At 41.6% G+C, this 72,089-nt stretch overlaps 1 long non-coding RNA gene and 1 pseudogene across 2 annotated transcripts in view; one reads left to right on the top strand and one right to left on the bottom strand.

Annotated features, from left to right (window-relative positions):
• Positions 1-37,534: 37,534 nt before the first annotated feature.
• Positions 37,535-41,662, top strand: LOC309795482 (mitochondrial import inner membrane translocase subunit Tim29-like; annotated as a pseudogene). Its single transcript has 4 exons — positions 37,535-37,575; positions 38,081-38,214; positions 38,336-39,189; positions 41,447-41,662. The product of its transcript is annotated as a mitochondrial import inner membrane translocase subunit Tim29-like (transcript).
• A 27,247-nt stretch (positions 41,663-68,909) lies between these two features.
• LOC309794317 overlaps positions 68,910-72,089 on the bottom strand; it is a 9,441-nt gene continuing 6,261 nt past the window's right edge. Inside the window, exon 4 of the long non-coding RNA XR_014292028.1 lies at positions 68,910-69,472. This is a non-coding gene — a long non-coding RNA (uncharacterized lncRNA). The remainder of the gene's footprint in view (positions 69,473-72,089) is intronic.

The following is a 72,089-nucleotide window of genomic DNA, read 5'->3' as shown; positions in this document are numbered from 1 at the left end:
TGAGGAAGGACACAAGGGAAGCAGCCGCATAGCACAGGGAGATCAGCTCGGTGCTTTGTGACCACCTAGAGGGGTGGGATAGGGAGGGTGGGAGGGAGACACAAGAGGGAGGGGATTTGGGGATATACGTATATGTATAGCTGATTCACTTTGTTATACAGCAGGAACTAACACACCATTGTAAAGCAATTATACTCCAATAAAGATGTAAAAAAAAAAGAAAAGAAAAGAAATAAAGGAGAGGAACAGAAACTAAATGAGAGGGCAGGAAGGACAAAGCAAAGAGGTGAGTAGAAAAGATGGAGCTGCTTCTGGGAGAAAATGCTCTAAGTGTCTCTAACTGTGACCTTGACTGTTACCCATTTAACTTAGTTTATTTGAGGCTATTCCTTTGAATGAAACCAAATATCAGCTACAATTTTGCCTCAGAATTTGCCGGTATCTTCAAGAAAAGAATCCTGACGGACCCAGTTTTTTTTTTTGCTTCTGACAATTTTTTAATGTGTACGTGTATTTCCCTTGATTCATTTACTTTCTTCCAATTTTTTAGAAAGGGCAGAATTGGGGAGAAAAAAGGGATACAATAAAAACAAAAAACTCTTATGACTTTCCTAAGCTTAGAGGTAACCAGTTGCTGAAGCTGAACTAAATTTGGTACCTGAGGCATTCGTGCAACAGATTATTATCAAACACTGTGTCTAGCTGGGGACCCAGTGGTCACACAGCCCGTCCTCAGGTTGCTTATGCTCTAGAGGAGGAAGGAAATGCAAAACAGAGTGGTGAGTGCAGTGGTAGACCCATCTGGGGACACACCTGCTTGGCCTTCCTTCTGATCTCAGCCAGGGCTGGGTGGACAGTGCCTGGCAGATTGCTACCAAGCTGAGTGACACACAGCTTCGTTTTCTGAGTGACCCCAACTCGGCAGAAGCCCTGGAGAGCTTGGTCATCCCGTGCAGCTGCACAGCTGGGAAGGGCAGGGAAATTAGCAACTCCCAGGGCAACCCTCAGCCAGTGGCAACTGACCCAGGGGATAAATGCTTCAGTTCCCATCCTCCAGGCACTCATGCTGGAGTCGTTCCAAACACTTCCCAGGAGGACCCAGTGGAATCGAGCTCCTGTTGCCGACAGCAGCAACTTCAACAATGCCCCCTAATATTGCTTTTCTTCCCTCCCGGTTTCACTCTCCCGGCTCCCTCATCCCTGTACCCTGGGGTCACTTTCCAAATACACTACCTACACCCAAGTCTTTTGTCTCAAGGGTTGCTTTCAGGGGAACTCGAGTCAAACAGGGTGATCTAGGAGTTCACTCTAAGGGCATCAAACCTAGTCACAGGGCATGGAGGAAGACATCCTGGTGATGTGTAAATGGGACACTGGATGTTGAGTGCATACAGAGATTCAGGGAGAGGTGAGAGGTGGGAAAGTAACCCATGCAGAAAACACAGGTAGGAGCCAGAAAAAGCATGACATGTCTGTGGGACTGCAATTAGTTTAGACAGAAAGTCCACCCGCATTGCATAAATACGTTTATGGAATCAGATGGAGGGATTCTTCCCTGTCCTTGATGGCAAACCCAAGAGCTACCTCTTTGGCATCCCAAATAATCACACGAGCTATGGCAAATGATTTTTTAAAACAAAGCATATTTGTCTGTTGTAAAAGATACACGAGAAAGCCTTTTGTATGGCTGGTGGAGGCCTTTGGATTGCTGGGGCAGAGAAAGCAAGCAAAGACCACAGCAAATCAGGGAGAACCTCTCTGAGCCTTAGTTTCTTCACCTGTAAAATGAGCCCATATGTCTCAGGCAGAACTGAGTAACTGGTCCCCAAGGTGTCACAATACAGATAGTACAACCAATCCAGTCTGAAAGAAGAAATACGTTTGGCCGGACCTTTTTGGACCAATGTGATAGACGACCTCCATCCAGCCATCTCTTTGAAACCCATTCGTAAACAGATTCCAACAAGGAAGATATTCTGATTTAACACAGCAGGGCCAGGAAGGGGCATGGGAGTAAAAGGCAGAGGGGTTGGAAGTATAATTGTACATTTTGACATTAAATGAATTACATGGAAATTATATGCAAATCATTATGTAAATGTGGCATATGTTGTTTTCAAGTTAACAGCTTGGACACTTTTAATAATTACAGCATTTTTCAGGGTGAATTAAGAGCCCCAATAAACTATATTTAGGATCCACTTCAAGTGAACAGGATTTAATGGCCTTTGTTTTTCATTTTAAGTGGCTCAGGTTAAGAGAGAAACTTGAAATTCTCTCTCTTCGCCCTATAAAGGCCACTATATATTATGCAATATTCTTTTGAGGACAGTGACGATCTATGACAATTAATAAGCACATTACTGCCCAAAGCCTTTGAAAATATAGACTTTTCAAGAGAGCACTGCTTTATCTTATTTTTTCCTTTTATACCTTGTGAATGGACGTAAAAGATTAAAATGAAATATCCTTCTCTCTATTGCATTATCCTTCCATAATCTAAGAAAAAGAAACCATCACATCACATCACATCATGAGATGTCCTGCCAGGGATGCCATTGCTCCCTCAGAGAGTGCAGGTGACTGCAACACCCCTCACTTATTTCTTCACCTATAAAAGAGATACTAGATTTGCTCATCTTTCTTCCTCACTTTTGCAAAACCTCCTCAAAATGTTTATTTTCGAGAAAACTCAGCCATGGCTCATGCAGGGTAGGTACAGCTAGTGAAGAGGGGACTTTCAACTTCCTTTGCAGACCTCTATTTCTAGGAATATTTTGGACTAGATAACCTGAAGAATCTCTGATCACAAAATCTCTAGAACTACTGGGTGACAAATAATTAACATCCTTTTAAATGCAGCAAAACTGAGCTCACAAAAAGAAAAAAAAAATCAGCGAAATTCCCAAAGGCTTAAAACAAAAAAGGATTTGAAGTCTTGAGAGTTATATGTGAAATGATGTTGCAGCTGCCCCAAAGTGTGGTTCATAGCAGCCAGTCTGGGCAAAATAGGAGCTTGGGCTTTTACCACCACATAGGGATAGGAGTTAAGGCTTTATATAGACATGAAGCCAGGACACTCAGAAAACTGCACCCTCAGTGACAGGATGGACTAGGTCATCAATCCAGCAAAGAGAGATAAAGCAGTTTGACTATCTAGGTTTCCTGGGAAAATAAATATCAGTGTCTCCCATGAGAATTTACAAGGACAAGACTTTTCTTACTCTGGCTTGGGGTTCCCTGGAATCCACAAAGTTCAGTGGTTTCGGCTGGGAATATCTCCAGGGACAGCTGGCAGATATAAACAAGCACGCTTAAAGAACATAATCCCAAACCAACTCCCACAAGGTTTCTTCACATAAAGTCCCACTAACGATGAGGTCACAATGCAAAATTACAAAACACAGGAAAGAATAATCAGCCCCCTGGTTGCCCAAAAAGTTGGGCCTCAAGGCTTCTCCTCTAACATTCAGAGAGAAATAGGGCAATGGCCTCAAAAGAGATTCATCTCTGTACCACCTGGCTATACAGACCCTGGTGACTGTTTTACTTTCCCCATGAATGTGGTTTCTGGTGGAGGATCCTTTGTAATCTCCACACGAGGAGTCAGGCAAAAACAGAAAAGGAGAAACTCTCTTGTTTTTGTGGATGGAAAGATGACCATGAAGCCCAAATCTCCAAACCCTCTAATTCTGGATAACTGCCCACACTGAAGCCCAACTCTCTTTACCCAACACAGCATTCAAGAACTGAAAATGTTGCCCCTTCTAGAGTTTTCAAGCTAATCACTGGGACCAGAGGAATAGATTTATATTGATGGAATTTTAAGCAGCATGAAGGGCATTTTGGACAGGACTCCTAGGCATGGAAGTAAGTCTTAAGAAGTAGCTCACCTAATATACAAGGAAAGACAAATTTGGGGAAATTCAGGTTCCTGGGGCAACTGCGTGCTGTGAGTAACTGATCCTAATAATTTCTACTCCCTACTGAGGTGCCTTCAGTGGATTCCAATTCTATTGTAAAATAAGGCCCATCTCCTTGGACTATTTTTAAGGATTTTGATGATTTTGCTCCAATCTACTCTTCCAGTCACATATTCCAGGGCTCAAAGCAAACTGGATACTAGCTGTTTCCCAAACTCAGATTGTACTTCTCCCCTCTCTGTCTCTCTGCTCCCTTCTCCCCACTTCATATCCATATAATCAATGGTTACCGATTCCTCGAAGCCTAACTCAAATGCCTCTTCCTCCAGGAAGCCTTCCTGATTCCTACTTCCAGAAGTGACTCCACATGCCTGGAGACTCTACCACACTCTGTCCACACCCTATTTCCAGTCTTTATCATACTGCACCTTCCATGATAGTTCTACTGGTGCACCCACCTCATCCCCACTCCAGGAAAAATGGAGCCTTGGGAATATGTTCACTGAATCATTTGAAGAGCTGTATGACTCAATTCTGTCAAAGAACTACAATATCACAAAATAGTGCCCATGCATCAAAAGTATAAGCACCAATGTGTCCTCATGTCCTTCTGTGCCTTCACGTGGGCTTGGCTTCCTTCACTTCACAAATAAGTGAAGTGTTGAGGAGAGTGATGTTTCTAATATTTCAGTCATTTGAGTATCAATTTTACATAATTTCTCTATCCTCCTATGATCCATACCATTATTTGTTTCACATTTTTCTTTAAAATGGCTCACTTTTAAAAATCTAGATTGATGTATCTTGAAAAGAAACTTTTCATCACTAACACAAATGGGAAATTAATATCACTTGGAATAGAAGGAAAGTTGCCATACAAAGTAAATACAAGTATAAAAACAATACTATTAAATTCTAGTTGGACATAATTGCTTGCCCACAGCTCAGTGCTGGAGGCCACTGTCTCTTTATTAAAAGGGGAGATTAACAAATGTCAGACAGGTGTAAGAGCCTCAACATCAGCAGAGTTCCTGTGTCACAGAACCAGTGGTATTGAAGGAGCATATGAAAGGAAGACACTACCGATTCAAGGTTACCTAGTGCACTCAGAGGCCTGAAAGTTGCCATGTCTTTTTCCAGCAGTGCATGTCCAACATTTGGAAGAGGGATGTACATTGGAAGGGATGCTTACTACAGAATAAGTGACACCCAAATTAGAACCCCAAATGGTCAGAGAATATAAGTGATCCTAGGAAAGTCACGGTGTCTCTGAGCCCCAGTTTTCTCATCAGCAAAATAAAGATGATAAAATCTGGCTTTAGAGGGTCGCCCTGAGCTTGGATAGTGTATAGAAAAGGACCAGGGGACTACCTGGCACATGGTAGGGTGCCCAGACCATGGCAGCAATGTTCATCATTGCTGTTGGTATTATTATCAGGCACATGTAACATCAAAGAACACCTCCACAGGAAGATAAACAGATGGAACCAAAGCAAATATTACCATGAACCAAAGAGAGACACAAAAGTTGTGCCCAGGCCTGAGAACCAACACTATCCTACTTCCTGCTTCACAGGAAGAGATGGCCAAAACTAAGCCAAAAGTAAGGAAACTGATGGGAGACATGCTTGGTGTGGTCAGCGGGCAGCTGGGTCACCCTTTATCGTGACTGCCAAGTTCCTGTAGGTACCAGCACGATGAGACACCAAGGGCAGCTGTCATCCATGACCCTCACCTACCGGTGAGCAGCAGAGTTCCTCAGAGAATTTCTAAGTGAAGCATGGCCAGAGAATGGGAAAAGCAAACTTCCATGGGTAGGGGAGCCACCTTTAGAATCAGAGGAATCGGAGAAGAAGAGGTAGGCAAAAATGGGACAGGACTGCGATGAATATTTCCTTACCACCCTACCCAACCTCCCTCCACCCCCAACCCTGGAGTCACAGAAGTCACATGGAAAAATATATGCTTTAAGTGTTCTATATATACAAGCCACAGACGCACAGGGCTTTTCTCTCTCTCTGTCTCACCCTCTCTCTCTCCCTCTCTTTTTCTTTTCTTTCTTTCTTTTTTTTTTTTTTTTTGCGGTACGCGGGCCTCTCACTGTTGTGGCCTCTCCCGTTGCGGAGCACAGGCTCCGGACGCGCAGGCGCAGCGGCCATGGCTCACGGGCCCAGCCGCTCCACGGCATGTGGGATCCTCCCGGACCGGGGCACGAAACCGTGTGCCCTGCATCGGCAGGTGGACTCCCAACCACTGCGCCACCAGGGAAGCCCTTGGAAATTTTTTTAAAAAACAGTTTTGGGGGCTTCCCTGGTGGCACAGTGGTTGAAAGTCTGCCTGCCGATGCAGGGGACGCGAGTTCGTGTCCCGGTCCGGGAGGATCCCACATGCCACGGAGAGGCTGGGCCCGTGGGCCATGGCCACTGGGCCTGCACGTCCGGAGCCTGTGCTCCGCAACGGGAGAGGCCACAACAGTGAGAGGCCCACATACCACACACACACACAAAAAACAGTTTTGATCCAGGGTTAGTTGAATCCATGGATGACAAACCTGCAGATACAGAACCTGTGGATACAGGAGAATGGCTGGATTTATAGATGTTCTCTCATTAAGCCTTACAACCCCTTGAACTAAGGAGTGTTATTTCATTTTACAGATGAAGAATCAGGGTCAGAGAGACCTGTTCATACAGTCCAGGCCTTAGGGAGGGGCAGCCCTGGGATGCCAGTGTGGTGGTCACATGATCAGCTCATGGCCCCCAGGAGAGATGACTCTATAAGTCAGAATGGATGACCCAAACTGATCACCTTTCTGTGCCATTAGCAGCCAGCTCTGTGGAGCGGAATTTGGTCTTATTTAGAGAGGTGGTGGATTTCTTCACATAAGCTCCCATCTGTAGGACACTGGTACTTTTAATATCTATATTTATAATGGTGTTGAGGATAGGCACCAGGTCTTACATGCAGAACACCTACCATTGGCAAAACGCTATGCCAACAACTCTCCATGCCTATTGAAGAAATGAAGCAAAGAATGAAACTCCAATACTCTTACAAATATTTGTCCATGAAACAAAGATTAAGTACCCAACTGGTCAACAAGCAAAGAGGAGTAAAATTTCAACATAGCAATAAGACCCAGCCAGGCATGTCACTGGCCTCAGTGGTTTTTCTGCACATGGGGTACAGAAAAGTGAAATTCAGGTTCCCCTATAACAGCCCCAGGACTATGTGTGGCCCCTGGCAGATTCCCAAGACCAAAGCAAGAAGACAGATGGTAGAATAAGAGATTCCCAGAGCTCGGTCTGCAAATTCCCAGAACATTTTTATGAAACTATCAGAAGACGCCATATTTTTGCAAGAGAGTATCTTGACAAATGAGAACATTCCATTTAGGATTCAACTATTTATCTCCAAAGAGAGAATTTACAGAAGAGTGAATACACGCTCTTCATATTTATGTGTGTTTGAATTATGTGTGTTATGTGTATTGAATTTTGTCATAATTTAGCATCAAAGGCCCCATCTTGACAATGGTCCATATAATATCTAGAAAGGCAGCAGCCATTTTGTAACCATGAGGACATAAACTACATAGTTAGAATGGGAGAGTGGAGAAGTAGAAAGAACTGGGTCCATTATGGTCACGTAAGCAACTTTATCAACCTTGGATTGCCTATCTGTGGATTTTGGTGTATAGGAAAATAAATTCCTATGTGTTGAAGTCAGTATTAGTTGGGTTACCTGTCATTTGCAACTGAGCACATCCCCAACTGATACACATCTTTATAGTTATAAGGCTTCAGTAGGATTAGATAAATGAGAAGCATTTTGGAAAAAGGAGCAGTCTACGTGAATATTAATTACAGTTACGGTAATGCTAGTGGTATGATATGGCTAAGGGGGGATATGGGGAGAAAAAAATGGAGAAACAAGGATTCAGATAATTTCAACTTGGGTTGACTATCTGTGACCACCAAGGTTCTCAATAGCCAATGAAGAAGTGTCTGGAATTAGATTTGCAGGGACTATTCAATTTTCAAATTTACCACATTTGTAAATTAAGGAAGTCGATATTCTTATTTTACCAGCTTTCCCAATTTTCTTAAAGTCTCTTAAAATCATTTAAGATGAACAGCTTTCTAAAATGTATGCTTAGCCAATAAGGACCCACCGTATAGCACAGGGAACTCTGCTCAATACTCTGTAATAACCTAAATGGGAAAAGAATTTGAAAAATAGATACATGTATATGTATAACTGAATCACTCTTCTGTACATCTGAAACGAATACAACATTGTTAATCAACTGTACTTCAATATAAAATAAAAATTTTTTTAAAGATATTCCCAGATAAACAAACAAACAAAAAGTATGGTCAGCAAAAATCTTTCTTGTGAGTCTATTTCCCTTTTGTTGACTTATTTCTTTCTGAAAATTTTTCCAAAAAATACCATATTCTGCAAGTTAAGAATACTTATTTTATATATGAATATTTCTAAATAAAATACGACTAGAATGTTCTCTGTTTCATATTCTGTATGTATTAATGTTTATTCCTTTGGTATCAAAAATGAATAAGTGTAGCAATGGGTCAGAAAAAAGGAGAAATTCTCAAAAGGTGGGAGCAGCTGTGGCATAGTTTTTTAATCTCCCCAATTTCCAGTATAAAAATAGAGCACCTAGGTGAAAAAATCAAAGACCTATAAACAATATTGGTAATTACACTCTGCATCAAATATTCCCAAGAACCCCCCCCCCCAAACTAATGCGTGGGGATAAACCACTACAATTCTGACACCAGTTCTAATGTGTGTGTTTTTTCCACACCACCAAGCAATTCTGGGACACCAGCTGGGTGTCCTACGATTCAACTCAGTTCTGACACTGTCTACCTGGAGATACCTGTCAGATGCCACAGGTTAAGGGCTCCATCCTACAAGACTGACACCGCCCGAACTTTAGAAGCCAATCATTAGTCCAGACTGTTACCTGTGCTTTTGACCAACCTGCTATAGACTAGAGGTTCCAATGACCCCCCTTCTTGGGTTTGATTAATTTGCTAGAGTGGCTCACAGAACTCAGAGAAACATTTTGCTTGCTGGATTGCCAGTTTTTTTATAAAAGGATATAACACAGGAACAACCAGATGGAAGAGATACATAGTGCAAGGTATGCAGGGAGGGAAGCAGGGCTTCCACGCTCCCTCTAAGCATGGCACTCTCCCCAGATCTCCATGCGTTCACCAACCTGAAGCTCTCCGAACCCCATCTTTTTGGCTTTTTATGGAGGCTTTATTATACAGGCAAATTAATAGATCACTGACCCCTCTCCCCTCCCTGGAGGTCAGGGGGAGTGAGATTGAAAGTTCCAACCCTCTAATCAAGTGGCTGGTCCCCCTGGCAATGAGCCCCCATCCCTTGGTGCTTTCTAAAAGTCACTTCATTAATGGAAACTCAGGTGTGGTTGAGAGGGATAACTTATGAATATCAAGACACCTTTATCACTTAAGAAATTCCAGGATAGGAGCTTTGTGCTGAAAACAGCGATGAAGACCAAATATACATTTCTCATTTTCAATCACAATATCATAACCACCAATGGCACTTGGCCTGTGCAGGAAGAAACAGAGGGAAGCAACAGAGCATCCGATGAACCTGGAAACAGAAGAATCTCAAAATACCAACAGTGTTCACTAGCAAGCAAGGAAGACCAATATGAGAATAGTAGCTCAAACTGGAAGAGGTGTTGCCCAATCTAATTGTGGGTGAATAGGAGGGGTGCACAGTAAGCAGTGAAGAAACTGCAGAAATTTTGCTCCTTTCAACATCCAAAACTAGTATGCCAGGACTCCTTTTCAGTAGAGGACCCTCATACTGAGGAATAACTGGCAGAAACAGATTCATAAATAAGTAGGAGTCAACACACACAAAGGAAGGGGAAGGTCCAGATAAATGTGAAGGAGGGAAACAGGGTCAAGAAAAGTCATCATACTTAATACTATACAAAAACATCAGGAAAGGGAATTCTCTGAAGTTATAAAAGCTACTCTAAACTAAACTTCTTTCCAAAAGCTCAGAAAAACAATTCTGTATAAAAATGATTGACAGGGCTTCCCTGGTGGCGCAGTGGTAGAGAGTCCGCCTGCCGATGCAGGGGACATGGGTTTGTGCCCCGGTCCGGGAAGATCCCACGTGCCGCGAAGCGGCTGGGCCCGTGAGCCATGGCCGCTGAGCCTGCGCGTCCGGAGCCTGTGCTCCGCAACGGGAGAGGCCACAACAGTGAGAGGCCCGCGTACTGGGAAAAAAAAAAAAAAAAAAAAAAAAAGATTGACATACATGTACCAAAGATAAATCTCATATAAAATTATCTTAAAAAGAGTAAAAGGGGCAGAATAACATTCCTGCAGACAATAAAAGCTTGCCAGAAATATATGCTCACAAAACCGATCAAAACTATAAACTTCTATTTTAAAATGAGCTAAAAGACAATAAGAAAATATGCACAAAAGAACAGTATTGATCAGAATTTGAAAAACTTGGAGATGAGACAACAGGAATAAGAAGAGAATTTAAAATTATTTTCAGAAATGAAAATTAAACTAGAAGGGACACAAGTACGAATAAACATGACAGATTATGCCCTAAGATAAATAGATCAAAACAAAAATATTAAAAATATAAATGAAAGTAAGGAAGAACTAAAAAGGGTTTGAAATAAAGTGACAAGTATTTAAGATAGGCAAAGACTATCCAACAAAGGAATAATAAGAATACTTTCGAACAAATACTAAACATTGTAATTCAGAAAAACTTTACTGAGGAAAAAAAATGATTTGAAACTATACGTTGAAAGAATACACTACATAACTGAGACTATTGACCCAAAGCTACCAACATTAAGACATACTCTAGTAAATAATGGAACATAGAAAGAAAAAAGAAAAGACGGAATGAAGGGAGGAAGGAATGGGAAAATCCTTTAGACAATTAAGGAAAAGAACAAATGATTTATAAGGGAAAGAAAGTGAGACAGTTCAATGACAACACTTTATGTCAGAAGAAAATGGAGTGAAATATTGAAGAAATTCAAGGAAAGAAAACGTGAGGCAAGAATTTTATATTTAATAATAGTACCTTTAAAGTGCAAAGGACACAGGCAAATGTTATCAACATACAAGATCTCAAAGAGTATTGTTTCCATGCGCCCTTCCCATGGAAGTTTCTATAACGCGAGCTTCAGACAATCGACTTGAGAGGCATAAACACAAGGACTGTTTGTAAGCTTTAACATACAGTTGCTTGTGGAACTAAGACTAAATGAGGGTTCAAGGGAAAAAGAGTATAATTTGTAAGGGCTCTCATGCCCGGGCATTGTAGCTATCTATAGTACAAAAGACCACATGGAAAAAGTTTTTAACTTTTCTCAATAGTTATATTGGTGGTACAGTGTTAGTATTGTCCTGAAACTGTTGTGTAATTTGGGGTAAAGTAAATGAGTAATATGGGATGTTCTGATTTTTATCACTCCCTGTGTCCCTGAGAACCAAGGTTCTCAGGGTGGGGAAAAGGGGGTGTACAGATGTATTACAGAAGAGGCTAAGTTAACTTAAAAAATAAATAAAAAATAACTGGGGTCTTGAATTTGAAGTGGAATCATTAGTATAAACTCGTGAGCTCTGTTGATGAGTTCTAAAGATGACTGTCCCTAGCATGAAGATTATGATCTTGAAATACATTTCCAACTAACTGAAGAAACCAGGGCTTCTTGGAGAAACAGCTGATTTTACGTCTGGGGCGGGAGTTTAAAAGGTGAGCCAGGAACACCTTGTCATACCAGATACCCAGAAAACTTTCAAGGACTTGGGTCATATGAAAAGGACTCAAGAGCCAATTCTGGGGCTTCCCTGGTGGCGCAGTGGTTGAGAGTCTGCCTGCCGATGCAGGGGACGCAGGTTCGTGCCCTGGTCCAGGAAGATCCCACATGCCGCGGAGCGGCTGGGCCCGTGAGCCATGGCCGCTGAGCCTGCGCGTCCGGAGCCTGTGCTCCGCAATGGGAGAGGCCACAACAGTGAGAGGCCCGCGTACCGCAAAAAAAAAGAGCCAATTTTGAAGAGACCAACAACAGGACAATTTAAGCTTCAAAAACAGACATACAAATGCAATTGATTGAATCCCATCAAATATGTTTAAATTCTTGAGATCATAATGACATTTTACAAATAAACATTTTAGATGAGTTTTTAGTTTACAGAAAAATTGTGGAGATAGTCCAGAGAGTTTCCATATGTCCCACACCCACTTTCCCCTATTAACATCTTACATGAGTATATTTGTTACAATTAATGAACTGATATTGATACATTATTTTAAACTAAAGTCCACTAACATGAACTATCTCTCCATTTATTTGAATGGTCTCTGATTTTTTTCATTAGTATTTTATAGTTTCCCACATATGGATCCTTCACATGTTTTGTTAGATTTATACCTAAGTATTTCTTTTTCCTTTCCTTTCATTTCCTTTCCCATTTTTTCTTTTCCTTTTATTTCCCCTCCCTTCTCTTCCTCTCCACTTCCCTTTCCTTTCTTCCTTCCTTCCCTCCTTTATTTCTTTCTGGTGCTCAATTTGTTTCCTCTTTTTTGATGGCAATTCATAATGATATTTTTAAAGACACCGGTTGGTCACCTTTGGAATGTAGGCAGCCAATTCATTATCTTGGAAACTCATAAATATAGGGGGAAAACTAAGCCTTTAACCAACTTTTCATATATAAACTGTGCCACTGGGCAGTCAAATACAGATGAGAGCAAGCATCTCTTTACATTCATATTGCTATTAAGTGGGAAAAATTATAGAGTTAAAATGCTATCATTTTATAAACTCAAATGAATGAAAGGATCCAAGCATTGCATGTCTAAGGCTGCCAATATGAAATAGACACACACCCTCATGTGCTTTCCACGGAAAGAACACACCACCAACTATATTCTTTCTAAACAGATCACACATGAGTCCAAGACAGCCTCTGGGTTCCCTTGCAGGAAAGATAGCAGAAGAGGAGCATGCTAAATGGCACCCTGAATTTGCAATCAGCAAAATCCAGACTGTGGGAAACTCTCAAGTCAAATGTCCCAAGTTTTTTCCACAGAAATAGTTAAAGAATAGAAAAGGATGGACAGAAAACCTATAGATTGAGAGAAACTTTAAAAACATAAAATGTCTTTTAAAATGCGCAAGACTACAGTGCCTAGGGATGTCCACTTAATAAAACTATAAAGAAATGCAAGGAAGTGACACAAAAGTCAGGGTTGTGGGGAGGAAAGATGCTGTGATCAGAATGGAACACATAAGAGGTCTTCCAGGGTGACTGGCAAAGTCTTCTTTCTTTTTTTTTTTTTTTTTTTTTTTTTTTTTTTTTGCGGTACGCGGGCCTCTCACTGTTGTGGCCTCTCCCGTTGCGGAGCACAGGCTCCGGACGCGCAGGCTCAGCGGCCATGGCTCACGGGCCCAGCCGCTCAGCAGCATGTGGGATCTTCCCGGACCGGGGCACAAACCCGTGTCCGCTGCATCGGCAGGCAGACTCTCAGCCACTGCGCCACCAGGGAAGCCCGCGAAGTCCTATTTCTTGATCTGGGTAGCGACTGCAAGGATGTTTCTCTTATAAAAACTCTTTAAATTATACATCTTTTTGGTGTTTTTTTTTCTCTGAGTGTCTTATTTTAGTTTAAAACAGTTAACCAAAAATAAAGGAAGCAGAAAGAAAATGGAGTATTCTAGTCTTCAAGAAACCTCAAGTAGTGATAAGCAAGTCACATCCACTTACGAGTCCTGAGTAATAAGTTAAACATTTTCACTTCACATAGGAGCCAACAATGTCGGATTAGGCTCATAGAGCCCTCTACAAAGTACACATATGCTGTTGCTATTCTGAAATCCTAAATAGATCCTTTGTGACACTTCATTGTAATGATTATTCAAAGAAATTAGCAAGTGGAGGGAAAAAGAAAGAGAAAGAAATTAATGCATAGAATGAGCCCAAATTTGGCATTCTCTCCTTTTGTTTTTGCAAAGATGACTCTGAGAGATTTTTTAAAAATCCAGCGAAATTGCAAACATCTCCACTACAGATGATCAAAGCGCTTCCTATGGGATACTACTTCATAACTGAATCATGCAAACTGCCGGGAAGTTTATACCCAACCTACATTTTCTGTGATGTTAACCTATTATTCCTGGCCCCCTTGTGTACTTATATTATTCTCAAAGATATCTTTAAATAGTCCCTTACCTTCCATCTTACCAGTCAAACAAACATGTACAGGAGAAGTGGAATGCATAAATAGTCTCTGCTCATCTATTTGCAGTTCAAAAGATTGGCCCACAAAGGGGAAAAAGAGAGTCAAAATTTTCTCTTTAGAAGTGTTTAGACATTCACAGGAGCCAAGACAAAAACATTCATTGCAGAGGGAAGACGCAGCAGCTTTTTATATGTTATGGGCGATGACTATACTGCTGGTTTTTTAAGACTGGTCATAATTTTGCAAACTCTTACAGATGCATAATAACTGGCATCTTTTCAGAGATGGGAAAATCCATATTCTAAATTCTGGTATATGATAATCTCTTTTTAAAAAAATATTTATTTTTTAATTTTTTTTGGCTGTGTCGGTCTTAGTTGCGGCCCACAAGATCTTCCTTGAGGCATGCAGGATCTTTCATTGCGGCACGCGGGCTTCTCTCTAGTTGTGGTGGTGTGTGGGTTTTCTCTTCTCTAGTTGAGGCACTCGAGCTTAGTAGTTGTGGTGTGTGGGCTCAGCTGCCCCGCGGCATGTGGGAACCTAGTTCCCTAACAAGGGATCGAACCCGAGTCCCTTGCTTTGGAAGGCGGATTCTTTACCACTGGACCACCAGGGAAGTCTCCTCTGGTGTATGATAATCTCTTAAAATGGATGCATCTTTTGGGTTTGGAATTAACCTAGACCTTAGCTAATGCCTTCCATTCTATAGATGGGGAAAACTGAGGCCTTGAGAAATGAATGGACTCTCCCAAGGTCAAACAGCAAGATAGTCAGAATTGGGATTGAATTCAGAGTTCTGGACTTGACTTGTTTCTATAGTGTCTAAGCAAAGGTGAACTAAGAGATATTTATCAAGTAACCTGGGATTGGGGTAGGAGTTGGGGAGGAGTTTAGAATTTCACTAGTAAGGGCTGCCCTTGGGTCATGTGATCCCCTGGGTATCAGGGACTGAAAAGAGACAGCCCTTTGGGGCTCTCGGAAGGAGTTCGTAAGCCTAGGAAACACATGTCCAGAAAGGACTGAAGGATCTACCTTTTGGTAACTGAGTCCCCTGAAAGTCAGGGCCCACAGTACCTGTGGGATACACACACTCAGGGTAATCACGGGACAAATGAAGACAAAGGATGGAGAGGCTCTATCCCCAGGTAAAAGTATAGCCCTGGGACAGAAATAGTGTCACAGCCAATTCCATTTTCAGGACCAACCTGGGAAGAATTGTGAATCCCATAAAATCTTAGGTGGATGTTGACAGAGCTTGGGGTCAGCTGGCTGCCAGCTGGAATTATCTGGATGACCAGAAGAGAGTATTTCACCAGTCTCCTCTGGTGGCTCAAGGAGTTTTGGGTAACACGTACTACATAATTATGTTAGCTTCTGAGACCACGAACTGAAAAAATGTCACCTCTGTCAATAGTGTATAATCTTCCTTCCACTCCAGGGTGTCCAGAAAGTTAAATGTTATCAGTGGGAAAATTGCACATATTAAAATCTTTCCAACTTTAATGTTGTTCCAAAGGAAACGACATCAGTTATTTCCCTGTACTTTGGAAGCAGCCAAAATCCCTCGGTTAGAACCAAACAGCTGCAATTAGCCAACTAATTTGGACAAATGAGAGAGGGTCTGTGTGCCCAAATTACCCAAATAATTGGAACTTTGTAGTCCTGGACCCCCAAATAACATCGATCTACGTATGAATCTTTGTGGTCATCCTACTAAAGACAACAATGTATTACACCCTATAATTTGGGGAGATGGTCTTTTTTTTTCTTATTTTTTGATGTTAGATCGATTGGAAACCCATGGTGGGAGAATTGCACATGGGTAAGGGAGGAAGAGGTCCAGTTAAATAGGAAATGCTAACAAGCTGTTTGAGTGAGCACTGAGGCATGCCGGGATATTACATGTCCACAAAGAAAATATTAATTTTAAGCTCAAAGAAAAAAATAAAAATGGGAATTTAATGGATGGGGGAGAATAAGAAAAAAGTGTCAGGATATTTATATAAACTGTCACGCCTGTGTTTTCGTGAAGGCTCATGCCCTCTAAGCAGTCAATCAACACTCTCTCTGATCACAGACTTCGCTCTGATTGAGTGGGGAGATGTCAGCCAGGGAGAAAAACATGTGGAAAATCTGCTAACCATGTGTGTCATTCCTGATGTCAACATGGAAGGAGACATGGGAGAGACCTAACATTTGTGCATTTCCACTCCAGCTCCAAGGATGCTAAAGGGCACTGTTGGCTTTTCTAAGTATGTACTTCTTATCACCATCGTTGTTGTTGTTTTTATGATAATGGTAACAATGACGAAAATACACACCATCCCACGTCAGCCCAACATAAATAAAACAAGACCACCTGGTGCCTGGGGCCTAACGGATCACCAGCAACGTGTGCGTAAGTAACCGTTTGGGCGTTTAACTTTGTGTTTCTTGGCGATGGAGAGCTGAAGACAGGCTCTCTTTTGGAAACACTGGGGATTTTTTTTTCAAGTCTTATCTTAAAACCTCTTTCCTGACAGGGTATAGAATTCAAGACAGCTTCAGACTAAGAGGTCAGGGAGAGCACCCGTCGCAGTTTTGTTTAGGGAATCATGTGTTGGCACGTGTGTTGGGGTACCAGAGGGAACAGCGAGCTGCTTGAAGCAGTATCGGCACTTAATCTGGGTGACATTGGAAAAGCCACTGAAACTTCTGAGCCCTGGTTTCCTGCAGAGTGAGAAGTTTGGCCTAGAGAAGCACTTCTCATATCATAATATGCATACAAATCACCTGGAGATCACGTCAAAATGCAGATCCTGTCTTCGAGAAGTCTGGGAAGGGATCTGTGATTCTGCATTCCTAATAAGCTCCCTGATGATGCTGGCCCAGGGACCACTCTTTCAGCGGCAAGGGCTTAGATGATATTTACAGCAGACGTCTGCTGCTTCTGCCTATCCAGCATCCAAGGATTAGAGCATCTTTGTTCTCTAATCAATTACCTGATTTTCTTTTGGAGAACCACACACACTCTCTCCCTCTCAAATAGGGCACACAGATGGGACTGATGTTGACCCTAGCCCTAGCTCTTGGCATGGGCCCGTGTCTTAGGCCTAAACAATCAGGGCACTTCATCTCTGTGACTGGTTCATACATGGGCATATGACCCATGGCAGGTTAACATAACCTGGGCATATACCCATGGCAGAGCTTTTGCTGCTGCAGCTACCGTGAAAGTGATGCTGTCTTGCCTGGGGTCACTTAACTATAACTAGGATATTAGTCAGAGACTCCGAGAAGCCATTTTATCACATCGTGGTAAACCCTGATTGAAAATAGTTAACAGAGAAGAGAGCAAAGCTGAGAGACCCAATGGCATCATTTGAACTCCTAGATATAGCCATGACTGAAGACGAGATCCCCGGCTTCTTTAGTTATACAAGCTAGTCATAAATGTAATGGCTATAGGCATGATAACACTTACAAATTGCAGCTTCATTATCAGTATTTTCTCCATCACTTTCTTAATACAGACCAGAGCAATATTTCTGTAAAGAGCCAGATAGTAAATATTTTAGGCCTACGGAACATATAGTCTCTGCAGGAACTACCCAATTCTGTGGTTGTAACACAAAAGCAGCCATAGGTAATATATAAACAAATGAGCATAGCTATGTTCCAATAAGTTTATTTACTAAAATAGACATCCAGCCCACAAGCTCTAGTTTGCCAACCCTGGTCTAAGACAGTTAGCAAAGCCTTGATTTGTAGTATTTGCCAGGTTCCATGGCATAAATACCTGCACCATGGCTGGTGGCAAGCTACCAATGTAATGTCACTGCATGCAGAGCTGGGAAAGGATTAAGCACCAGGTCACCATTATATAGTCTCTACCACAGAGATATGGTAGAGATAACTTCAATAACAAAAGGTAATAGTAAAATGTGGTAAAATAATTAGGAAGTGGTAAGTTTTAAGTACAGTATTTCTCCTCTTTGTGTTGATACTATTTCTTTAGTTGTAAGTTTATAAAATTTACTTTTCAATTATAGTGTGTCTAACCCAGTTTCCAAAATTTCTGAAAATGTAGCGGTCAGCTCTTATGAGGCAGTGCAAGCTGGGTCCAGTGTGTCACTGCATCCTCTATTGCCTTTTTGAAAAGTTCAAAAGTGAAACAGAGAAACCAGGGTCCAAAGATATCACAACAGTAGATCAAAGTTTGGAAAGGGATTAACAGCATCTTCATGAACTGCAGATTAAAATTCCAATGTATTAAACAAGTCCTTTTTGAAATGGTAATGCCTTGTACCTGAGTAGAAAAGACAATTAAGATAATGTGTTAATTTTCCCCTTGAATCTGACAGTAATATTTTGATCCTGTTAATTATCCAGAGAACAGTAAATGTATATAATATGATAGCTCTGTGCAGAGCTGACATGCTTTCCCTGGTTAAGTAGGCACACTTATCCTATAATTAGCTGCTTGGAATGCAATTTCCATTCCTCCCTGAATACACCCACTAAAAAATAAACCAATGTGGCGTTTCAGTGCTGCTCCAGCCTGGTTTTCCCCCGGGAAAGTGGCCAATGATTATTTACTAAAACTTATCCTCCTTTCAAAACTATCAGAAAATAGCAATCTGGTTGCTAATGATTTCTGGCAGGTGAGGGTTAATCAATGCCTTCAGATCACCAAAAGACCATGTCATTACAGCCCCAGCATGCTTGCTTTCTCCAAGGGATAAACTTATTGATGTCACTAGCCGAGCATTTTAATGAGAGTTCATTTCAAAAGGGCGACCTTTTAAGTAGGCAAGTCAGTCCACGAGGGGGAGAAATATGGACCCCAAATTATTTTCATAAACTGGTAAATAGGGTTTTTTTAGCTAATAGTATGAGGTTCAGAACGATACTTTCTTTGGAAAGGAAATTGTGGCTGGTTTAATCGTGCATTTTACAAGATGTTTTATACATGTATTTATTCTTTTAAAACAACATACTCCAACACCTCTCCAGGAAGGCTGATAAAGGAGGTGAGTTCTTCCACTAGGATGGTAGCATGTAGGCTGTTACATAATGGTAATCTACAGCTACCCATTGTATTTAGCATGTTCTGTAAAAGCACAAACCATTTCTATCTTGTTTTATTCCTATCACATGTCTGTGTATCTGATCTCCCCCAGTATTTTCAACAAGCGTGTTAGGGTGGAAATAACACTGGGTCTGGGGTCAGAACATCCAGGTTCAGGTTCTAGCTCATTCTATTTCTAATCGCAGGACCTTGAAAAAGACACACAGTTTCTCCAGGCGTCAGGTGTCCACATCTGTGAAGAGGACCATCGGACCATCAAGGAAATACTTTCTAAAACACTGTACAGGGGTAAGGAATTGCTATTTTTGTCTTTGGATCCCTACGGAGAGGGTCTAGTCTATAACAGATGCTTTCAGATCTGCAGAATAAATACATGCATGAAGGGATGCACGCATCCCTTCGTTTAATAGTCTTCAGACTTCAGATGAGGCTGGGTAGTAGATAGTTTGAGATCATGCACTCAGGGGAGCCTGGCTGCCTGGGTTTGAATCCCAGCTCTGCTACTGACTCAATGGCTGTGTGACCTTGGGTGAAATTACTTAATCTCTCAGGGCCTCAGTTCCTCATCAGCAAAATGGGAGGGTGATAATAGCTCCTGACTGGATTGTTACAAAGGTAAAATGAGTTAATATAAGTTAGTTTCTTGGAGCAATGCCTATATAAGTATGAACTATTATTACTTTCATCATGATGTAGAAAATTTACCAAACAATATACTATGTTCCACACTCAGCACTTAATATTTCAGACCTATTTTTCCTGGGAATACGACACTAATAAGAAAATGTAGCTTCTCCTCTGAAGTTCTGCCTGGACAGTCAGGCCTTCATGGATGTATCACCAACCTCTTGGTGGTCATCTGCTCTCCTTTTTCCTCTCTCTGTGGCTTGGATCTGCTCATGGGATCCATTGCAAGGAGCACAGGCAAGCCTGGGGCTTAGCTAAGACCAAGGCATTAGGGTTGTGCTGTCTTGATGAATAAGGACAACAGTTGAAGTTCAAGTTAAGCAAGCTTTGTCGAGGTTGGGAACAATAGGATCACTGTTTCACAGACCAAACAGTTTGGTTGTTTGTTTTACTTTAATGCCCAAACGTGGGCTTGCCCCATGTTCCTGAAGAAGTCCAGCCACTCTCCTGGGGCCCTTTCTTCAATCAAAGCCAAAGCTCCACCTCTTGGGCCTGTGGTCGATGGCCCACCCTCTCCCCTGAGGAAGGCTTAGGGGCATCTTAGGCCCTCCTCCAGGGCCCTGTGCCCATAGGGAAGGAACCCAACATGGACACGCCTGTGATGGCACGCTCGCGTGTCCATTCATCCAGCATTCATTCATTCCCCCTTCATCTGCAACGTGCCTGCATTCAAACATCCCTTCACTCCAGCTTTTGGTCCTTCCGTCACTCATTCATTCACACATTCACTGAATACCTTCTGTGTACCTGGCACCACTCCAGGCCACGGGAATCCAAGAGTGAACTAGAAAAAGTGCCTGTCCATGTCAAGTACACATTGTAACAAGCTCCCAGATGATGCCGATGTGGCTGGACCACAGACTACGCTTTGGGTAACAAGGCACCAGATAGCAGGGTGCTGAATGCCACACCCTCAAAACGAAAATGCCTTTTCTCAGACGCATGCATCTCTCAGGTGGTAATCGGTGCAGTAATCGAATCGAAAATTATCGGGCACGGGGAACATTCCCGGTCGCCCGAGTTCACCCTGCCTATTCTTAAACTCTCCTCCCAGGGAGGGGTTATAGAAGGATGCTTTTTCTTGACCCATATTTCTTACTGTAAAACTAATTTGTGACAGAGGACCCAGATGACAGAGGGATGTAGCAAGTACTCCTAAAATCACACCCCTCCAGCAGTGCTTGATTCTGCCTCTCAGTGAATATTTATTTTCTCCCGACCCTGCGCCAGGCATTGTACAATCTAGGAATTTAATGGTGAAGAAGGCAATTCAAACCTCTGTTCCCACAGACCACGGGGGAGCCTGACCTAGCCTGGGGGCTCAGGAAAGCTTTCCTCATGAAAGCAACCCTTGTATTGAGACCTGAATGCTGAGAAGGGTCTAACCAGGCAAGGGGCAGCGTCTGCACAGAGGGCAGAGGATGTGCAAAGGCCCAGTGTGGGAGGAAAGGGAATGTGTTTGAGAAACTGAAAGGCAAGAATGGAGAAGACAGCAGGGAGGTAAAGAGGGGACTGGAGATGGGACTGGAGAGGGTCGAACCAGGCAGATCTACTTAGGCCCCATTAACGCCCAGGGGTTTCATCCAAAGAGCAATAAGTAGCCCTTAGAAGGTTCAGAATAGGCCAGAGGAACATAATAAGTCACTCTGGCTATTGTGATTTCAAAGTCCTGGAGGGGACCAAACTAGTTCTAGGGGGTCACTGGGGGCTCCTGCAGTGGTCTGGGCAAAGAACTATGGAGCTGGGGCTAGAGATAATGCCTGGAATCAAGAAAAGACCTGAGGAAGGGCTGCTCTTGCCCTCAGGCCCATCCTGGGCTGCACCTCCTCCGGTACCCTCTGCCCAGATCAGCTATGCTCCATCCCATCTTCTCCCTTTCAAGGCAGAGGCCGGGGTCTTTCACCCTAGCAATTCTCCCTGGAGTCTAGCCCAGCGTTTGGCTCAGCCCTAAGGAACAAGCGATCCGGATAATGAGATAAAACACAGAGCTGAAACTGTTGGAGAAACTGCAAAGCAATGAATGAAATGATTGCTGGGTTCGTATAAATCGAATGTGCAAGTGCTGAAAATCCATGGAGTAAAGATGTGATTCAGAGGTGCTGAATTATTAACTGGAAACACATAGGGACTCTTATATAAGAGGCCCTATTATCCCCAGGAAGCAAATTGGTCTCCCCTAAGCCAAATATGGCCCAGAGGCCTCTTTTGTTAGGCCTGCACGGTGCTCACTAATATAATGATTTTGTTTTTTAATTTTAGAGTTGAAATTAGATGCCCATGTTTAAGAAGAAAATAAAACATTGAGAGATTTTGATATTAAAAACCCGAATTTCCAAATCCTACTGGGGGTAGGGAGAGCCAAGCGATACCCATCTGGGGCTGCACAACAGGACCTTCCCTCAGCCTGGGCATGTGTCCTGCTTTCCAGTTGCCACAATCTCCACTGCTCCCTACTGCCTCACGACACAGAGGCTGGTGTCATTTGCTATGTGTCATCACACCTGTGCTGTTTTGTTCTTAGAGCAAACAGAACTGTGACCTACTTCTCAGCCCCTTGTCTCTATCCTTGGTTGAAAGATGAAAGCTAGACAGAGACGGTAATGTGTTTCAGCAAAAAAAATCAAAGCAAGTAGGTTTTGATGGGAAAGGGAAGAATTTTTTAAGTATCATTTCATATGCAAAGAAAGTATATCAGTCTTATTTTCTCATTTTGGAACCCTGCCTGCACTTGGGTTTGGGACTGCTGATCCAATCCAACTCTCTCATTGTATAGATGCACACATGGGGTCCAGAGAGGTGAAGCAACCTGCCAAGGATCACACAGCGTTAGAGAGCAGGTTGGGACTAGAACCAGTAGGTGGAGGGTACAAATCAGCAGATGGGAGGGTGGGGGGAAAGGAAAAGGAAAGTGACTGAGAGGTGGGAATAACTGAAGGACTACCTGGGCAGAGGGGGGTTAAGTGCCTGAGTTAGTGAGTGGAGGGGCAGGAAAAGCTGGAAAAGAGGGATGGGAGAGAGGAGGGTTCTCAAAAGTCCTGAATCCAAGGTTCTCTCTGGGGAATTAAGACAAAGGTGATGGAGAATGACCAATGTTACTTTGGCAGCAGCAGGAAATACAGTAAGTCCAGCAAGGGTGCCCCTGCAGTAACCATGGTAAAAAAACAAGGAGAACCTGTCCAAAATGGTATTTACCAGCACAGACCACCGTTAAGCGGATGGGGATGATGAGGAAACTTGATCTAGCTCAAGTCTAACAGGCATGGCCTGGGAAGCCCAGACTCTCTGCCTTTTGCCTCTTTGGGGATCAGCACTGTCTGTTCACCCTGGGACCCGGGTTGGAACGGACAGAACCACTGGGACCTCAGTTAAGTTTCTTCTTTCTTGTTCTTGGTCAGGCAGACCCCTAAAGGGACACTTAAGACATCTAAAGACCAATATTCCTCTTAAAGCAGCTAAATGGTTGGAACAGCCTCCAATGTCATGCAAAACGTGACTTTCTTCACTACCTGGTTAATTTTTAAGTCGAGACATGATCATAAATAATGGAGATAGAGGACCATCTGTCACTCATGAGTTTCTCAATTGAGTTATTATGTTTGAAATTTCAGTTTGACAGAGACTAAAACACACAAGCTAAGGGCAACAAACAAAAGGACCTATAAGTTGAAATCAGGATCTTGAAGAGGTATATGCACCCAAATGTTTACTGCAGCATTATTCACAATAGGAGACATGGAAGCAAACTAAATGTCCACGGAAGGATGAATGGACAAAGAAAATGTGGTGTATACATGCAATGGAATATTATTCAGTCGTAAAAAAGATGGAAATCTTGCCATTTGCAGCAATGTGGATGAACCTGAAGGACATTATGCTAAGTGAGCCCGGACCACCCATAACAGTTAACTAACCCTCTCAACTTGTCTTCATAATCCTAACAGCCTATCCAAATGCAAGCACGGTATTTGTATTCAAACTACTGCATGATTCTCAAATTATATCATCCTGCTTATAGTTTAAGATCTAAAGGCGTCAAATAATTTAAGGGATGCTTTCATTACAAAGTGGCATTTGTTTGCAAGTCTCAAATCCCAAAAGATCATTTTTCCCAGAGCCTCCAACTAGGGTACATAATATATTATTCATGATTACGACCATAGCTCTGGGTTATCAAGAAAGGTTAAAACCCAAGAAAAACAAACAGAAAGAAAACAAAAAGAAAAGAAAGGAATGTGTGACTATCAAAACCTATTGAGAAAAAAATTCCTAGCTCTTAAATCTAAGAGCTAAGGTCATCTCGTCTAAGGTCGAGGTATCTGGAAATTTTACTCATGTGAAACATCTAACTCCCACTGATGCCAGATTAAGGAGGTCTTCTTTACATTATTGCAGATGAATAAAGCACTGTTTCATTGTTTCTCAAAGCATTTGTAAGAGTGTGGTGACAGAGGAAATGTCTGCATTTGAAAGGAAGTCTTAAGGGGTTGTGAAATCTCAGGAAGGTTCTTAAATGACCTAACCAGATGTTTTGAAGTCTGATACACCCTTAACCCAAACTGAAATTCATAACAAAGTCAAAAGCAATGAGTCAAATTGATTCCAAAATGCCTTTTCTAACAAATTTAACTGTTTACACCAAATGACTTTACTAGGGCCTCATTCCAACTGGGAGAGAGTATACAGTCATGGAAACAATGGGATTCATCATATAGTTTGAAGAGGAAATGAAACGAAAAATTCGGGTAAGTCCTTAGTGCTGGCTAAATTAAGAATCCACATTTCTGAGGCTGTACAGAATCATGGTTAAGAGCCAGAGCCTATAGCCAGAATGCATTTTGATTAGCTGTTGTTAGGACTATGACTAGCTCTACCACTAGACTCCTAGCTCTGCCACTTGCTAGCTGAGTGACTTTGGGAAAGTTACTTGACCCCTCTGAGCCTCAGTTTTCTCAACTGTAAAATGGGAATAAAAATGGTACCCACTTCACTGGGATGTTGTATGGATTAAATGAGATAGTAACGTGCCTAGAGCATAGTAAATGATCAGTAAATTTTACCTGTTAGAATTATTTTATTTTTTTTAATATTAGCAATATTATGTAGACAATGAAATGACAGGGAAACTGGTTTTTTTAATATTTAAATGTAAGACATTTAAATATTAAAAAATATTATTTCAAGGAGGAGGAAGAGAAATAAGGTTGTCTACACCTCTCCACCCAAGAAATAAAAATCCTAAGGTAAAATGTGGTTCCTTTAGTTGGTTTGTTTATTTTGTGGATGGGGTTATTTAAATCTGAACGGGTTTGGTTTGGTACACACCATTTGAGACATGCACCAAAAATGTATAGGCAGAGTCACACAAAACAGTACTGAGTTCCATCCGCTCCAGGTCTAGCCCGGGGTTAAAAGGACCGTACAAAGTCTAAAGAACACCAGGCTGGGGTCTGGAGATCTGGCTTGCCTGGTTAGTGTGGTACTAACAAGACTGCTATCTTTTTTTTTTTTTTTTTTTTTTTTTTTTGCGGTATGCGGGCCTCTCACTGTTGTGGCCTCTCCCGTTGCGGAGCACAGGCTCCGGATGCGCAGGCCCAGCGGCCATGGCTCATGGGCCCAGCCGCTCCGCGGCATATGGGATCCTCCCAGAACGGGGCACGAACCCGTATCCCCTGCATCGGCAGGCGGACTCTCAACCACTGCGCCACCAGGGAGGCCCAAGACTGCTATCTTGAAGGGTGACCCTGAAGAATCAAGTCAATTCTGCTCTCTGGATTTCAACTTCTTAGTCCACAAAATGAGTGGGTTGAACTAAATGACCAATAAGGTTTCTTTAGGGTTTTTTTGTTTTTTTTTTTTTGCGGTACGCGGGCCTCTCATTGCCGTGGCCTCTCCCGTTGCGGAGCACAGGCTCCGGACGCACAGGCTCAGCGGCCATGGCTCGTGGGCCCAGCCGCTCTGCGGCATGTGGGATCTTCCCGGACCGGGGCACGAACCCGTGTCCCCTGCACCAGCAGGTGGACTCTCAACCACTGCGTCACCAGGGGAGCCCCCAATAAGGTTTCTTTAGGCTGTAACTGCTTACATGAAGCTGTGGTCTCTGTTCCAGGGAGAGACTTGGCTCTGGACTTGACCTCTGGCAGCACTATGATTCTGGTCCAAAGCCAGCCACACACTCCATCTACACTGGATGCCTCCTCAATTCCCGCTGTTGGTCTTCAGGGACCCAGGCAAGAGGATGTGAATGGACAGTCCAAACCCGTAGCCCCTCTGGGAGAAATCACTCAAGTACGTGCCCTGCTGCTTCCAACTCAAGTCACAGTCCCCGGCACACGCAAAGCCCTGCTTATCCCACTGGAGAGGAGGGTGGGAACCACTTTATTTAAAGCAGAGCTGAAGACATAAATATTCGAGGAGCAATAGCTCCTTATTTTGGAGGTAGAGAAACAAGTCCAAGGTAGAGAAACAACACAACAACTGCTAGCGTTTGCATTCTGAATAGACAATATATGCCAGGAGCTCTGAAATAAAGATAGTGTGATTCGTTGATTATTCCTTCTCTTTAAAACCTGCATTAATTCTGATTTCTATTTAAATAAGAATGATTAAATTCTATCAGCTGAGATGGAAATATTGTGATAAACACTGGCTCGTGGCCAAACTAATCTCCCAAGCCCACAGCTTACGGCCATTGTCTTGTATAGATATTTGAATGGCAATGGGCTTTTATCAGTATTTCTAAAGGCACTCATTTAATTATGTGGTTGTAAGGATTTTCAAAACCCAAAAGAATACCATCAATACATATTCATTTCTTGGATTAATTCAACATTAACATCAGAAAATATTGTTATTTAAAGGATGCTAGTACTTGTCTTTGCTTTTGCAAAAACTGAGGCATCCAGTTCTGGTTGCAATGGTGTCTTTTAAAAAAACGTTCCATCGAACTGAAACTAGGAAAATGCAATGCACAGTGAGGTAAGGCTGGAATTTAGAATTATAGGGATTAGAAGGAGGACTCCACAAGTCTTTAACAAAGAATACTTCATAGAGGTTGGACTGCAGCAAGGGAAAAAAAAAATCCCTGAACTAGGAAATTTGCACACATGTGCGGATCTTGTCAATCAAATGTAATATATTTGAAAGCCTCAGGAAAAAAAGATTCAAGGGCAGGGGCTGTCTAGGTGTTTCCTGCCCCAAATTTCCATACCCAGAAACTTGAGCGATCTAGATTTCATCACCATAGGGGATACTGCGTTTCTTCAAGAACTGATTAAAAGATACAAAAATACACCTGACATGTTTAGCATTAATGTTTCCTCCAAAGTAGGTCTTTATTTTTCAACATTATGATGAATCTGTTTGGGAAGCAAAGACTCACACTCTACCTTAAGCTTGGGATTTCTTCTTGTATCAGGTTGGCTGAACGGGACAACTCCATTCATTGGAACTGCGACCCACATGGTTTGTGTCTGCAAACTCAACACCTACTACCCTTTTTCTCATGTGTCTTTCAATGTGACCAAACCAGGCAACTCCTCCTGTGCTGATCATTTGAGGGGAGCCAGGTAGAGACGGGGACTAGATAGGGAGGGGAGGAGAGAGAATGGGAATGGAAAACGAGCCACTTGCCAATCTTGTTAAGACTGATCTATTTTTTGGGTTACCAACTGCCCTGGTGTGAGGGCTTTCCCAGGATGAAGAACTGTGAGTGCTAAAACCAGGACAGTCTAGGGAAAGCGGTTGGTCCCCCTATACTATTTATCTTTTGGCTTAAGCGTCCAGGTCAAGCATTCTAAAGGTTCAAACAAGCTGGGAAAGAGGAGACATTTAGATTTGGTTGAAGATTACTGAGAGGACCACCTGTCACAACACAAATACTAACTAAAATTTGTAGAGGACATGTATTTTATAGAATCGGGGAGGTAGAGGACTTTAAAAACAATTCCCCTCAGAGCATGCTCAGTAGAACACTCATTCCATGAGATGGAATTTTAGTGAAAAATGGTTTAGAGATCAAAGAATGCTACTTAAAAAGGTTCCTTTACTGCAGGACTTATCAGAGCCTTGAATAAGCTAACATTCATTGTTCATTAACATGTTTGACCACAGAATCCTCTTTCCCAAGGAGCATCTTAGGATAGCAGTATTTGGAAGATCTTACTTTAGGAAGCACCTCTCTAAGCCAAACTCCTCATTTTAAAGATGGAGAATACGGCTTCCCTGGTGGCGCAGTGGTTGAGAGTCTGCCTGCCGATGCAGGGGACATGGGTTCGTGCCCCGGTCCGGGAAGATCCCACATGCCGCGGAGCGGCTAGGCCCGTGAGCCATGGCCGCTGAGCCTGCGCGTCCGGAGCCTGTGCTCCACAGCGGGAGAGGCCACAACAGTGAGAGGCCCGCGTACCGCAAAAAAAAAAAAAAAAAAAAAGTTATTTGAAATCATTGTTTAACTGACTCAGATCAACTAGGACACTTTCCATGACCATTTCCAGGTATTTTTAAATTGTTCTTGGAAAAACATGGTATGCATCTAACCAAAATGTGCCCAGTAATTGTGCAACTGACTATTGCCATAATATGAATAGACAATGGCTAGCAGATGCTCACTCAGCATGCAGATTTTATACTACAAGGAAAACGTACCCACCCTGACACTTCAAAAGCTTTTGTACCTGCATGTGTACAATCCTCACATTATTGCATCATATTGTTGATGTTGCCAGGAAAAATCAGCTTATTGAGATGGTATCTATATAACAGCCATATGCCTTGTCAATTTAGGGCAGGGGAGGGATGGGTAAGGATGAATGATCCAAAAGGAAGAAAAATAACTTGCTTATTGACGAAATTTTTACTTTGCAACAAATAGTTGTGACATAGTTCAAAGGACAGATGATGTCTGTATCTTCATAACACTGAAGCCAACCACAGGTAAACAGAGCATGCTGGGTGGTAGGAGGTTAGAATACTATTCCTGTTTACAGGCCAGTCTCTCCCCACAAAAAGCTGATTTCAGACATTTCACCCAACCTGGCCAGTCACTCCAGAGATCTCAGCCAGAAGGGACTGAACTTCCCAGGATCCAGATGACTGAAGGGAGAAGGGAAGGCAGATTCTACTGCCTGGAGACTCAGCCCCTGGACACGAGAAGCACATTCTAAGTCCAGACTGAAGGCTGGAGAGCCTTCACCTAACTTTTAGTTCCCATGCAGAGCGGGACCTCAAAGTCCCCACATTCAAGCTGTATCTTTGCTGCCCACTAGCTAATGCATCATTTTTGGTCTCCTCCCTGTGAAGTGGGAAATAGCAGTCACTGTCTCACAGAGTTAGGAAGGTTAACTGAGAAAATTGCATATATTACTTTGCACGTATTACAGGGTAGATGTTGACAAAGCTGAGCTATAGTTTTTTGGTTTAGGTTTTTTTTTTCTTTAATTACAGTAAGAAACTTGAGATCTACCTTCTTAAAATTTTTTTTTAGATTTATTTTATTTATTTATTTATTTTTGTCCGCGTTGGGTCTTCACTGCTGCACATGGGCTTTCTCTAGTTGCGGTGAGCGGGGGCTACTCTTCGTTGCGGCGCATGGGCTTCTCACTGCGGTGGCTTCTCTTGTTGCGGAGCACAGGCTCTAGGCGCATGGGCTTCAGTAGTTGTGGCCCATGGGCTTAGTTGCTCCACGACATGTAGGATCTTCCCGGACCAGGGCTCGATCCTGTGTCCCCTGCATTGCCAGGCGGATTCTTAACCACTGCGCCACCAGGGAAGCCCCCTTCTTAATGTTTTAATACAGAATTGTTCACTGAGTTATGTTTTAACAGTCAAACTTACATCCCATTTTTCTGGTTTCATATATTCTGATCATACATTTGTTCACACATTACATGGGTTCCTACTAAGCACCAGCCTTGTGAAACACTGGGAAGTCAAGGTGAAGAAGACACTAGCCTTGCCTTCAAGGATCTCTTGTGGGTTCTTAGGGAGGTTGACACTGAAATCAACAATTATGATACAGCAGGATGACTTGCATTGGGAGGAAACGGGGTGGTGGGAGTGGGGGAGCATCTCACCAACCTCTGCAGGGGAGCAGTGGGGAGGAGTCACGGAAGAGTGAGGAAAGATGTCCCAGAGGAGGAAGCTCTCTGACTCCTCCTCTGTCTCCTCGGCTGGCTCTTCTTCCAATGCCTGAAGCTATGCACAGATCCCAACCCGATCCTTTCTCTTCTCAACCTCGTGCTCCGAAATGATAGCATCTCTTGTTCCACATCTATGCTGCTGACCATCAGGTCTGCATTTCCCACCTTGACTTTTCTCCCAAGGCTCAGATTTGATGACCTACGTGCCAGCTGGGTTCTCCAGAAAGGAGTAATGCCTATGAAAGATAAAACTGGATGCACTATTTAGCCACTGCTGTGTAACAAATTACCCCATAGTTACTGTGGGTCAAGAATATGGCGCAAGTTAACTAGGTACTTCTGACTCAAGGTCTCTCACAAGGCTGCAATCAGTGTCAGCTGAAACTCTGGTCTTATCTAAAGGCTCAAATGGAGAAAGATTTGCTTCCAAGATCACTTACATGGTTATTGACAGAATTCAGTTCCTTGAAGGCTATTGATCTGAGGCCCTCAGGTGACTATTGGCTGGAGTCTACCCTAAATTTCTTGCCTTTCCATAGGGCAGCTCACAATATGGCAGCCTGCTTCATCAGAGTGAGCAAATGGGGGAGAGAGCAAGAGAGACCTAGGGAGACCAAAGTCACAGAAATGACTTCCCATCGTTTATTGGCTAATTTCAGTTTATTAAAAGTGAGTCATTAGGTCCAGCCAGTAGCCAAGGAGAGGAGATTACACAAGGGTGTGAATGCTGGGAGACTGGGAATCATTGGGAACCATCTTAGAATGGAGACTGGTACAAAGGAGGAAGCAAGATTGGACCACAATGCAGAGCTGATACCAGTGAAAGGAAAAGTGGGGAGGAAGCAGGATTAGGAAGAAAGAGCCTCAGAACATAATGTTCATCCGATAAACTCTTAACCAATTCAACAGGAAGCTCCAGGACAATGGTTGCCGTTGGTGGAGCTCTGCATTGGGCAAAAATGGCCAAGACCTAGGGACTGCCTAGGAAGAGCATGGTCTTGGCTGAAAGCTGAGGCGGATTCTGAAGGCCAACAAACAGAGGCTGTGAGGTAACTGCCTTCTTTGTAGCTGAATGGCAAGTTCTTTCTGGAAGGGAGATGTGAGTGGCACACCTTCGAGGCCCCCATCTCCACAGCATGTAGATCAATGTTTTGTACAATCTAGGCACTCATCAAATGCTTCCACCAAATTATCAAGTGTATAAATTATTAATGATGCTTATTTAAAATATCATTATTTATTATTTATGCAAGAGGAATATTCATAATCACATTGAGACAGTAGCCAATTGATGAACCAGTTATGCGGTCAACTAACAGGGCTGTCTAATCCTTTGCTGCATCTTCAAAAGTTGAGTTCTTTCCTGCTTCCTCCAAATGACCTTGGCTTTGTGCATACAGCCTTAGAAAAGAGGCCTATGTGGACCAAGGTAGTTCTAGATCAATGGGTTTCTCTGACTCTTGGTTTTACAAGATTCCCACTGAGAACAGAAATGCCCCAAATTGCTGATGGTTGGATTGTGATCATGTATCCCACCTGTAGGAAGGACTTCACACACCATTAAATCCCAGGAGAACATATATTATTAAATCTGTCCTCCTCCATCAGGTCTTCTCCACTAAAGGTTTGCTAAATAAAGGTACCATTTAGCCAAACCAATCTTCACATGCCATATCCTGGTGAAGTGTAACTATGTTGTAATATTTCGGGAATATCTGTTTAATGTTAGTTGCTCTTCTAGACTATAAGCTCCACGAGGGTAAGCACAAGGCTTTGGATCTCCAACATTTAGTACTGGTCTGGCAAAAATGCAGGGACTCAATGAGTCAATGAATAGTGAGATGCATGTCTCTTTGATCTGTTTTGGGAATCTAGATTTTCATGCATCAAATTTGGTCTGGGAAGGAGGTGCCCTTGTATTCCCATGCTCCTTGTGAGGCCAGACAGAAGAAAGTTCATCTAACTCCAGGACTCTGGAACAATGTGCCCAGTTTGGTCAAGTTAATGGTCAGGTTACATTTTGTTGCAATTTTGCATGTTGAAAAGCTTTCTAAAATATATTAATCTATGGGCTTCCCTGGTGGCGCAGTGGTTGAGGATCTGCCTGCCAATGCAGGAGACACGGGTTCGAGCCCTGGTCTGGGAAGATCCCACATGCCGCGGAGCAACTAGGCCCGTGGGCCACAACTACTGAGCCTGCACGTCTGGGGCCTGTGCTCCGCAACAAGAGAGGCCACGACAGTGAGAGGCCCACGCACCGCGATGAAGAGTGGCCCCCGCTCGCCACAACTAGAGAAAGCCCTCGCACAGAAACAAAGACCCAACACAGCCAAAAATAAATAAATAAATTAATTAATTAAAAAAAAATTTTTTAAATAGACTATATTAACCTAGCTATCCTGTCAACCGATATTCATTAAGCACCTACTGCATACCAATCTAAGCAATTTATGGCTGTTGACTGACCATCTCTTTTTTACCTACTTATCCATTTATTCTTCTTCTCACTTTTATGTACTTTATCCATCCATATATCCATTCATTTATTTATGCACACTTTACCTTATTCCAATATGTACTGGAGGTGGTTTATAGAGATTCATATAATATACCACTATAATATAAATTATGAGTAGGTGAAAAGGAAGAAACATAAACTCATTATATATGGACTGAATCACTAATCATTCAAACTCTTACTGGCAAAAAAAGTGACGGACTGGACTCTACTGATCACAGCAGGTGCTCAGGTGTAAGATACTGGGGCAGATCTACCATAAAAAGTTCTTTGTGGAGCGCTTTCTTCATTTAACCATTGGAATAAATCTTTCTCATGCTTGTGTGTGTTTTAAAGGGCTTTGAAGATTTCAGGTAGCTCATCCATTCATTCTTTTTTGTTGTTTTTGTTGTTCTTGTGTTTACTGAGTACTTACTAAGTGCTGGGCACCATGCTAAGTATCATGGTCTAAGAAAAAGGGTGCTGAGTGCATGTGTTTTTACTGTTAGGCTCCAGGTGTGAGAGTTATAAGTCCTGAGTTCTCTCATGGCTCTGGGGTTGCTTTACTATGTGGCTTGGCTGAGTCTATCCCAGTCTCTGGACCTTGATGCCTTCATGTGAAAATGATGGACTAAGTGAATATTCTTAACTAGATCTAAAATTAAGTAATATAGGACAGGCTGGATTGAAGCAAATCAATTCAGCAATTCTTTTGTTCCCATCCCATTCCTCAGCATAGCTTGAGAAAACTGACTCCTGATCAACGACTCCTGGAAGCTGTATTTTTAGCATTTTATCCTCAGCTGGCATGCACATCACATGGAAGTGTTCCACAACCCCAAAGTGATGTTACCTAATGAACCCTTTCAAAATATTGTGACCTAAAGAATAGGTGCTTCTATCATGGAAGTGAACTCTCAGAATACACAAGGATTTAAATGTCAACATTCTACATTAAAAAAAAATAACCAGCGCTAACTGAACTTTGCAGACTGGCACTCTTCTAAACATGTGATAATGCATCATCTCATTTAATTCTGGCAAAGACCTATGAGACAAGTTTTCATTATTGCCCCCATTTTACTGATAAGGAAACTATGGAGCAAGAAGGTTAGCACTGGGCTTCCCTGGTGGCGCAGTGGCTGAGAGTCCACCTGCCAATGCAGGGGACACGGGTTCGTACCTCGGTCCGGGAAGATCCCACATGCCGCAGAGCGGCTGGGCCCGTGAGCCATGGCTGCTGAGCCTGCGCGTCCGGAGCCTGTGCTCCGCAACGGGAGAGGCCACAGCAGTGAGAGGCCCGCGTACCGCAAAAAGAAAAAAAAAAAAGAAGAAGGTTAAGCATGATAACTTACGTCGCAGACCAGAGATGTGAGCCCAGGGAGTTAGACTCCTGATCCAGGCTCTTCGCTCTCACTTGACCACACCTCCTTCCAAAGACTCATACCTGTAGCCCTTAGGTGCTCTGTTAGCTTGTGGCTTAATTTTTAAAAAATGCCTTATTACCTATAATCTGTTTCTGATGCTTCTAGCTAAGAAAATAATCTCAGTGTAAACAAATATGAGAGAACGGATTTCCAACTCCAATAACACAATTTTCATTCTCAACAATAAAGTGCATAAAGATACTTTTACTCTAAACCCCGAGCTGGCAAACATTTTCTGTGAAAGGCAAATGGTAAATCTTTTAGACCCTACAGGCCATAAGCTCCTCAAATCTGCTATTAGAGTGAGAAAGCGGCCAATATTTAAACACGTGATCATGGCCATGTTCCAATAAAACTTTATTTATGGATACTAAGTTTTAAATTTAACGTAATTTTTATGTGTCATGAAGTACTCTTTTTCTGATTTTTTTACAACCGTTGAAAAATGTGAAAACCATTCTTACCTTGGAGGATGAACAAAAAACAGGCAGGGAGCTGGATCCAGCCCATTGGCTACTGTTTGCCAATCCCTGCTCCAAACTGCTCACTGACATCTGATTCAACCTTTGGGAACAAATAAGGTTTTTCTTAAAAGAAAAATAAAACCACTATACACTCGGTTTTCTAATTTCTTTGCAATATGAATCTTTGTTTTCTTGGTCAAAGTTTGTCCTATTTTCCTAGAGATTTAAAATTCTACATCAATAAATATTTAACCATCAAGAAAGTTAAATTCCCCTTCTACTTTGGCTGTCAATAGGTGGAGGTCAGGACCGTTGTCTATACTTGTTACGAAATTCAAGCCCAAGACAAAGTAAAATATATTCCCAAATATCTACAAATGCACACATGAAATATAGGTGTATTTTAAAGAATAACCTAACAGAAAGTACTTTAAATTTCACAGCTGCTGCTAATGCAGGCAGCTAATCCTATTTACATTCATATTAGCCTTGGTATCTTTTTCCCTAAGATTTACCTATTTGTATGCTTGCATGAGCTAAACTGCCTTTTGCATGATATCAGTACTTTTGTAATTTAAATCTATAAAAGGCAATTTCTTTTAAATATACTTCCTAACAGTGGGTGAAAGAGGCACCAAAGTTATTTGAGGGCTGTACACCTCGGTGAACATGTGTGCCGAACTCCAGGCAATATGCAGAATGTGGGAATTAATCTTATACTGTAGGAACGGAATAGAAAATGAAATCAAAGCTGAGAAAGAAACAGCCTTTGAAAAGGACCACTTTGCCGTTATCGAAGGAACTGGTGTGTTTTAGAATTGGTATTTAGACAGGTGAAACTTTCTCCCTTTCTGTAAGAGTGGTGAAGATTGTTTGCTTTCTTCATTGTGATATTTTTACATCCCAAATAACTTTAGCCACCTGGTAAGCAAGTTTTACGATTTAATGTTGGTGTTGGCTGATAAACAGAACATGGTTGACAATTTGGTGGCCAGGGTCAACTTTAAGGTGTCCATTGTGACTCTCCATGGAACATGGGAAGCAGTATAAGTGGGTACGTATTGAGGGGCTAGGGGTGAGACTCCAAAGATACAGAACAAACTGTATCCAGCTGGAGCTACATTTTTTTCTTCATATAATTCCTATGAAATGTTCACCCTCACCATCTCCAGTTGACATAAATGAGATGCAAGTAGGTTAATGTATAATCTTGCCCCAAAGAAATAGTTTCTTCCAATATGTAGGGCACACACATCAACATGCTTCTTTTCTAAGCAGGGCTGGGATTCTTTTAGCAAAATTCACTGGGGGTGGGAGGGCGGGAGGTGAAATCCGAGGGGAGGGACTTCCAGATGCATGCCCTCACTTCTGGTTACATTGAGCATGTCCTCCCAGGAGAACTGGCCCTCGGGTTCACTTCCTCTGACACTGGTCAGGGCACGTCTCCCAGAGCTCACCAGGTCATGGGCTTGAAGGAACCCATACCAAATATCAGTCTCATGTAGAAAGTCTTCCCACAATGAAGCCAGGAAAAGACAGAGTTCCAAACTGTGCATCCAAGGCAGTGGGGCTGGTCAGACTTGGGGCCTGAGACCTGCACAGAATTAGCCCCAAGCTTCAGATGCACCTCAGGAAGGGAATGCGCCTCCATTTAATCCTGAACTTCGTGCCATTCGCCCTTCTCCAACTGTAATGTCTACAGAACACCATGTATCTGGATGGAAATGGGGCATTTTGTTCACTACCCAGATAATTACACAAAGCTTCAGCCACTGGTTCACGACTCCTGAAGAACCCTCATGCACACAAGTACACACACACACACACACACACTCAACCAAAATCCACCACCCTGAAAGGAGCCATTATAAATGTTTCATGTGAAACTTTCAAAACCCATCAGACTCACCAGAGTTTTCAAATTAACTCCCTTATTGCCCAAGGGATCGCTCTGTAAGAGATTTCTCCAGCCTCAAATCTCCTGAAGAAAATTCTGAATTTGAAACAGAATGCAAATAATGCGTTTTGACTCCCTAATCAACAAATGGGATCAACTTGAATTGATTAAGAACCTTTGAAATTAGCTGTCTTTAATTCTCTCCATGGCCCGCTGCTGGTACTCTGAAGATAGGAGGGGAGTGTGTGTGTGTGGGGGGGGGGCTGAAGTTGGAAAGTTTGGTCTCATTTTTTTTCAGAGCTCATATAATGGTCTTCTCTTAAAAAAAAACACTTTTTTTAAATTTTAATGGTGACACAACTCTAAGAAAGAAAGCATTCACCTGGTGCAATTATATGGCTTTTCATGAAGTACATTTCCAACTGTGGGCTGCATGAAACCTGCACAACTTTAGTGAAACAAACAAAAATCATAAAATCTGAAATGAATGTATAAATAATATGCAACTGTCTAGACAGTATAGGTCACTTGCAAAGAGAGCAGGTAGGGAAAAAATTGTCCATCAGTCAGACAAGCATAACTGATTCTGATGCTAAATAATGGTGGAGATATTCAGCATTCTCTATATGCGAAAGGCTTCGCTGCGCACTCGGCTCTTCCCAAGCCAGTGAGTGGTCTTCTGCTTATCTAGTGCTTTATGCAGTCTTTGGAAAATGCACTTGCTATTTAAACATTAAAATTAATGCCCAAAGAATAGCAGTTGAGCAAGGCAGGGGGGAGGGGTTGCCACTGACCTGTGTGATTGGCCTTTGGTAAAGCAAAAATAGCCCTTCTAGATCAACAATATGAGATTTCCATACCCACAGAATCTTAAACAGATGTAGTTATGGAAACTTTAGGCTAGAAAAGACCCAAACACACACACTCAAATTTCATGGAAGTTTTTTACTCTCCAGTAATAACGTGTAAGAATAGATTCAGGTCCTTAAATAGTGTACTTTTAAAAAATTTATAATAATCTGTGTACATAGCAAAAAAAAAAAAGCTTGAAACTCAACCAAACGCGTTAAATAATGATTGCGGGTTTTTAGCACCCTGGAATGGGATCATCGCAGCAGTCACAGAGCAGGGCGATGGCTGCTACCATCACTGCCCTCCCAAACTATGAACACAGGTGAGGCTCTTCAGCTTGTGCCTAGGGGTGGGCGTTACCAACCAGCTGGCTCTGCAGCCCGACGGGCCCACACACCCTTTGCGAGAGGAACCCAAAGTGAGGCTACCATGAATTAGGCCTAATGCCTGCAGGAGGAAAGAGCCCTGCTCACCTTGCCAGGGAGGAAGTGGGTGGGCAGACAGGTGTCGGCCCTGCTCTGAGCTGAGCAGCCATACTGGCCAAATGGGTCAAACCCTTAGGGAAGACGATGATAATAAAATAATAAGAAGAGTAACAGCCGCCATGTATGGAGCGCTTACTAAATGTCAGACACTGAGCAATCGTAAAGTCCTGAGTCTGGAGGACTGTCTCATTCAACCCTCACCCCAATCCTAGGGAGCTGCTCTGATTTATTAGCCTCATTTTACGTCGGAGAAACTTGAGGCTCAGAAAGAACAACTAACTTGCCTGAAGCCAAACAGGAATAAGTGGCTGAGTGCAAGTTTGATTCCAGGTTCCTTTAAAGCGAAGCTCACCTCTTCCCCCGCGTGGCCTTTTGCCTCTCCGGCTGCCCCCCCTCGGGGCCGACTTTGCCAGGAGATGCTGCGGGCACCGCGCCCCTGGGGCCCATAGCACAAGAACGTCTGCTTCGTGCAAGAAGCAAGATGCATACTTTCACTCTGTTGGCATAAAGGCAAATGAAATCCAGACCTGTTTCTACTTCTCTTCTACGCAAGCAGTCGTAAAATCTCATTTTCTTTTCTTTTTTTTAATTAAAAAGGGGCCACGAACGGCAATGTTGGCGCTTGCGCAGAAGAGACTGCCCCGGCCTTCCGCTTTGCATACCTGGCCAAGCTGAAGAGAAGGGCGGTGGCCGCTCCGAAGGGATTCTGGTCCCGAAGCCGCGGAAGGGAGGGCGACGCTGCGTCTGCAAAGCCCGGCAAGTGGGCGCGGTTGGCCTCCGGGGCCCTCGCTCCGCTCCGGGACTCCTCCGAGGTCTGCGGGGACGCGGCGGCCTGCTGCGCCCTGGCCTGGAGTGATCTCTCGAAGCTTCCGGGACCCTCCTGCCGCTGGCGGCCGCCTCACGCAACGCGACCCGGAAGCGTCCTTGCAGCAGCCGCTCTGGCTGCCGGGTCGCGGCCACCGGCGCCCCGTGAGCCTGGGCCTCTGCTCGCTGGTGTGAGACGCCCTTCGACGCCCAGGTCAGCCCCCACCAGGTCCGCTGCCGCTACCTGCAGCCCCGCTGGGCCAACTTCCCGGACCGGATCCCAGATGTGGGCTTCGTGGGCCGCTGGTGGCTGCCGGGGTCCCGGATGCGCGACTGCGACCTCAAGGCCCACAAGTTCCTGCACCTGCCGGCACGTCTGCGCGCCGTCAGGCCCCACCAGCTGTACCCGGCGGCCAACGAGCGGCTCTTCGACGAGGAGAAGCCCAAGCCTGTGGTGCTCACCGCCGATCACGTGGACCAGGCGCTGTGGGAGGAGCAGGTCTTGCAGCAGAAGAAGGACCAGGTCGCCCTGAGCCAGGCCGACCCGCTGGTGCCATCGGAGGTCGCGAGATGAAACCCAGTCCCAGTCCGGCCTGGGTCCGGACCAGGCTCCGAACCCCGGCAGGCGGCTGGCCTGGGATTGTGCAGTGGGTGTGTGCAAGCCTCAGACGCAGAGTGATGGAAATAAATTATGCGCAGTGTTCTCTCCCTGGGATTTCACAAAATTGGGGGCCTTTGTCTCACCTGTTCCTTGTGAGCTGAAGCTAATTCATAGAGCCTCCTTGGTCTGGGGGTTGGGGAGAGCAGAGCGACATGTCGTGTCATGTTTATCACTGCCAGAGTTAGTAAGGAGCCTCCGACAGAAATAAGCCTTTTTCACTGGGCTTAATGGTTCCCCTGACTGAGTTATCACAGTTGTTAGGTGACTCCCAAACTCTCCTAAGAAACTTCAACTTTTCATTTTAGATTTTGAACTGAAATGTTTAGTCCCTATTTCCATGAATAACATGTTTTGTTTTATTTTTAAATAATTTTAAATAATTGTAGTCTCAGAGGAAACTGGAAAAATAATAGAGACATCCTGGGTACCCTACACCCAGCTTCCCCCAGATGGTAACATCTTGTATGAGCAGTACCAGACAGGAGATTGACATTGGGATGACTCTTTGGATGTTTCAGGGAAACTTTTCTTTGCAAAAACAACCTGCTTTTACCATATGTGTATTGATAGTGATGTTAAAGTGACTTGGAGGGATAATGCATTTTCTGATCTGGAAATGAATATGGAATCATAGCTTCTGGTTACGTTATACTTCAGTGACCCTGAAAACACAGAATCCTATGGAAAGGAATATGCTGGTGTACATAGCTGGGTGATAATCATAGTTTTAAAATGTTAGATGAATGAGACTACCTCTGTCACCGACATGACCTGTGGCTGGTTAATAAACCAAGAGATGAAACAACAACAACAAAAGGGGACCATGAAGACAAAAGTGCTTAGAACCCATGAGAGTCACAAAGCCACCCAACACCCACTAGATCCTAGAGCTCTTTTGCAGCCCATCTTCACACTTTACCTAGAGGGGAACTGAGGTAGGGAGAAGTCCTAGGTCATCCAGACAGCGAATATTAAACCTGGACCCTGGATCATCCCATATCAGTTCTGAGCCATTTCTATATCAGAAATGAGTCAGAAACCAAGATGCTTCTTTTTGGTCCTTCTCCTGTTTTTCCACTGGGAGTAGGTAAGTGTGTCCGTCTAAGATGGCATTTGATCAGCTTTTGTGTTTTGCTATTCAACATCTCACAGTTAATGTCTTTTGTGCCTTTTTAAATAACGTACAAGTGAGAAATGCAATGACTCTGGGTGGTTCTTTCCTTGAGGAAAGGTTCTTTTCTTTTATATTAAATACAACCCTGTACGTGAAAGGGGCCTGAGAAGGTTAAAAAGTGCTTATAGAGCTGAAAGAGATTACTATGGAGAAAGCGTTGATCAGGCTGGATGTTTAGAACTGAAAAGTGAAAACAATCTCCTTTAAAAACTGCCAACAGGGGCTTCCCTGGTGGCTCAGTGGTTAAGAATCCGCCTGCTAATGCAGGGGGCACGGGTTTGATCCCTGGTCTGGGAAGATCCCACATGCCACGGAGCAACTAAGTCTGTGCGCCACAACTACTGAGCCTGCGTGCCTAGAGCCCGTGCTCCTCAACAAGAGAAGCCACCGCAATGAGAAGCCTGCGCACCGCAAAGAAGAGTAGCCCCCGCTCACCTCAACTAGAGAAAGCCACACACAGCAACGAAGACCCAACACAGCCAAAAATAAAAACAAATAAATACATTTAAAAAAACCCAACAACAACAAAAAAACTGCCAGTGGACATTCTGGAACATCGATCTCAGTCACCTACCTTTTGGTTTTAAATTTGTCAGACGCCCTTGCTCAGCCCTTCTCACTGGGAGCAGTGGCGGCTGGCCCTGGTCACCTGAGGCCCCCCTCTGCCATCTCTCTCTTCCAGCAGGTCTCTACCAGGTCGGTCCTGAGACCAGGGCCATTTCATCCTCCCATCCCTTCCTTCTGGGCTGCCAGTGTTATTTATTTTTAATGCCTTTGATTCATTTCCCTCTTGTTTTGACCAGGCAAACAGCACACATCTGCTGCCACCAGGAGGTGTCAATAGTTCGTACTGCTCAATTTGTATGCCCCAAATCCACTGTAGGGTGATTTTTGCCATGCCTGTATCCCAAGTTTCAATTTCAAAGTATTACGCTGCGTTCTTGGCATTAAAAATTCATAGGTTGAATTAAAGATTTATTTTTAAGGGGGGTACCTTATTATAAGGCAAATCACGTTCTTTTCATTTTAGACATATTGGCTATTACGATTTCATCTTTTTTGCTAAAAGCTCAATTACATCAATATCGCTCGAGACCCTCCAAACACTGAGCTGAAAGCCAGGCTTCTCAGCAGCCAAGTGCCTATTGCCCTGGAAGGATTAACTTTTCTAAGAATGAATCCCATCCGCCTGATGCAGAGTTATCTCCCTAATAAAAAGCTGATCGAGTTACACCTCTGCTTAAAATCTCTGCCAGCTTCCTGTTGCTTACAGAATGACGTTTAAACTCCTTCTTCTGTCTTACAAAGCCTTCCACAGATGGGGCCCAACCTGCCTTTCACTGTTCCTGCGGCACATCCTGCTCTTCTTCACACGGAAGGAGACCAGGACATGCCAAAATGTCCTGGTCTCCCTCACCCTTCAACCTTCAACCAAGACCTCGGTTCAATGTGCCTCTATAATTCAGTTTACCTGGCCATATTGTAAAATATCTATTACGTCCATCCCTCCCCCGAGACTGATTTCCCAAAGATAGAAATTGAGCATTATTCCTATCTGTAACCCCAGGTTCAGCACAGGGCCAAGCACACTCCATAAACATTAGTAGGTGAATGAATAAATGAATGAGTTGAATGAATAAATTCAACGGCCCAAGAACTCACACGCAACAGAACATGACAACAAAATCAACAACATCAACGTTTCCAGTCTTACGTTTAGTAAGTATAGAAAAAACTAGTATATACAGGGAATAAATTCCCTACCTTTACGAAGTCTTCTAAGACAGGCTGTGACTACAGTAAGTGCTCAGGAAATAATCCAAATGGTCCAAGGCTTTGGTGGAGATCAGAGCTTCTGAGTTGTGTGTGCTGGGTAGAGGGCAGGTGCTTGGGAGAGGGAGAAAAATGTCTCGAAATGGGTGACAGCCACCTGGGCTGGTGTGAGACAACGCAAGAGGCCCTTCTTAGCAAGAAAGGGCCGCAGACTTTCAGTTGTTAAGGATGAAGAAAGTGACAAGGACGGGGACCTCTGGTGAAGGGGTAGGCATGATGGAAAGGGGGATTTCTAGAAAAAGTCAACCATGGCTCTCCTGACTTAAAAGCAATGGGAGTGGCTCCTTTGAAGGATGAAGATGCTTTTACTCAGGGACTCAATTCTGAAGAAAGTTTTCAAAGTGCTGTTTTGAACTGTGAGACGAAAGGGCAAGGATAAAGTATGTGGAAAGTGGACAGCTCTTCCCCAGTGCTGCTGGTCCCTTTCTCCCCTTCACTTGCTCCCCAGAGGAGAAGGAGCCACCAGCCTGGGTGGCCTGAGCTTGGCTTGGCTGGTCCTGGCTCTGTCTCAGGGCTGTCTGCCTGGAGGGGCATCTCCTCTTGCTTCTGCATCCACAGGATGAGTTACCTTGGGCCTGGCATCTCCTTTCTGGAGGCAGGTAGGAAGGTCATTTCTACTGGTCTGAACTCATGAGATTTCTCAGATGGGAGACAGTGACCCTATCTGCCGTTGACCAAGGAAGTGTCTGCTTTACAAAGAGGCCGTCCTAATGCCTTGTCTTGGAGGAGGGAGTGAGAAGCAAGATGTGGAAACCCAATTACTGGGCCACAGATTCCAGCCACATGTTCTAATTGAGGCCAGCAATAAAGACGACATTTTGATCTTCATCTATCTGATGCTTGTAGATATTTCCTGATTAATTCTGAAATTTGAGGGGAAAGGATTTCAATTCGCCACTTCTGAAAACCCAGCGCATTGCTTATGTTGTTTTAGCTCTGAATTAAGTGATGGGCCCCTGGACCGCTCACTGCAGGAACCCAGGGAAAGAGCTCTTTCTTCAGCTGACACTTCTGATTTAAGGCGTCTGCCTCATTTGATCTCATTTGGGGTCTCCATTTACAGTTCCAGGGGAGGCCCCTGAGTTTCACAATAGCTGGAGGTGTCAGCCAGACCGAGGGGTGACAACAACCACTCCACCAGAATGAAACACACAACCTTTGTGAGCTATAAGCTGAACCGAATCCAACTGCTCATCATACTCAACCTGAAATACCTCGGAGACATTGTAGGTTTGGTTCCAGGCCACAGCAATAAATCAAATATCGCAATAAAGTGAGTCACACGAATGTTTTGGTTTCCCAGTGCCTGTAAAAGTTGTGTTTACACTATACTGCAGTCTATTAAGTGCTCAATAGTGTTCTGTACAAAAACAATGTAGATACCTTAATTAAAAAACACTATCGAGGGCTTCCCTGGTGGCGCGGTGGTTGAGAGTCTGCCTGCCGATGCAGGGGACGTGGGTTCGTGCCCCGGTCCAGGAAGATCCCACATGCCATGGAGTGGCTGGGCCTGTGAGCCATGGCCACTGAGGCTGCGTGTCCGGAGCCTGTGCTCCGCAATGGGAGAGGCCACAACAGTGAGAGGCCCGCGTACTGCAAAAAAAAAAAAAAAAAACTAAAAACACTATCAATAAAAAAAAAACCGCTCACCATCATCTGAGCCTTTAGAGAGTTGTAATCTTTTTGCAATAGTAACATCCAACATCACTGATCACTGATCACCATAACAAATATGGTAATAATGAAAAAGTGAAATATTGTGAGAATTACCAAATGTGACACAGAGACCCAAAGTGAGCAAATGCTATTGGAAAAATGGCACCAATAGACTTGCTTGATAGGGGTTGCCACAAACCATCAATTTGTAAAAAATACAGTATCTGCAAAGGTCAATAAAGCGAAGTGCAATAAAACAAGTTATGTCTGCAGAGAGATACTGAAGGATCATTCAAACAGAACTGAACTAGATACTTTCTTAAAAAAATAAAAGACCTCACCTACTGCATCAAAAGAAAATCAAAGCTTCAAAATGTTTTCTGAATCGAACTGTTTCATTCTGTTCAAGTATCAAATACCTATCAGGTAATATTTTTTTCCCAGCATAGAAAAATATTCAGCAAATTCAACCATGTTCATTGCTTCCCTCTCATCCTTTAAATTTCTTTAAATTAAGTTACCTTCCCTTTTGGTTTACCACCTTTCAATTCTGTTTCAACTTTAATAGTATATATGCATGAATGATCAATAAAAGTAGACAAAAGATTTTATCTGTGTTGGTATAATATTTCATGTTTTCTCAAAGAAGAAATGTTGAAATTCATGGCTGAAGCACATGTGATGATGGAATTTCCTCTTCTTAAGACACTTTAAAGAATTTTTGAAGGATGATCTTTTAATAGATTGCAAGTAGATAAAACCTGTCCCATTGCTCTCCAGGGAGTTGGCCTCTGGGGCTTCTAGTCCTGACTTGTACACTGCTCAGTAGAGTACTATTTATATAAGAGGGTTGGAGAGTTGTATGCCTGTTCGGTTATTTGTTCATTAGCTGATTCATTCATTCACTCATTCAACAAATATTCAGTGAGCCCCTCTGTGATAGGTCCACAGTGGGTCGAGGAAATTAATAGTGAATAAATCATAGCCATCCTTTGAATTCACAGATTAGTAGAGAAAACAGAAACCTCAGTGGATAAATCATCATAGAATAAGGGCTACAGAGAGGTAACAAGGAACTCTGAGAACTCTTTATGTTTCTGATTAATGGTAGTGTTCATTTCTTTTATCCATAGTTGAAACATCTATTTCCAGAGATTTCTAGTTCAAGGAAGTAAGCTTCTCAACTCTATTCAACTGCATTCTGTCATGCAGGAGGTACTTCTTAACCTCCCAAGGACTTCTGAACAGTGTCAGCTACATAACTGTCGGTAGGCTGGGCTATGGTTAGAAATGACATGAATAATAGGCATATCCAACTGACTCTGCACTTACTTTGGGCCAGGCACTTTTCAAAGCACTTGAATTCACTGCACCCTTAAAACCACCCTGTGAGGTAGATCCTATTGTAATCCCTGTTCAAAAATGATGAATCTGAGACACAGAGAAGGTGAATAATGCCTCCGAGCACACATAAAGGGTTGAGCCTATACTTTTATTTACTCAGTGAAATATAAACTTGAGAGGGTCTCTTGAATTAATTCCCTGCCATTGGTTCCTTCTCTTTCATAAAAATAATGTGCAAAATTTAAAAGCAAACAAAAAAAATCAAAACAATCATGGTTCTCAAGTTTCAGGGTTCTAAGTTAATAGAAATGTTCTGTTTTCTCAAAAATTGAACTTTTTATCTTCTATGAATACTCTCATTTAGGTCTAAAATATGCAGCCTATATTTTTTTAAAAAGCAGCAACTTGAAATCTAATAGATAAAAATTTATATTTATAAAAACCATATAAATTATATAAAGTAATAATCTAATCTTTCTTGCAATGAGACAAACTAAATTTGAAACAAAATCAGTAAAGTTCAGGCCCCTAAATTCATTTAAGAAATATGCACATAAAATAACTGCAAAATCATAGGTTATTCAAGAAAAACCAAAATAACAAGGCCTTCCCTTGCTTGTCAAAGATACAAGAAGAAAGATTTATTGAATGCTAGTGAAATAAAGATTTGAGTATTCATTCTGCCTGAGGGACTGTATCTTAGTTTTCATGCCTAAAATCCTCACAACCGAGACAATCCTTTGATTAAACATTGTCTGCAGGAAGCCCCTGTACTCTATGGGTTACCTAAGAGGAGAGGAAGCTCCTTATAACATATTAGCATCTTGTGATAAATTATAACAGCTTAGTTTGTCAAAGTAGCCAACTACAACCTTGGAAAGCATTCAGCAGAGATATAAAAGAATAGGACTAAGAAAAAGTGAAATTTAATTAATGATGAATCATTATGGCTTTTCATGGATTTTTGAACATACTACTTCTTATTGATTTGTGAGAACTCTTTATATATGTTAGTGAAAATCTGCTGCTTTTTCCCCTTAGCGTTCCTTCTCCCTTATTCTGATAACAGAATCACTCTGTATTATGAAAAATTCATCCCAAGTAGTTTGTGTAGCACTGACCTACCCCTTTCCCTGCCACAAGGGTAGCACATGATCCATGCCTGGGCAGAATCATCAGTGGGTAACACACTAGAATCTCAAAACAAAAGAGAAACAGGAGCAAAAGAGAAAGAAACCTTCCTTCAGCCACAGGGGTTATGCAGTGATAGACCTGTGCCCCAAACTGGGTCAAAATCCTTCCAAAAGCTTCTGTGCTGGAGTGATCAGAGAAGCAGCACTCTTTCCTGGAGGACTGTTAGGCTGGTAGGATAGGAGGGACTGGGCTACAGGCAACCAACATGGCTTCCTCATGATGGAAGCTTCAGGCCTCTCCATCCCTGGGCTTTCCAGTTACAGAAGCTAGCAAATCCCTGTGCACATTTCAGCAAGTTTGAGCAGGACTCTTCAGTTGAAAGCAACCATAAAAAAGCACATATTGAAGGTATTAACGTTTGGTCTGTCACATAAGCAGTAAGTGTTTTCCCCAATTGTTTGTTTTTTAATCTTGTTTAAGGAGCTTTCTGTCATATGGAAGTTTTTTTGTTTTTAAGGAGTCAATCCTTTCCCTCTTTAGTGTCTGGCTTTGATGATATACTACAAACATCCTCCTTAAACTCCTTCTCTAACCAAAATTAACAAATGTAATAGTTATCTATTGTTTTCTTTGTACTTTTCTGGTTTTGTCTTTACATTTCATCTTTAATCCATCGTGAATTTGTGGTATGGTAAGGTGTGGAATAGGTAGTCATTTTTATTTGCACATAAACGTCAGTTGTCCTAACGTTATTTGGTAAACAATCCAATCTTTTTCTCGTTATTTCAACGCTGCCTTTACTTTGTCCCAATCCATACTCATGCTTTGGTTTTTGTCTTGGCTCTCCATTATCTTCCATCAAGGTACCCCTCTTCCTGTACTAGTTCTGCACCAACGTTAATTAATGGATTCTTGGGGGAACTCCCTGGTGGTTCAGTGGTTAGGGCTCTGCGCTTCCACTGCAGGGGACACGGGTTTGATCCCTGGTCGGGGAACTAATATCCTGCATGCCACACAGCATGGCCAAAAAAACAGGATTCTTATACCTGGTAGAAGAAAGTTCACTCTTCTTCTGGCTATTCTTACACATTTAATTCCATATTAGTTTTGAATCATTTTTTAAAAAATATCATAAAAACCTTGCTGGGGTTTGCTTGGGACTGTATATGTGTATGAATTGAGAAAAGCAGTATCTTTATTATTTTGAGTCCATCCATGCAAAGACGAGAGGCACTCTTGAATTATTAAAGTGATTTTCATGTCCATCAGTAGAGTTTAATAACTTTGCTTATATTGGTCTTGGGCATTTCCTATTTTTGTTAATTTTTAAAATGGTATTGTTTTAACCATTATATTTTTTAACTAGTGTTTAATATTATATAGGAAAGCTATTGGCTTTACAATTAGGATGGTAAACCCTCTTGGTTCCAACAATTCTCATTATTTCTTGGGTTTTTCAGGTGGACAATTCCAACAACTGTAAAAACAATATTTGGGGCCACCTCCTTTCTAATACAGAAAACTTATTTTTTTATTTTCACTAATTATGTTGGTGAGCACTTGCAGAATCTTGTTAAAACATTTCACCCATAACAGGACATGTTGGTCTTGTTTCCAACTGTAATGATAGATTCTAGAGGGTTTCAATACTAAGATATTGACTTACTGGTTTGAGATTTATATATATGATAAAATTGTCATACCTAGGTTAAAGAAGTATTCTATTCCAATTTAACTCTTTTTTTCTTTTTTGTCTTTAATTTGTTTATCATTGAGGCAAAAATCTACATGTAAATGCACAGATCTTACTTTTTATAGTTTGATAAGTTTTGAAAAATTTGCATACAGCCATTTCTATGAGCCATTTCTAACTCACACTTCTAAAGAAATATAGAACATTTCCATCCTCCCAGAAAGTTCCTTCCTATTTTCCTTTTGATCCCCATCCACACCCTGATTTCAAGGCAACCATTGCTCAAATTTCTGTCACTATAGTTTTTTTCATTGAGATATAATTCATATACTATAAAATTAATCCTTTTAAAATATACAGTTCAATGATATATTCACAAAGTTGTACTATCATTACCACTATCTAATTTTAAAATATTTTCATCACCCCCAAAAGACACTACATACCTATCAGCAGTCACTCCCCACTGCCCCTTCCTGCCGGCCCCTGGCAACTACTAAACTACTTTCTGTCTGTATGGATTTGCCAGTTCTAGTGCTTTCATATAAATGGAGTCATACAACATGTGGCATTTTGTGTCTGGCTTTCAGTTGCCATAATGTTTTTAAGGTTTGTCTGCATTGTTGCATGTATCAGTACTTTCTTTCTTTTTATTGCTAAGTAATATTTTATTGTATGGATATACCACATTTTGTTTACCCATTCATCAATTGGTGGATATTTGGGTTGTTCCCACTTTTTTTCTATTATAAATAATTCTGCTGTGAGCACTCGTGTACAAGTTTTTTTCGTAAACCTATGTTTTAAATTCTCCTGAGTATGTATCTTGGAATATAGGTTAGTTTTGCCTGTTATAAAACTTGATATAAATGGAATCGTAGTTCCCGTGTCTGACTTCTTTTTGCCCAGCATAATGTTTTTTTTTTTTTTTTTTTTTTTTTTTTTTTTTGCGGTATGCGGGCCTCTCACTGTTGTGGCCGCTCCCGCTGCGGAGCACAGGCTCCGGACGCGCAGGCTCAGCGGCCATGGCTCACGGGCCCAGCCGCTCCGCGGCATATGGGATCCTCCCAGACCGGGGCACGAACCCGCATCCCCTGCATCGGCAGGCGGACTCTCAACCACCGCGCCACCAGGGAGGCCCAGCAGCATAATGTTTTTGAGATTCATTCATGTAGGTTGTTTCTTTTATTGCTGTGTAGTATTTTATTCTATGAATATACCACAGTTTGTTGATCCAGTCGTCCAAGGATGGACTCTTGATCTGTTTTCAGTTTGGGGCTATTATGAATAAAGCTGTTATGAACACCCTTATACATATCTTTTTATGAACTTATGTTTCAGTTTCTTTAAGTATGTAGCTGGGCATTGAATTACTAGATCATGTATGTTTAGCTTATAAAAAATTTCAGTGTCTTCCAAGTGGTTATACCATTTTAAATTCCTACCAGAGATAGATTCAAATTCTGATCACTCCACATTCTCATTAACATTTGGTATGGTCAGCATTTTAAAATTTTATCTATTTTGTGGGTGTGAAGTAGTATACCATTATGGTTTTAATTAACATTTTTCTGATGACTAATGAATTTTTTGTGTGCTTTTTAATTACTTGTATCTGTTCTATTGTAATTGCCTGTTCAAGTCTTTCGCAAATTTAAGAAATTGTGTTGTCCTTTTAGTAATGAGTTATAAAAGATTCAAGTCCTCTATACTAGATACAAGTTCTTTGCCGCATATATTTTTTGTGAATATTTTCTCACAGTCTGTAGCTTGTCTATTCCTGTACTTAATGATACGATTTGATAAGCAGAAATTTTTAATTTTGATGAAATCTGATTTTTGTAAATATTATGGTTATTTCTACCAGTGTTCTTTCTAGGAAGTCTTTATTTACCTCACGGTCATAAAAATTTTCTCCTATGTTTTCTTCTAGAAACTTTATAGTTTTGGATCTTACAATTAGGTCTATTACCCATCCCAAATGAACTTTTTTATACAGACTGAAGTAAGGGTCAAAGTTCACTTTTTTCCATCTGGGTATTCAGTTCCTCCAGCATCACTTGTTGAAGGTTTTTCTTTATTGAATTCTTTCAGTGCCATTGTCAAAAATCAATTTATTTTGTTAATACGGGTTTATTTCTGGAACCTCTATTGTGTCTCATTGACCAGACTATTCTTACACTAATAACATACTCTATTGATTTTCTAAATTAAATATAGTTGATGTACAATGTTTTGTTAGATTCAGGTATACTACGTAATGATTTGACATTTGCCTACATTATGAAATGATCATGATCAGTCCCATAGAAAGTTACCACAATATTATTGACCATATTTCTAATAATGTATGCTACATCCCTGTGACTTGTTTATTATATAAATGGAATTTTACACCTCTTAATCCTCTTTATCTATTTCATTCACCCCTCCTACCCTCCCTCCCTTATGGCGACCACCCATTTGTTTTCTGTATCTATGAGTCTGTTTTCATTTTGTTTTGTTCCTTGATTTTGTTTTTTAGAATGCCACATGTAAGTGAGATCATGCGGTATTTGTCTCTCTCTGTCTGATTTACTTCACTTAGCATAATACTCTCTAGATCCATCCATATTGTTGCAAATGACAAGATTTCATTTTTTATGAACGATAAACATATATACCAAATCTTCTTTATTCATTCATTTACTGACAATTAATTTGCTTTTATATCTAGGCTATTGTAAATAATGCTGCAGTGAACACTGGAGTACATATATCTTTTTGAATTAATGTTTTTGTTTTCTTCAGGTAAACACCCAGAAGTGAAATTGCTGGATCATATGGCAGTTCTATTTTTAACTTTTTGAGGCACCTCCATAATGTTTTCCAAAGCGGCTGCACCAATTAACAGTCCAAACAACAGTGTACAAGTACTCCCTTTTTCCCACATTCTCTCCAACACGTGTTATTTGTTGTCTTTTTGATAATAGCCATTCTGAAAAGTTTGGGGTGGTATCTCGTGGTTTTGATTTGCCTTTCCCTGATGATTAGTGATGCTGAGCACCATTTCATGTACCTGTTGGCCATCTGTATGCCTTCTTTGGAAAAGATGTCTATTCAGGTGATCTTTCCTATTTTTTAATCCAGTTCATTTTTTTTATGTTGAGTTGTATGAATGTTTTGTATATTTTGGATATTAACCCCTTATTAGATATATTGTTCTCAAATATCTATTCTCATTTGGTAGGCTGCCTTTTTGTTTGGTTGATAGTTTCCTTCACTGTGCAATGCTTTTTAGTTTGATATAGCCCCATTTGCTTATTTTTGCTTTTGTTTCCCTTGCCTGAGAAGACATAGGCAAAAAATACATATGTATTGCTAAGACTGATTCTGAGTGTACTGTCTATGTTTTCTTCTAGAAGTTTTATGGTTTCAGGTCTTATATTAAAGTCTTTAAGCATTTTGAGGTTTTTTTGTTTTTGTTTTTTGTTTTTTTGGTATATGGCGTGATAAGGTAGACCAGTTTGGTTTTTTTTGCATGTAGCTGGCCAGGTTTCCCAATTAAAGAGGCTGTCTTTTCCCCATTGTATATTCTTGCCTCCTTTGTTGTAAATTAATCGGCCATATAAGTGTGGGTTCATTTCTGGGTTCTCTGTTTCATTGATCTATATATCTGATTTTGTGCCAGTACCATACTGTTTTGATTACCGTACCTAGGTAGCATAAGGAATAAGAAGTGTGATGCCATGAGCTTTGTTCTTTGTTCTTCTTTCTCAAGATCATTTTGGCTATTCAGGGTCTTTTCTGTTTCCATACAAATTTTAGAATTATTTGTTCTAGTTCTGTGAAAAATGCCATTGGTATTTTGATAGGGATTGCATTGAATCTGTACATTGCCTTGGGTAGTATGGTCATTTTAACAACATTAATTCTTTCAGTCCATAAGCACATATCTTTCCAATTGCTTATATTGTCTTCAATTTCTTTCGTCAATGTAATAACTTCCAAGTTACCTCCTTGGTTAGATTTATTCCTAAGTATTTTATTCTCTTTGATGCAACTGTGAATGAGATTGTTTTCTTAATTTCTCTTTCTGATAGTTTGTTCTTAGTATATAGAAATGCAACAGATTTCTGTATATTAATTTTGTATCCTGAACATTTACTGAGTTTATTTATTAGTTCTAATAGTTTTTTGGTGGTGTCTTTAGGATTTTCTATATCGGTGACCTTTGAACAGTATGAGTTTGAGCTGCACAAATCCACTTATATGTAGATTTTTTTCAATAAAGGTACAAAAATATACGTGCAAGAGTTGTATTGAAGTGGATAGCCTATTCTTACACAGGCATAGGTGAGTGACATTTCATATAGAATTAATAATGTGCTAGTTTTCTTACTGTTTTATATCTTTGTTTTCAAAAGATTACCTTACTGTACAGTGTGCTTCTCTCTCTCTCATAATTGGAGAAACTGCATATCAGCCTCTTATCACAGGTAAGTGGTTTTCTAAATAATGTAACAATGTTTCCAATACTGTATTATGAATATGACTGTAATATTGTATGCCATAAAGAAATTTTATAACAATTCATTCATTAGTCTATAGGCTAGGCTACCATGAAGTAATTGTAACAGTTACACTAGGTTAACATAAAGCAATCATATTGCTGCTTCTTTGTTATCAATGCATGAATTGTTATACTTGTAAAGAAATATGAATTTATTTTTCACATTATCTTTTCATTTTTTCTGTCTGCTGTTAGTAATATGTATAATATCTATTGTGCTTTGTATCATATAAGCCAATATTGATGTAGGTGCTGACAGATAGACAATTCATCTTGTAAATGGATGACATAAACTTAACAGTATTGAAAAATATAGTACAATACTGTAAATGTATTTTCTCTTCGATAATTTTCTTAATAACATTTTCTTTTCTCTAGCTTACTTAATTGTAAGAATACAGTATATAGTACATATAACATATAAAATATGTGTTAATTGACTGTTTATGTTATTGGTAAGGCTTCCAGTCATCAGTAGGCTATTGATAGTTAAGTTTTTGGAGAGTCAAAAGTCATACACAGATTTTCAACCATGCAGGGGGTCGGCTCCCCTAGCCCTTGTGTTGTTCAAGGTTCAACTATGTATAGTATCATGTCATCTGCCAATGGTGGTAATTTTACATCCTTCTATCCAATTTGGATTCCTTTTATTTCTTGTCTGATTGCTGTGGCAATCCACATTTGCTCTGATACCTCTCTTTTGCAGCATATGAAGTTCTGACTTTTCACCAAGGCAAAAACTATCTGTACTATTTTTCTTTTTGACCCTACTATTCCCTAACCCCTGGATTCATGTGTTCCTAAGTCTATCCAGGCCTCAGCACAACAAACTTCTTAGGTCTACTTGGAATTTTAGTCAAACACCTATTTTATCCTGTATTTCTTGAGATTATCTACAGAGAAAAAAAAAGGAAAGTGATATTTAGTAGGTAGAGTGACAGCAAAATTATTAAAACAGATGATTTGATTTTTAATTTCAAGTTTAACATACACATATATAATCATTCGTCAAAAAACTGAAACAGGTGATGTAATAATGACAGGGTATAGAAGAAGGTACAATGATGATTTTTTTACTGTAAGTATGGTAAAGTTAATGCTACAGAGTCTGGTGAAAGCCCTCCTACAGTTTTACCACCCCAGTGTAAAGTCTTCTGAAATCAGCTTTCTTAACTTTATTCTGTCTCATTTAATTTTTTCTTCCCTTCTCAGAAATATTAAATTTTTGGTCAGTTTGCCCAAGATGGCCTCTTAGCTTTGTGATAAATATTGTCAACTCATGTGACACTTAATTGCATTGTTACAAATTTTGTAATCTCTACGTACTCTCTGATCCTACCTGTAATGGGGTTCTTCGTAGACCTAAGTTTTAAATTTTCAAAGTTGGAAACCCATAATTGAGAGTCACAAATGTTGCTGAATTCTAGGGTAGGATTTGGAATTGGTGCTGGAAAAGAACTTTCCTTTTTTTCAGGGAGGTCCAATTTAAAGGTGTTTTAGTCAACAGCGTATATAGGACATATACCTACCCATTGTTCTTGTCTAAAGTCCTGAATCCACAGAGTAACCAAAATTCAGACACTTCACCTCAAGGGGCTGAGTGCTCTTCTTGGTAACATCTGTGGTGTGTTTGAACAGAACTGTGCTGCTTAGGGGTTATAAACCTCTTTTCTCATGATGCGCCAGAGATGTGTCTGTGTTCTAAACTAAACATTTCTCACAAGAGATTCCAAATTATGGGGATGACCCAACCTCCCATTCATCTATCAGGCCAAGAGACTGTGACAAGAAACTGCATGGGTTTGATACAGAACAACCCATATTAGACTCTTGGGGTCCCATACATGATGTCATTTAAGACTAAATGACTTTGAGTCTGGGAATAGTCTTGTGGACTTCTGGGTTTGTCTTGTCCAGGCCATGAGGATTTGATGACATGCTAATGGAGGAGCACAGGTCTTTCCCAGCAAGGTAAGAGGTCTTCCTGTTAGTAATGAGGCTGGGCAGGGAAGGAGGCTGGTCTTAAACTAGAGGAAAGAGGTCTTCCTCTCTCTGAGGCCAAGAAAAGCTGGGTCTGGGATCTAAGGAAAGAGCATTCTTGGAGGTGACAGGGATGGGAAGAACCAGCTTAGCCGAGTGGAGATAGACCAATAGCCAAGATGAAGCCCTAAGTGAGGTAAGTCAGGGCTGTGGGTTCAAGATGAGACATCTGTTAAGGTGAACAACTTGTCCAGGTTTGCCCAGGACTGACACAGTTTTCAAACTAAAATTTCCCGAGAACTCCTTTAGTTCTGGGCAAATTAGGATGCTTGGTCGACCTAGGTATTCGTCGAGTGTTCCCCTTCATGTTGTACTACTGATGCCCCCAAGACTACAGTAAAAACTGGTTGGAAGTCCCAGCTCTGTCTTAGCTGTGTTCTGGGGAATAAAGAGAGGGGCACGCACTGATGTGTGAAGAGAGACCTGTGACCACCTGCCCCAAAAGTGATGCCCCAAATGCGGTGAGAAGCAGTCTGCTGAGACGTTGAGTATTAACCAGGACTGGTTAGAGGAACACATAAGTGGTCTTCACAGGTCCCAAGAGAAAGATGGGAAGACGATAGTGATAGGACGAAGGCCGGACTTCCTGTGGGTGCGTAAACTATCATTTGAGCATCGAAAAGAAGTATTGACCTTGAAGCTGGTAAACTTGGGGACATCTGGGTTACATATATTTCTACACATCTTCCTATATTGTATGGAAAAATACATGTCAACCTCAGAACTGATTTTCCATTCATTTCTTTGGTACCAAATATATGTGACATTTTTCTTTCCTAATGCCAGGTGTTCCAATGTAGAATTACCTATACATTAAGCCCTTCTTCAGTGGAAAGAATTAGACAATAGTCTTAAGACCTGCCTCTACCACTTGCTAGTTTTAGGACCTTAGGAAAACTTAAGTCTCTGAAATGTCACTTTCTCCATGTCTTCCAGTCTTTCAGATTCACTCAAGAGAATTAAACATGATAATTTCTATCAAGCAGGGCCACCACATTATGGAATCTGTGGGCCCTTGCCACATTGCCTTTGGAGGCTTCTTCTTCCATAAAGAAAGGATTAAAAGACAAATATAATCCAGGTGTGATTCATTGTTATATTCATTATTATTATAATAAATTTTAACTTTATTATATGAATTGATAATGTATTATTATTATATCATTGTTTTCTTCTGACTTTAAAAGAAACCAAAACACTCCTGTGGCCCCTAGGCACTGTGCCCTACTGTGGCTTGTGAGTCAGCCCTGATGTCAAGTGCCTGGTATGGGATAAGCACGTAGTAGGTGCTCCACAATTTTTATTCCCTTTCTTGTCCATTGCACGTCAAAAGAAAAAAATTTTGAAAACTTCAAGTGGCAAATTAAAATTCAAGAAATAAAGTCAAAAGAAAATGTTCCCCAAGCCAGTGGATATCTGTAACAGCAGGTTTCACTTATAGTGAATATCACTTTACTGCTTTTAACAAACTTCAAAGAAAATGTTGTAAGGCCATTCATTCTACATGTCTGTTTCACATCAGTCACAATTATATCCCAGCTTCACTTCTCTCCCCTTGTTATACCTCATAAATTGTATAACTAGAATGTATGTGTAGTGTATGGATTACATTAGGAATTGTCAGAAGTAGCCTGATAGTAAGCATTTGCAATCACCCCCCTTCTGGCATCTCTGAACCCCTCTGAAGGTATGTGAATACGCTGCACCCCCAGTAACGGGGGACAAAAACACAGATCAGGGAAGGGACCCTACGTTCTTAATAGCTCCTCCAGAGAACTGAAATTGCCACTGTGATGTTTAAACAATAGTGCTACGGTTCTACGACAAATAGGTTGCTTACCTGTTGAACGGTCATACAAAAATACAAACACAAAGCAAATTTCCACTGAGAGTGAAACCTTGTTTGTGGTAGGTAGGGACAATGTAGGTTTCCAGAGCAGGTTACTTGAGCCCCAGAGATGTCGTTCTGGCAGTGAGGAGTGAGATGCTGTTATCCTATAAGAAACGCTGTCTGCCAAATGCCTCTCAATGCAGGAAACTTCTCTGGGCTTCTAGTTTTGTTGTCCTCTGCTCTTTTCATTTATGGCGAAGACCCCTGGGTGTCAGCCGCCATCCTTCACATAAGGAAACAACTACAGAGATGAAATGGCAAACTGGGGCCTCTCTGGCAACCATTTGGACAGCAACAGAGAAATTCACCTTCTCCCCAACTTCCCCACCCCCAACCATGGGTCCTTTTTCTTCACATTGTAAAGAACCAAGGAAGTGACTCATCCGTGGCCAGCAACTTTTTCTGTTTGAAAGTTGCAGTAAAAAAAAAAAGTTCTATGGTCAAAGAATACAGATTCCTTGTTCTAAATGAAAGAGCTTTAATAGATTTATATTTATCATTCCTGTTGCATTTATAAGATCATTGAAATTCAAGACTGTCTCATTTATCTCATGCTGTTAGAGAGAGAGCTGCTTCCCACATGTGGCTTTTCCTGATAACCCAAGCTTTCTAGCCTTTGAAGCACCAGCACTTGTTAAAGTTGAATCTTTTTTTTTTTTAATAGAAAAATGTCCAAAATGTTACACGTCTCCCAGCCTTTTAAAACAGACTTTTCTGAAACATAATTTAGCCTTTGTTGAGGGTTATCCTACGGTGTTATGCTAATGCATGAGAGGCATGATGGTGAAAGGACTCTGAAATCAGACGGGCTGGGTTCACGTGAAACTGATGCTTCCATAGTGACCAAGAAACCTCGGGCAGTTACAAATCTGAGTGCTGCCACAGAGATGGGATAAAACCTGCCGCTTCTGAGAGAGGCTGAGAGCGTTAGTGACCTGCTACACATTCAAGGTGTTCAGCATGATGCTTGGGAGATAGTAAGCATTAAAAAAAAAAAAAAAAGTGTAGTAAAAACTAAATGTACGATAAAATAAAGAAAATGAATAAGCAAAATAAAAATGTAATGAACCTGTAATAAACTGAAAAAGCATTGCTGTGATACAGAGATGGCTTCAAAGGCTTTTTAGTAAGCATCATTAATTCCACCTATCCAAAATGGCCCCAGATCACAATGCTTTTTGAGTTCCTTATCTTCTTATCACAGTTTTCCCTTCTCGTTGGGGTGAGTGCCTACCTCTGGTGACATCGCCTCTAATATTTTGCTCTAAACATCCTGTGAGATGGGAAACCACATAAACAAGTTGGAAAGAAGTGTTTTAAATAAGAGCAAGTGAATTCTAAAGTATGGCTTTAGGTAGGTTTTTTTGGGGGGGTGGGATGGGGGGAAACTACAACTTTTAATGCATTATATTAGTCAGGATGGGCTAAGTTTTGCTGCAGGAACAAAAAACTCCAAAATCTCAGGGGGTTTAACACATCAAAAGCTTGTTTCTCATTCATTTTATGTGTCTACTTGGGTTGCAGCAGAGCTCTCCTCAACATGGTCATTCAGGGACCCAGGCTAGCAGAGGCTTCATCTCAACATGTGCTTCCCCATATAGGGGAAGGTGAATTGATGAATTGTTCAGTAGGTCTTACAAATTCTGTAGGAAACAAAATATGTCTTTATGCTTACATTTTATTGGCAAACATAAATAGCATGGCCACACAACTTCTAGAGGGCAGATAAATGCAACTCTATTGTGGGCTGGCAGCGGGATGGGAGAGAACTGAGTTATCTCATTCATGGCTTTGGGTTTACATATTTTAGGTAATAATAATCCCAGGTCACATTTACTGAGTGCTTTTACTATGTTCCACGTGCTGAGCTAGGTGATTTCCATGCAAGAACTACTTTCCCTTTCTACCCATGAAGAAATTAAGACTCAAACTAGTTAGGTTGCCTGTTCATAGTCATAAAGATAGTAATCACATGGTTAAACTGATCTGTCTGACACCAAAGCACATGTTTTTAACCAACTTTTTCTGAATCTCAAATACATTCCAGATCACTGAGATTAATCAATAACTTCGAAATAAGTGACTTTTATTATTGTTTAGTTGGTGCAATTTATCCACCAAAGAATGATCAAAACTTGCTTGTTCATTTTCTTTTCTTATTGCCTTTCCATCAGAGGAACTGCTTTCAATTTAACAAATACATTCTTTACAATGTGTTTAGCTGTGGAACATGCCATGAGGGATTTCAGGGCAGGGTATCATAAACACCACAGTTCTTGACCTCTGAGATTCTATAATCTTTTACGTTAAATACTGAATAAAAGAAAGCAATTAAAAGGAAATAGAAAACATAAACGTAAGATAGCTACGTACAAATAAGAGAGAGCTAAACAGAATGTAATTATGTACTATGTGCTACAGACAGTCCTATTTGCTGTTGTCAATATTGGGTGATAGGAAGAAGGGTGTTTGAGGACTGGCAGGATTTGGACAACAGAGATATGAATCCTAAAATAAGCCAAGGATTATGAAAAAATGGGGAGACTGGCCTGATGGAAATAGAAAATATGTGTTGAGAGATGGAGAGGGAGCTAAGCTGGCTGAAAAATAGAGGCAGGTTATGAGGGACCTTGAATATCAGGGAAAATCCTGAACATATCCCAGAGGCACAGGGGACAAAAAGGCTTGTTTCTAAATGTTTTAAAAATGTAGACCATTTCAGATAAAGTTGACGTTTCCTTTACCCCCTTCCCCAGCCCCTCCTGGTGGCCATCGCCTCTTCTCTCTCCCAAGAGGAAGCTACTATCATGATTTGGTGGATAGTATTCCAGTTCATATTTTTCTTCTACTTGTATGCAAATTATGCATTCCATTTCTATTCTGTTATGGCTACCCTTATATTCATATTCACACCTAAACTGAAGTCTAGAACTAATCAATATCACTTACCTCCTTCTAAATAACATATGCTTTAACTCTGATCTGCTCTCCCATGTTCCATGGTTTTATACTTACAAATTTATTTTTCCCTTATTTTTAAACACATAGGCATTTTAATTTGTATTATCAAGTATTTGTTTATATTTACCAACATATTTATCCATTTAAAAATACTTCTTGCATCCCACTTCTTCTTTTCAAGGTAATATTCTTTCTTGCCAAAGTAAATCTTCATGTACTACATGCCAAAGTACTACTGGTCAGAATAGTCATTTGTGTCTGAAATTGACTTTATTTTACTTTCATTCTGGAAAGACAGTTTTTCTCTCAGCAATTTGAATGCATTATTCCTGTGCATTTGTAACTACATTTATAACACAACAGCCATGTTCTGCCTGCTATTTTTGCTTTGAGAAATATGCCCTCAGTCTAAATGTCATTCATTGGTACGTAAATTTGTGTTTCTCTCTGGTAGTTTTTAAGGTTGATACTTTGCAGTTGAACTAGTGTTTAAAAGTAGGTTTGTTTTTAATTATACTGCATGAGGCCTGGTGTGCTTCTTTAAAGACTCATGTCTTAGATAATGGAAATTATTGACTACTATCTGTTTGCTTCTAACTCCTTTTTTTTTTTTCCATTTGGAACTCTTAATAGACATAGGTAGGACCTGCTCATTTGATCAACTTTCATATTTTTCATCTCTTTATCTTGTGTGTTATATTCTGGGTGATTTCCTGCAATGTGTCTTCCAATTCACTTAACCTCTCATCAGCCATCTCTACCTTACAGTCCAACTGGTCTATTAAGTTTTTATTTCAATTACTATATTTTTGATTTTTAGAATTTTTTTCCCCAAATCTGCCCTTTTTCAAATAGTTTTATTCTTGGTTTGTGACTACTTTTCCTTTCTCCATGTCTTGAAATGTTTTTTGTTTTTACTTATTTTAAAGTCTTTTTTAGATTGTTGTTCTATTATTTCTAGTTCTTGAAGTACAAGTTCTCCCATTTGTTCATCTGCTGGCTCCATTGCATTGTGGTTGGCTTTCTTCTGTGATTTCTTTTTTTCATTTCTCTTTTTTTCTTTCCGTAAACTCTTTCTTAAAGAGATGAGATTGAAAGGGGAGGCCACATAATTTTTATGTGCCCTAAAACATCCTTTTGGAGCATTTTTACACTTACCAATTCTGGACAAGACTTTACGATAATTTCTTAGTTTGGGGTTCCCATAGTACATGAGTAATCAGAATTCAGGCCTCATACAACTTGTGGAACAAATTTCTTTCTTTCTTTTTTTTTTTTTTTTTTTTGGTGATTCCTATTACTTTCACAGCCCCAAGAAAATTAGATGCTTTCCTGCAATTCCCCTAGGCTAGCAGAAGTTTCCTCTAGTTCCCGATTCAGAGGGATACTAGATAATCTCTTCAAGACCCCTGGCTTTATGCGGGTAGCCTGGTTCCTGATTATGGTCTCACGGAGCTCAGACCTACATAATCCTGCTCATAGAGCTTCAAAGCTTCAGCTGCTAAGGTCTCTCTCTCCTCCTGATTCACATGTGAGCATTTTCATTTCACCTCCCTCTTATCACTGTAACTTTGAGTATTCTCTTTGTGCTTGGCACTTGAGGATTTTTTTCCCCTAGTTTTGAGTTTTAAATTGTATTAAAAATTGAGGAGGGGGTATATTTTTACCAACATTCATATATGTGTGAAGTGGGAGGGTTCCTTTTTGCTTTTTTTTTTTTTTTTTTTTTTTTTTGCATTAGGTCAGGTTGGTGCTATTGAACTACAACCATGGAAATATAATTTCAAATTAAAAATACACAGGATCTGGCAACTGGTTATGTGGAATTGACCTAGTTTGCATCCTTCCTCCCCCAAAAAAGGAGGTATTGAGACAAGGCTTTAAGAACAAGTAATTAATATGGGAGGTGAAGGAAACACCAGTAGGGACATGAAGAAGTTAGGGGAGGGAAAGTAGTCAATAAAGGGTGTTATCAATCCAGTTACTATCCCAGGCAAATGGAGTTTCCCCTGGGGAAACTCTGGGAGTTCAGTGATCTACAAGGCATGAGGAAGCTGTGGTATTTATACAAACTACTGCATGTCATTGGTTGAGGGATGCTTCCAAAATGTAATCCACCAACCTTTCCAGCTTGCCACATGGATAAGTTTATATATTTAGTTATATACTGATGTGCAATGAATTATCCCAACACTTAGTGGCTTAATACAACCATAAATATTTATTATCTCATATTATTTGTGAGGGTCAGGGATTTTGGTATAGCTTAGCTGGTTGGTTCTGGCTTCTGTTTCCTCATGAGGCTGCAGTTAAGAAATCGGCAAGATTTTCATTATCTAAAGGCTGGACTGTGACTGGAGGATCTGTTTCTAACATGATCCACTCACATGGCTGGCCAGTCAGGGCTGGCTTTTAGCCGGAGGTCTCAATTCCTTTGACCCTTTGAATGTCCTCAGGACAAGGTATAGGGCTTACCGCAAAGTGAGTGATCGGAGAGGGTGAAGCCACAGTGCTTTTATAACCTCCTCTAGAAAGTCACACTACCTCTCCAACCTTCCATTTGAGAGAAGCGAGACAAGTCATGAAACCTGGCCCACATTCAAGGGGAGAGGAGGGAGGCATGTCAAAGACTCTGAACATATTTTAAGCCATCACAGTAGGCAAAGACAGCCCCAAGCAAAGAACGCAGGTGCCTGTGGAAGTCAGGCCGGCGGAGGCAGTAAGGGCCAAGGGGAATGGGTGGGCACCAACAGTGCCCTCTGCAGGAACAAATAAAGATAAGGCCCACCCATCTTCCAGGCTTAGGGAAAGAGATTGGATTGATGGGAGAGTTGCAAAGTGACATCTTTGCGAAGGACATGGAGACAGAGGGGGGTGGAGATTGGGGGTACTTTAAGTGTCAATCTGCTGCAACCACTAAGAAAGGAAAAACAGTACCAATTAGATTATGATACTCCACTGATTATCAGCTGTATCCCAGTTTGGGGGACACAAGTATGAGAGAAAAGTACATCTTAGAATCAGCAAATGCAGAAGTTGCACAAAGAATTTCAGATTTTCACATATACAGTTGTTGCAAAAGCAAACACCTCTAACTTTTATCTTCCATCTTATATAGAGATCATTAAAAATTAAGCATAGGCAACCGTGTGATATGGAGTTTTCCATTTTAGTTGGCCATGTCCCCAAACCTGAACAAATCACTAACCCTCTCTGAGCCTCAGTTTTCACATCTGAAATGTAGATAAGGTATTGCTTTGATTCTCCTACAGATCAATTCAAAAATGAATTCAAAATAGCTTCAAAATTAAAATGTTATCAAGATAGAAGGTGCTATGAAGAAGCTATAAAACTCACAGGCAGCATGAAAGAAAATGATCATTTTCTCCTTGAAAGCTCAAGAAAAACTGACTAATTCCTCATGTTGCTAGTCAAACTGGAATTATTCCTGCATTTTAAAAGAAATTTCACTGCTTAAAGGCATCAGGGGAAAAAATGGGAGGTGGTGGGTAGGAAGTTGAGGATGGTCCTATACAAACAGATCCTGCACATAAATAAATTAAAGCCCCAATTGGTTATTTTCTAGCTGGTGTAATAATCCTAGGCCCAGGAGAGCCACATCCCTCATTGGCTGGAGCGAGCAAGCCTGGTTATTGTTCACACATGGCCATTTCCTAACGCTGTCTGCGCAGCCATAACAGAGAACTTGGGGCTGTCAGCCAGAAAAACCCAGGCTGCCACTTGGGGAGCTTGAAAGCTCCCAATATAAAGAAGTGACACACACCTGAGCAGGTCTGATATATATTCCTTTCTGCAGAGGGCAGTGGAATACATTCCCGGGCCATTCATCTTGTTGCTAAAATTACATCCTGCTTAGAAGGAATGATATATTACTGATTACATAATAAAGATAGCTATATTTCTCATGAGAAACAGAAGGGAGAGATATAGTTAGGCACAGGGCAAATATATCCTTGATATGAAAAATGGATTCATTAAGTATTTAATCTTTATACCATTCCTGTGAAATAAATGCACACATACATCACACGTGTGTTAAAGTGACTTGATAATTAATATTGTTACACTTGAGAAAAATCCTGGCCCTCCATCCTGAAGTCATGTTGTGAGTTGGAGAACACAGGCCAAGGCATGCCCTCTGCCAAACTCTGAATGGGGCGGCTTGGCTGCGCTCTGAAAGCCAAGGGAATCAGAGCGTGAGTCGTGGGTCTGCATGGAGATTTCATCTTATTTTGGTGAGGCCCAGCAGGAGTCACAAGGGATCTTCTGGAGTAGATGGATCACACATTTCTAAGCGTCACGGAGAGATAGCTGAAAAGATCCCATGTACTAAAGGGTCTCTGGTAACTGAGTACAGCCTTCATGTTCTCCTCTTTACAAATAAACCTTCTCCCTCCACACCTCATCTCATTCTATTTCCCTCCTCCAAGATCCTTGCCAGAAAAGGCAAACCTCACATTTTTAAAAAACCTGTAGCCACGGTGGAAGAAGTTCCAGACATCCTGGTGATGATATTCTAACATAAACATGAGTGCGTTTGGTTGCAGTTTAAACAAACATGCAGATTTGTAGCACCTCAGGTGTCAAAGATCAGTAAAAACAAATCTGAGTGAAATAAAAGAAGAAAATAATTCTAAGAATAATAGCTTGGAATATTAGCTTGATCTAACTAAAGATTATTCCAAAGAGATTATGGTCTGGAGAAAAACACTAACAGGCTATCAGGGGTTAAAAGCTCATTACTTGTATATTTATTTTACAAGAAAAGAACATAGGTTTTGTAGTCAGATGGACTTCAGTTCTTCTCCTGGCTCTGTCATCTCCTAGCTAGATTTACAGACAAGCAATTTAGCCTCTTTTGAGCTCTTCTTCCTTATCAATAATATAAAAATAAAAATCCTTTAACCATACTGTTCTAAAGACTGGCTGCAAGCACAGCACCAGCATGGTGCCTGGTGCAGAGGAGGAAATCAACAAACATTAGTTCTCTTCCATTCTCCATTCCCTGAGTCTATCCACCTTAGAGGAGCACAGAAGGGTAATGCCAGAAACTTTTTCCCCCTCTCAGTGATAAAAACTGGTTCCTTCTACTCTACCAGGCTGGAGGTAAGCAAAAGTTCTACAGAGTTAACAGGGACACGTTCATGGGGAAAGTCCTTGCAGTAGTCAGGACAGGCTAGGCTCTGCTTCAGTAATAACAACCCCTGATGCTCCGTGGCTTAACACAGTAAAGGTTTATCTCTCTTTCGTGCTATTTGTCCACTGTGAGTCAGCAGGTGGCTGTGCTTAATTTAGTCACCCAGGGAGCCAAGACTACCATTTTTTTTTTGTGGTACGCAGGGCCTCTCACCGTTGTGGCCTCTCCCATTGCGGGGCACAGGCTCCGGACGCGCAGGCTCCCCAGCCATGGCTCATGGGCCTAGCTGCTCTGCGGCATGTGGGATCCTCCCGGTCCGGGGCACGAACCCGTGTCCCCTGCCTCAGCAGGCGGACTCTCAACCACTGCGCCACCAGGGAAGCCCAAGACTACCATTTTTTGATGCCACCAACTCAATGCAAGGTTGACAATTCATTGTCACAGGAAAAGAGAACACCAAAAAAATACAGTGGTGGCTCTTCATGGCTTCCACAAGGAAGTGACATATGACACTTCCTCTCATATTTCAAAGGGGCAGGGAGGTATAATCCACCCAGGTGCCTGGAGGAGAGGAAATTCAGAGAGTTGAGGCTGCTGTACCAGAAGCAAAGGGATGAACTGAGTGTACGTCATACAACCGAGTCCACAGAAGCTCCCAAGAACCACACTGCGGTCGCTCTAGCCCTGACTCCCCCGTTCCTTTCCTGGGAGGAAGCAGCTTTGCATGGCGGACCCCCCAATCTTTGCCAGGATCTCATCCAAGCCCGTTCTCTCCCCTGGTTCACAGTGTGAGCAGCACTCACGTTGCCATTATTAACTTGTCTAAATAATTCATATACCTTTCTCGACTCGCATCCAAGTTGCCGAACTTTTGGATGCTTCATGGCAACATGATCACAATTGTCATTTTGTCACCTATTTTCACCTCAGATCAAATTAAACTCCTTGTAGAGCTGATGTTCACACATTTTTTGCTTCTTCCCCAGAAATGCTCAGTCAATATCTCCCTTATTTGCTTCCCATCTGTGGTTGGCTGACTGCATTAATTGGCCCCCATTTTTCACCCCTCTCTGTGTTCAGGCCCCCTTGCACATAGCTTTGCACAGCCTCCTGCTAAGGGTGTGCAGTTTATTTCTCCAGGAATTCAAAGGCCTTGTTGAGGGGCCATGTTCAAGGATATTATCCCACTGGGGCTTTGGCAGCTGCTGAGTTTGCCAGGTCCCACTGGGGCTTTGGCAGCTGCTGAGTTTGCCAGGCGGGGATGAGTCACGAGGGAGCCTCCACTGTGATTCTGGGTGGTTCAATCTGTTGGAAGCCAGACCCCAGCTGGCGGCTTGGACATAGGGAATTACGCCCTGAGTCCATGGAAAGGAAGTCAGCAGGAGCTAAGCAAAGAGTAGTCAGGCACAGATGAGCCGGAAAAGGTTTGGGCTGAGGGTTCAGGAGGGCAGCTGGAAACCAATCAGGAAACTGAAACAGGGGAATTCCCTGGCGGTCCAGTGGTTAGCGCCCTAACCACTGGACCGCCAGGGAATTCCCCTGTTTCAGTTTCCTGATTGGTTTCCAGCTGCCCTCCAGCTTTCACTGCCGAGGGCCGGGGTATAATCTCTGGCTGGGGAACTAAGGCCTAAGACCCCACAAGCCACGCAGTGCGGCGGGATAAAAAAAAAGGGGGAAATCGAAACAGGGGACCAGAACGGAGGAGAGGGTGCCGTGGTGGCACCGCTAGGCTCATTGAACACTGTTGAAGACAGCAAGACCAGTTCAGGAAACCACCAGCAGAGAGGGGGATCCTAGGTTCTTTCCAGGTTCAGTCAGAGCTGCATGAGAATCAGGCGCCTCTACCTGGCAGGCGTGGGAAGGCAGGGCCGACAACGACTACCCTGGTAACTCCCTTTGCTCAAGACTGGACTACAGCAGCCTGCCGATCTGTTCTCACCCCTGGCTGCACATCAGCTCGCCTGGCATAGTATAAAAAACACTAGTGCCTGGGCGCACCCTCCAAGATCCTGATTTGATTGGTCCTGGTTGGTAGGATAGATCATTATTAATAACGTACAGCCGGGGTGGAGAACCACTTACCCAATCTGCCTGTCCCCCAACCCTCCCTCCCAGGGCAGACCTCTATACTTGTCTTTCTAAACCAGTTTAGTTAGGCACTCTACCTTCAATTCTTTAAAGAAAAAGTAAATTTTCACACACACATATATAAGGATGAGAAAAACATTTTTTCTGAGAGTAGATTTTTAATCTACTGATTATACACACAAGTTATTTAGATTTAGAACCTGTAAGGTAACCAAACACGGGCATTTGCTCCTAGCCATATATTGGCATGCCCTCCAGAATAACGATCAGAGTCTAAAAAGACAAGGAGTGTATTCCAAACCTTCAGAGTACTTCGCATTAAAGAGATTCCTTAAAAGATTAATTTTAAAGCAGATCATAGCAACTTAAAGTGACAAAATATTAGCTTATCAAAATATATATTTTTATCTATTCTTACCAAACGCTGGAATTCTAGGGCTCTTTATAGTCTTATGTGCTAAAGAGAAAGTAAAAGAGCAGCCAGGATACACTGATGGGGGGGGTGATTCTTTGGGGTCTGGGATCAACACAGGCCTCTTGGGGAGGGTGCTGTTTGATTTCAGGCCCGAGTGAAGGAAGGTAGCAGTTAGGGGACCATCAGTGGAAGAAAGATTTCCAGGCAGAGGGAATCATCAGCAAGAAAACTCTGCAGAGGCTTCTGGCTTGGTGATCAATGAAGAAAGGCCAGAGTGCAGCCTCTTCAGATGCTGCTCACAGCAGTTTATTATCCAAAATGTGGAGCACCCCAACCAGCTGAAGGGCAGAAATGAATACCACAAAATAAATGAGGAATAAGAGCCAACTAGAGTTTCAAAGCACCATAAACAAGCGTAGCTGGTGCTACAGACAGTATGCTGGGGACGATATTATGCGCTTTTGCATAACATTTATCAAGGACAGAGAATGGCATGGCCCTGCTCGGTTTTCCCTAGGAGTGATATAAAATAATCTTTTATTAATCTTATTTTAAATTTGTTACCATTGTACATGATCTCAGAAGACCAAGTGGAGAACATTTGATATAAATCAAAGGAATAAATGAATATGAAAGAAAAGACAAATTATACGCCCCAATAAATATTTCTGCCCATTCTGTTATACTATAAAGCATTTTGTAAATGTAAATATTGTACATAAATGTTAAATAAATATATTAATATAATTTCCTCTGGGTTTTTAAAAATAAGAATCTCAGTAGGCAGAGTTATTTCATATTTAAAAGTTCTCTCAGGCCCGCATTTTCCAGCCTCTAACAGTTACCACAGGGAAGCCATTATCACGGTAGAGACAATGAGGCTGATGCTCGAAAGCCTGGGGTTGGGGGCAGACAGTCCCAGGCTCAAATTCCTACTTTGCCATTTAATAATTGTGTGACCTTGAACAAGTGATGTAATCTCTCCAAGCCCTTGTAAGGGAATATGCAAAATGTGATGATTCTTTTCACTGAAAATTGTTGTTGGAACAAAATAGGGTTCTTTCAAGAATATGGCACAGTGGTGTGGCATCCTCAGGCTCACTATTACTGTCATCATCTCATCAGAGGGCATGGGTGTGTGCAGGCATCTCATACTCACGAACTTGGAAGAACAAAGACAGGCTCAGGATAGAAGAAAACTGTGGCGTGGCGGCTCCCCTCCCGTTGGAAGATTTGTAATGGATGACAAGCCCTCTGTAGCTTTATCCATCAATTCTCTCTGACAATTAAGAATCCAGGAAGGATGAGCTCAGCCTGTTGCCAGCTGGTTGTCTGTGTATTTAGTCTAACCAGTTTGGCTTCTCATTCTTTTTTTTTTTTGGCCATGCTGCACAGCTTGTGGGATCTTAGTTCCCCGACCAGGGATTGAACCCAGGCTGTTGGCAGTGAGAGTGTGGATTCCTAACCACAGGACTGCCACGGAATTCCCTGGATTCTCATTCTTGATTAAGGAATTTGACAATAATCTTAAGAATGGTTCTGGAGAGAATTCTTCCTGCAACAAACTGTCACCTGGAAACTCACCCATCCCTACAAACAGGAATTCAACTATACAGCAATTAGTTACTTTGGAGAACTGCAAAGATTAATGTTATTCATGATGGAGAAAGATATTCCATTTTAGGCATACTTTGTATGCTGCTAGCAGGGGTATAAACACATTTTTCCCCTTTTCCATTCAAAACAAAGACAACGAGTGCATTAATTAGAAACAGTAGGATTTATTCTAGGTAACAACTCAGAATATAAATTGAGAGATGAAAAGGACTCCATAATCAGGAGTCATCCATCACTACCTCATCTGCTGGTGAGGTTACACGCCTAGAGTTCCAGTGCTGTCTTTCCTGAGTTTATTCTGCTTAAGCTTTGGACCCTCCATTGAGTGACTGATCAAAACGACCTTGGCCTCGTGCTTCACCAGAATAACTATGGCTTCCTCTGGACAACCAGTGGTCCTTGAAGGCTCAGAGTCTTTTTTTTTTTTTTTTTTGCGGTACGCGGGCCTCTCACTGTTGTGGCCTCTCCCGTTGCGGAGCACAGGCTCCGGACGCGCAGGCTCAGCGGCCATGGCTCACGGGTCCAACCGCCCTGCGGCTTGTGGGATCTTCCCGGACCGGGGCACGAACCTGTGTCCCCTGCATCGGCAGGCGGACTCTCAACCACTGCGCCACCAGGGAAGCCCTAGGCTCAGAGTCTTTTAACCAAAGGGTGGGCTGTTTCTTTATTGACATCATTAAAGACCTGGTGTATCAGGATGACAAACTTTGTTCCTTGTTGGATGAAAAAGACACACAAGGTTAGCTGCTGCTACTGATTACTAAATGATCTTATAAACACGAATTCTTAAGGATCTAGCATGGGTGCAAGCACACTTAATATTCAAAATACGAGATGGATTATGTAGAACAAACAAGCTGTTTGTTTGATGGAAAAAAAATAATGATCCCAGAGTGAGAACTCAGGTTCAAGTCTGAGGTTGATTACTGAGCAGCTACGTGACCTTGGGCATGGTCATTTTGCTTCTCAGAATGTATTTACTCATCTATAAAATGGGAATGATAATATTTATTTCAGGTTCCTCATAGCACTGTGGTGGAAATTAAATCAGATGGTGTATGTGGAAGTGCTTTGAAAACTGCCAGAGGAGCTGCTGTGTAAATGGTATCATTACTACCAATTTCTAGGAATTACTGAATACCATATCCTTAGACCATATCGGCAAGCTGACACCTGACAAATGAGAACGCATTACTGTGTCATATTCCATTGTCTCTGGATGTTTTCATCCTCAGCTGACAGGGTGGGCCTATGGGGTCCTGTTAGCATAAATCCTTGGTAGAGGGCATTTCTCTAAAAGTAGAAAGAATTTCTAGCTCCTGTCCTATTGCACCTCTTTCCACATACTCAAACAAACGCCACTCAAAATTCCTGAAGCAAGAAAAGACAAACACAGGAAGCATATAGGTATCTCTGTTTTAGATTTCCCCACTTTTGTCTAGATTCTTTACAGATCAAAATGGCCACAGCCTCAACTCCTGAAATCTCTGTAGAATAATAACTATTTATTTACCATTTGTTGAGCACTTCCTGTAGTTGGCCACAGTGTGGAGTATCTTATTCAATCCTCACAACAAACATATGTAATACTGTTACTGCTCCAAATTGAAAGATTGGGAAATTGAGACTTGGAGAGGTTAAACAACTTCCTGAGGTCACACAGCTAGCTCCTAAGTGGTAGAGATGGGACTAGACTCTAGGTCTGCTTGGTTTCAAAGTACATGGTCTGACTATAAAACTCTCAGAGGAAAACGTAGGCAGAACATTCTATGACATAAATCACAGCAAGATCCTTTTTGACCCACCTCCTAGAGAAATGGAAATAAAAACAAAAATAAACAAATGGGACCTAATGAAACTTAAAAGCTTTTGCACAGCAAAGGAAACCATAAACAAGACGAAAAGACAACCCTCAGAATGGGAGAAAATATTTGCAAGTGAAGCAACTGACAAAGGATTAATCTCCAAAATATACAAACAGCTCATGCAGCTCAATATCACAACAACAAACGACCTGATCCAAAAATGGGCAGAAGACCTAAATAGACATTTCTTCAAAGAAGACATACAGATTGCCAACAAACACATGAAAGGATGCTCAACATCACTAATCATTAGAGAAATGAAAATCAAAACCACAATGAGGTTATCACCTCACACCAGTCAGAATGTGCATCATCAAAAAATCTAGAAACGGTAAATGCTGGAGAGGGTGTGGAGAAAAGGGAACCCTCCTGCACTGTTGGTGGGAATGTAAATTGATACAGCCACTATGGAGAACAGTATGTTCGTTCAAAAAATAGAACGACCATATGACCCAGCAAACCCACTACTGGGCATATACCCTGAGAAAACCATAATTCAAAAAGAGTCATGTACAACAATGTTCATTGCAGCACTGTTTACAATAGCCAGGACATGGAAGCAACCTAAGTGTCCATCGACAGATGAATGGATAAAGAAGACGTGGCACAGATATACAATGGAATATTACTCAGCCATAAAAAGGAACAAAATTGAGCTATTTGTACTGAGGTGGATGGACCTAGAGTCTGTCATACAGAGTAAAGTAAGTCAGAAAGAGAAAAACAAATACCGTATGCTAACACATATATATGGAATCTAAAAAAATGGTACTGATGAACCTAGTGGCAGGGCAGGAATAAAGACACAGACATAGCAAAGGGACTTGAGGACACAATGGGGAAGGAGAAGCTGGGACGAAGTGAGAGAGTAGCATTGACATATATACACTACCAAATGTAAAATGGATGACTAGTGGGAAGCAGCTGCATAACACAGGGAGATCAGCTCGGTGCTTTGTGACGACCTAGAAGGGTGGGATAGGGAGGGTGGGAGGGAGGTTCAAGAGGGAGGGGATATGGGGATATATGTATGCATATGGCTGATTCAATTTGTTGTACGGCAGAAACTAACACAACATTGTAAAGCAATTATACTCCAATAAAGCTGTAATATATATATATATATATATATATATATATATATATATATATATATATATATATATATATATATATATCTCCAATAATTGAAAAAAATAAAAAAAAATAAAAACACCAAAAAAAAAGTACATGGTCTGACTACTACATTACCAAGTTTTTCCTGAAAATTTGTTCTATTGTTACTGTTAGTTTTGTGTAGAACCTACTGTTGGGATAGGTGGTTATAGAGCACTTAGACTTCCTTCAGCCTCAAATCACATACTGTCAAATGATTCAACTTTCCATCCAACAAATATTTCCATCCAACAAATTCTAGGTACTGCCCCAGGGAGGAAGTGGTCATAAGCTATGGGTGAATCCCGTC

This window comes from Mesoplodon mirus (genome assembly GCF_964341445.2).
Source record: "Mesoplodon mirus genome assembly, chromosome: 19".
NCBI lineage: Eukaryota > Metazoa > Chordata > Mammalia > Artiodactyla > Ziphiidae > Mesoplodon > Mesoplodon mirus.
The sequence above is the reverse complement of the archived record's forward strand: the minus strand, read 5'-3'. Positions and strand labels throughout refer to the sequence as shown.